We start from the raw sequence: 72,089 nt of genomic DNA on the forward strand, positions 1-72,089 counted from the left end.
CGCGGATCCCTCCGCGGCGGCGGAGGCCCGGGAACGGCGTGAGGAGGCCGCCCCGGGGGGGCCGGGGGGGCCCGGGGACTACTTTCGGGAAACTCCGGCGCTGGGCAGCCGCCGGGAGGGAGAGCGGGCGAGGGGGCTGCTTTCTTCCCCTCGCTCGTCCTTCCTCCCCTCCCTTTCCTTTCCTTTGCCTTCCCTCCCCCCTCCCTCCCCTCCCCGCGGTTATTTTGGATCAAGCTGTGGCGGCGGAAGGAGCTTGAAGCCAACGCTTCCGCCCAGTTTTCCTGCGAGGAGGAGGAGGAGGAGGCCGCTAATGGAGTTGCGGCCGGGGAGGGAGCGGCGCTGCTGAACTCGCCGCAGGCCGCCCGCAGCCCCGTCCGGCGGCCGGGGGCTTCCCGTGCCCCGCAGCCCCCCGCTCCCCTCGGCCGGGGGCCGTGACGCAGCCCCTCTCCCCCTGCCCCCCCCCGCTGCCTTAAATCGCCTCCCTCCCCCCGCCGCCAGCCTTCTCCGCGGGGCCGGCTCCGCTCCCTCCCTCCGCAGCGCCCAGCCTCGCTTCCGAGGGGGCGGCAGCGCCGGGCCCCGCCGCTCGGCCCCTTCCCTTCCTCCCTTCCCCTCCCTCCTCTCCCCTTCCCCTCCCTTCCTCCGGCCCGCGGCGGCGCCGGCGTCCGGAGGAATTTGTGCCCCGGCTGGGCGCGGGAGGCGGCACCGCCGCCGGGAGGAGGAGGAGGAGGAGGAGGAAGAGGGGGGGGCAGCGAAGGAGGCTGCAGCGGGAGATGAGCCGCAGCGGGAGGACGGCGCGGTGCAGCCTCTGGCGGAGGGCAGCCCTGCCTCGGCGCCGCCGCTCCGCGCCCCTCTAGCCGGGGTGGGCTCTACCCAGCGCTGCGTGCACCGGCCCCGGAGAGCAGGGGGGGATCCGCTCCGGCGCCCGACAGCGGGATTTGGGGCTTCTCCCGGATCGAGGTCGCCGTCCTCGCCTCGGGCCGCGGCTCTGGCCCTCGCCGGGGAGGGCGGACCGGGGGGGTAACAATGGTGAAGTTTCTGGTGAGTTCTTGCTGCGCCCTGGCCGCCTCGGTGCTGCTCCGGCTCCGCCTCGGATCACGGTGAGGAGAAAATGAGCGAAGAGACGGCGGCTTCTAACAACGAGTAAGCCCCGCGCCGCGCGTGTCCGGGTGGCCGTGTGTCTGTCCCTATGTCTGTGTGTCTGGCCGTGCGCGTTCACGCGTGGCCGTGTCCACACTGCGCATTTCGCTGGCGGAGGTGGAAGCCCCGAGGCTGCCCTTTGTGAGGGAGCCCGGTGCGCGGGGGGTGCCCAAACTGCGGGCTTCGGTGAAGGGGGAGAGGCCGGCGCAGGTAAGGAGGCTGCGGGCGGGGGGCTCGCAGCGCCCGGGGAGGTGCGGGCACGGCCCGGCCCCGCTAGCAGCCCACTGCTCGTAGACATTTCGCATGGAAACTAGTGTGTGGGAGCTTCATCCTGCAGGAAACTGCTCCTGAATTTTAATTGGATGAGTCAGGCAGTGTAAATACAGCTTAAACCTACCCTAAAGCCCTGCTTTTTTCTTTTTTCCTCTTTTTTTTTTTTTTTTTTTAAAATGAGCACTTGGGACTTCTTTTTTTAAAAGAGGAAGGGGACAGTTCAAGGATCTCTTAATATTTTTAACGTGACTGGTCTGGAGGAAATCCAGAGGAGAATGTGTATGCGTGCGGCCGTAGCCCAGTGCATGTAATGGCTTTAAAAAAAATAAATACGGGGGTAGGAGGGGGGAAATATTTGTCAGAAAAAACGGGAGTTGTTTGTGGCCGTGAAAAACAAGCAGAAGGTATTTTGAAACTTTTGTTTTACGATTATTAGAAGAAAGTTGAGGTGCCTGGCTTCTCGCTGCCCGGCGGAGCTGCGCGGGGCGGCCCTCTTGTTATGAATGGTGCGGGGCAGCGCCCGGCCGCGGGCCGGGGGGAGCCGCTCCCCGCCGCAGGGGTCGGGCCCGAGGGGCGCCCCCCGCCCGCACTCCCCCCCTCCCATTTCCCCCTTCCCACCCGGCGCGGGGGCGGCGGTGCCCGCGGGCGCGCCCCGGATCCCGGTAGGGCCGGGGTTGGGGTTGCTTTTGGGGTTGCTTTTGGGGTCGGGGCCGGGTTGGCGAGGCGAGGCGATGCGATGCGGGCCGCGCCGCTGCGGTGTCAGTGGGGCCGGCGCTGGAGCCGCCGCCGCCGCCATGTTTTCTTTTTTGTGAATCGCTCTCATTTGCATACCACAATCTCCATTCATAAAAAAAAAATAATAAAAAATAATGGGAGGGAAAAAAAAAAAGAGAGAGCGGCGGCACCGGCGACCTGCAGCCAAGGGCTCCCCGCGAGGCGTGCGGGGCAGGCCCGCCGTGCCGAGGAGCGGCGGGCGGGCGGGCAGCGGGCGGCCGGGGCCGGGGGCTCGCCGGGCCCCGCGGCGCTGCCGCTCGGCGCCCGTTGACGCGGTGCTGTGGGAAAGCGCAGCTCGGGGAGGTGCCGCGAGCACGTGACCCGCTCCATTCATAAAATACCTGGCTGCCCATTCACAGCGCGCCGCAGTGCCGGCGCCCAGCGGGCTCCCGGCCCGGCCCGAGCGGACGGACGGATGAACGGACGGACGGACGGACGGACAGCTCGCAGCCGTGAGGGGCTGGGGAGGGCCGCGGGGGGCTGCCCCCCGCCCCTGTTGTCCGAGGGAGGGCTGCCTCGGTAAATGCCCCCGCGGCGCATTCACCTCCCAGGACCGCCCGGCCCCGAGGAGCTCTGCTCGGAACCCCCCCCCCCCCCCACCCGGGCCTCCCCCTCCGGCAGCGCCACCCAAACGTGGAACAGTGAAAACCGACCTCGGTGTAGGGACGGGCTTCCGAGCCGATTTTTGAACCGGTTTTTGGTCGTTTGCTCTTTACTGAGCTCTGCCAACTCGTGTCTGCAGGGGAGCAGCGCAGTGTGGAAGGCAGGCGGGCACACCTAACGAGGCGGCTGCAAACGTTGCCTGGAAGAAATGCAGGCGACGCTGGAGACTGCTACATTGGTAGAGATCGGCAATGCAGCCCGTCGTGGGCTGTTTACTTTGAGAATTTGATGGCAGATCAGGTGTCAGCGCTTCTCCTGAACCGATACCTTCACAGAAAGCGCCTCTGAAATATCAGAATTACAGAGAGATGTTTTTAACGTGGCGTAAGCTATCCAGAGGTCAAAATATTAACTTTGGCTTTAAATATTCTGAAATGTTCCTTTAAAAATAGTTGAATGTAATTCAGCGATGAAGGATCACTACGGCAGGCAGTGCAATGGTTTGATGCAACTGTTCTGCGGTTGCCAGTGTTAAAATGGTGATGTTCATCGCTGGTGAACACACTGTTTCATTATCTTAACGAATTATACTGAGGTGATCCTTAATTATACACTTGTGGAGTGGAGGAGGCTTTGTCATTATTGAGAGCTAAAAGAATACCTGAAAGGTTACTGATCATTTACTTAAAATGAGAAAAGAAAGCTCACATGCAGCATTTAGTTTGAGTTAATCCGGCGTTGCTGTACGGCTAAATGTATATAACCTAACAATGCATTATCAACAGCAGGGCTTTTTCTCACAGAACAGATATTTTTACTTCAGTTCTTAGAATATCAAAAGCAGCTCTAACTGGAGAGGAAAAAAAATATTTCTCAGTTTCCTTTGCTGTTTTGACAGCATTTCTGGCAAGGCCAGAGTCGTCGTTCCTCTTTGGTTGATTTTGCACGTAGCACAGACTGCCACTGTAAATGGAGGAGAAATATGACTGAAGCTCTAAATAAATCCTTTGTGGAAATAGGGCAGATCTACAAATTGAAATACATCATATATTGAAAGTTCACTGTGTTTAATTGTATTGGTATAATTGATATCATCAATGGCCTTGATTTCATTAACAAACTCTCAGCATGCAAGGGTGAATACGGGTACTTTGCAACACATTCGTGTCATTGTGGCTACCAGGAATATTCTGGTAATTGAGCATTATTCTTTGTTTATAAAACTTGGCTTCATGGAGCGAGACATAAAGATTTGTGGTGTCTAGAAATTGACCTCAGTTAATAATATTAAATTCTCAATGTCTTTTAAGCTGTAATGTGTGGTAGGAAAGATTAATTAAAAAGCTGCAGTATGGACTGTTTGGTTTCTTGTCGGCTGTGAGCACGTGGAAGGCAGCTGTATAAAATTCTGATTGCCGTGGCTGAATCTTCTTCGTGGTGATTTTTTGATTGTTCTTGTAAAGATTTCATTGTGTTTGTCAGTTAGGTGTTAGTTAACTGAGAGTACTTCTATACCTTTCCAGATACATATCTGTATTTATTTCTTTTCCCTCGGTGATGTTCTGTGAGCAGTGTGGTCAGTGCAAACAGAATGTGGTGTTCACAGATGCCATTAGTTTTTAAATGAAGGAATTAGTAGGATGTGTGGCCTTGTGGGTCAATCTACTGTTCGTGCAAATTAACATAATAATGTCAAAGTAAGCAGATCAGCAGGCACTGTACACGATTCCTAATTTGATGGCAGATTTTATTGGTGTCTGGAAATGCTGCTGGGTTTCAGTGTTGGGTAAAACAGAAGAAATGTTACGTTATGTAGTGCCTATTCAGTAGGGATGAATGATGACAGGATTAAGATGGAGTCCGAGTTGCTCCATTGAAAAGTAGGAGCGCTGCTTGTTGACTTTCCTCTGGGGTGCAGGTGGCCCCTTCTCTTTCTGAGGGAATGCCTGTGCTCCTGAATTGAACCTTGAGGGGTTTTTATGTACTGCGTTTGTATAGATTCAGGCTGTCATATATGAATCGTTCTGCTCCTCCGGTATAGGTAACCTCATGCTCATTTTCCTAGATAATTTAATTCTGGAGATGATAAATCAAAGAAACGCTGAGTATACACTAATGCTGTGTGCTTAACAACCTCTAGATTATGATGGTCTAAACAGCCTCACGTGTTGATTTGAAATAAAATTCTTGCCCTATTCATATATCTTCCTTGAATATTAATGAAGATACTGTTTATGTTTCATATGGGCTTCAGAATTCCTCATAGTCCAAGCCCAAATGCTGAAAGATGAGCATGAGATCATATCTGAGACAGAGAAGCCATCTAGCTTGTTTTTATTAGTTCTGAAAGGATTTTAACGTGTTTCAGCAGGCTAATTTTATTTCTGCTGCTGAGGGCATATACAGGCTTCAGAATTCTTCATCCCTTAATATAAGGAATTTGTGTTTTTAAAAAAAATGTTTGTTTTGGGGAAAGTGTCTTCTAAACCACTCAGTTATATGATGAAATCATTCCAATTCAGATATATTTTCTTTTGTGGGGATGGCTCTTTATTTAGAGTCCCTGGGAGGCTCTTCCAGTTTTGTGAATGGCTTCTTGCTGTCTCTTTGGCTTTATGCTACGCAGTGCTATTCTGAAGGTGAAACTGAATTTACATATTACATAATCTGGAAGCCAAGACTTTATTTTTATTTTTTTTAAAGGTTCAACTTAGCAACGTTACTTGATTATTGTGGTACTGCATAAAATATGTTTTTTGTCTGTTTCAGCACAACTGGAGCCTGTGATATTTGAATTTTGAAATGACAATCTTTTCCTTGTTTGTTTGTTTAAAATCTAATGTGCCTGAGCTGTTAAAATGGCAGTGACGGCATCAGTGTACGCTTCTAAAGTAAAGACATTTCTTGAAAGGAATATATCTTGACAGGACCAGAAGTCACAGGATTAAAGCCGAGGGCATTCCTGGTGTTTTTAGGCTAAACACTGGCATTTTTCTTTTGTTTGTTTAGCCATTCTTGTGAATATTTGGGAAAATCATATGCATTGGTGATGACTTGATGGGATATGACAAACAGCAGAAACAAAAAATACTATTCAGAATACTGATGCAAGTTGAAAAAGGAGACAACGGAAATACTTTTGTCAGTTTGGGTTTTTACCACTCTGATTCTGATATAAAAATGAAACAAAACAAAAAAACTATGATATGGTTTACAGCATACATTGTCTTAAACTGTATTTTCTGATGCTTAAATGTTTGCTTTCTCACTCTTACTGTTCTCCCCTGATTGAATGGGTTGCAGTTTCCTTAAAGGACCCAGAGAGCTTGCTGGGGGTTGCCATGTTGTTGAGGTTCCCTGTTTCTTTATGGGTGTTTTAAAAATGAACCATCTTTGTCTTTTTCCTCTCTGTTCACATGTTCAGTATTTAAGCAAACAGATTTAACTAGCATAGTTTGCACAGCTACTGAACAGCTGGAATTGGTTGCAAACAGAAATTGAATGGATCTATCGTGGTTCCTCAAAATCTACTCCTCCTCTCCCTTGAAAATACTTGTTACTCTATCTGAAAGCTCTCCTAGTTGCAAAATATTTATTTAATGATTGGTGGCAATGTTTATATCTTTATTAAAGTATTTTATTTTGGAATATTTGTACCATGTATTTGCAACATTTTTCTGTGCTTTGATACCTTGTTAGGGGTGTTCTCCACCCAGCCTTAGTATTCAGCAGAAATAATCTTCAGCAATACTTCTTATTTAAAGGAAGGAAGAGAACCGGGTGCTCTTTTGGTATGTTGTATTAACCAATATTTCTAGATTTAAGGCAATCCATGCTTTTTTTTTAAATTTATTTTTCCTATTCTTGGTAAGAGAATAGGTCTTCTGCTGATGATTAAAATATGATTTCATAAAATATGTTAGCTGGCACTACTCCATGTGCTTTTTTCATAAATGATGCAGTATCATGTCCTATATGGTAACATATTTTATGGTATACAGTACCATGGTAAACATGGTATATCTCTCCTCCTCTTTGAATAGTATCTGTTACAGAACTCAGTCTCTAAGACTATGGTGGTTTTGAACAACACCTACTTGTAAGAACTGAGCAGATATTTTATGTGCATGTTTGCACATCTTTTCCAGCTTATCTTATTCATTATGCTCTTGCTGATATTTCTTGTATGAGTTTGTTGAGAAAATACTTTTTTTATATTCTCTGTGTTATATTCACTGTTCTTCTATTTGTGACAAGAAAATAATTTTTTAAAAAGCAAAAAAAACCAAATTTTTAGATATGCTGAGGGACCGAAAATATGCATTTAAGTGTTTTTGAGTACTGAAATTTATTATAAATGTTCCTGTAATTAAATAATAGCAGACTTGTTGCACACTTTTGCAATCCATAATTCCCACTGCTCCAACTTAAAGCGGGCAAAGAATAAAATCCCAGTGCAGTCATGATAATTACATCTATGTAAGGAGCTCACACGCATTTTTGTCTCCAAGAATTCACTGTCATGTGATAGTAAATACTTCAAACAAGGAAAATATGCCATGGATATGAACACAAGTTTGGTAACAGCAATGCAGAACAGAGCATAAGAAAATACTCTCCTAATATGTGCTGCATGAGAATTGCCCAAATGTATGCCACCAAAACATCTAAACCATGTTAAAAAAAGGTGGCAAGTTATTCTCCCCCCCCCCCCCAAGATCCTTGTGGTTGAAAAATATGACCACTGTTGCATGGGATACTTTTGCTGGGTGAGGAAGTCCTGTAATCCATGCTTCTACTACGAGTCAAACACTTCACCTGCTCAGGAGCCTTACAGACATGATGTGAGCCATTTCGCTTGAATGGTTTGTGAGAGCAGGCTTCCTTAAAGTCTATGGAAAGTCTTTTTCTGGACTTTTTAAAATTATTTTTTAAGAAAAAACCTACATCTTCCCCAAGAAGGTCTGACCACTGTTGCGAAATGCTCTTTTTCTTTGACATGCACTGACAGGTTGCGACACTGACAGAAGTTTGTCGAAGCAAGAATGAAAGTGAGTTATTTCAGTTTTAGTGAAGTCAAACGCTGTCAATAAATGAGTGTAATGATAAGAAGTATCAGGAATTTCATTAATAAAACAAATACTGAAAACTAGGGTGCAGTTTATTAAAAATTGCCACTGAAACTGATTGTCTAAGCTAATTAAAAGCAGAATTGGCAAGAGAGAGCTCTCGGTGAAGGCTCCTGTCTGCAATTTTTTTCTTTCAGAAACTGCAGAACTGTTTTGGTGAAGTGGTATAAAGCTTGAGGGCAGAAGTGACTTCTCTCTTTAACCTTTTGAAAAGATTAAATAAGGGTAGTGAAAGGTGGGAGTACAGAGACTGCTCTGATGTAGGAATTTTTATGTAGCTTCCTCAAAACTTGTCAGCCTCTCAGACGTGACGAAGTGCTCAGTGCCCTCAGGTACTTTCTTCCGGAGCGTGGCACGCTTGGCCTGGCTTCCCGTACAGCACACCGTAACGTGAAGCCTGCCATCGAGGCCAATATCTGCTGAGCTTGGAAGAGGAACGTGGGTTTGAAAGGTGTACAGAGTAATTCATGAGTAAGAGTTGGGTCCCATGCCTCTAAAATCTCTAAAATAGGAAAATCTGTTTGTTTGTTTGTTTTCTAGGTGAGTGGCTGACCTTATGTACCAAATTTCTGTTTTTGAGCTCTACTTCCTGTTGCTAATCCCTGGTCTGTACTCCCTTTAAGAACAAGAAAAATTGGAACTTTCTTTGTAGGGTAAATTTTACAATAGCACAGTTTGTTCCTTTTCAGGGGCAATTATCTATCTCATTACAAATATCGCTTGTAGTTTGAGTGCTGCTGATCTGTGCTGTGGATGTCGTGGAAAAAAAATCTGTCTTCAGTCTTGCAAAATTAAAAAAAAAAAAAGTTCTTTTGATTACTGGTTCCAGTATTATATAATGGGTGTGCTAAGAGAATGCAAAGTTGTAAAATGAAATGCTTGAGAACTTCCAAGCTTCCAAACAGAAATTGTGCAATTATAATCCACGTGGCCAAGGGGTATGAATTTTGATGATTTTGATAATGAGACAGAGACAGCACTGTAATCACGCGGCCTGGGTTCTGCTCTCAAACCTTCACATTAGGAAACACCCATTTTCCCTTTTTTCAGCTCCTTGCCTTACTTGTTGCTCATCCTGTGTCAGGAATGAGGGCAGCACCTTCTGATTGAGCACAGGTAGTTCTTTGTCATTGGGCACTGCATCCTAATAAGGGTGCAAATTCCATAACTACTAATAATGAGAAGTAAAGCAATGTTCCTCTAATAGGCTTGTTAGATTTTTTTGTTTGGTTGTTTCTCCAGTTTCATCTGGTTTTAGTCTTTAATCTTCACATTTCAGCAATGGGAGTATTTCAGATGTTGGTAATATTACTGTAATTCTATCCAGATTCGTTGCCTGTTTCTTGTATCCCTTCTGCTAGCGTGATTTTCTTAATCCTTATCTGAAAGATGGGTTTCTCTTGGTTTTGTTGGTTTGGTTTGTTTTTTCCCCTCAGTTTGGAAACTCTCTCTGAGAAGTTATTTGTGAGAGTAATATATTATGTTGAACTTGCCTTCTGCTTTACTTCTTCCAAGGCGGTAATGACATCTGTTAGCAGAAGTCATGACACCGGCAGCTACGTACGCCTTGCGTGTTAGCCATGGTGCCAGTTAGGCTGCTGACATGGATGGGCACACGTGCTGCGGGGGCACCCACAGCCACTACCCCATCAGCGTTGGGCTGATCCCTAGCACGCTACCCGTGTGCTCTCTGTATCTGTGCGAACGAGCGGCTCCAGCTCAAAATATCTCCCGTTGTCTTAGCTGCGTGCAGCTTGAAGCATCCTTTCCCAGAGCCCCCGTAGCACCTTAAAATGTACGCACTTTGTTTCCATGGCAATGGGGAAGCATCTTGCACGTCGGCAGCCCTGCGTCAGGTAATGGAGGGCCTGCAGAAGGCGACCCAGCGTCTCCCAGGGGCCTGCTACGGGAGCCACCCGGGTCTCGCAGGGAGAGCAGGCGCTGCTCGGCCTACAGGGCCTCCGTGGGGCGGAGGGGACCGCTTCAAAACGAGGTCAGAAGCTCAAGCCGTGTTGCCTTACTGCATGCTTTTAAGCACCTTGTGTCATGGGCTTAGGGTGCTCTGCAGGGGTTGCAGCGCTAACAGGCTTGTGCACGTGTGTTGCTGGTGTGTTTGTCACCAGTGCGTGAGCAGGTTTGGTTTTTGGTGAGCTCCTTTGGTTTCCAGAGCAGGAGTTTGCTACCTTGGTTTCTCTCTTACGGCTGCCTAGTCCTGCAAAGGAAGAATGTGTCCACATTTATCCCCCTGAAGCAAGGCAGAAAACGTGAACTCATTTATTACTCCAAATCTGGATGAAGAACAGGTCTAGTAAAGGAAGATACTCCAGAATAAGACATGAATTTAGTAGTAGTTTAGTACAGTGTTATTTCCTGTTGGTGTGCTTTCATTCTCCTTCTGAAGTAAGTTGTGGTTAACTAGAGGAAAGCCGATATGCTCTTTTACCTGAGGAGAGGAGCTTTTCAGGTTCTTCTCTTCAGGCCTTTCCTTCTATGCTACGCCTATTCAAACTCTAGTTCGGGTGGTTTTCTTATTTTGTTTTTGTCTTGCCTTAGACATCTTGTTACTTGTGGGTGTGGGGTTGTTGTTGTTGTTCCTTGGGTTTTGTTTTCATTTCCTCCTAAAAGTGGCATATCTTTCTGGGTTTTGAAGTGGTGAGGTCGTTTTGGTTTTTGTTTTTTCTTGGACGCTCTGGGACAGCACAAACAGAACCCAAATAAAAACATGTGTTCCCTTTGTTGTAGAAAGACAAAATGCTTCCCACAGGCTATGAGTTATGTGTATAGAATTGTGTGTAGCCTTGCTTCCGAACAAAATCTATAGATTAAACTCCTGGAATAACTAGAAAGAATCTTACTGATTCTGTTACTGTTTCAGCTGTTTTTTTAGGTGGGAGCAATTGCTGGGAGGTACAGGATTGGCTTTTCTGTCTTTTGGCATATCTGTGCTGCATGAGCTTGATCCTCACCACTGAAGATAAAAGGGGAAGTGAAAGCTTTAAAGTAATGTTTGGTCTTCGTGCTCCTTCCAACTTGTGGGTGTGAACAATGAGCTTTGATCGACATACCATCCCACATAAGGCACGATGATCCAAATCTCTGCCATGTGCTTCAGGAAGAGATTATTTCAGTAGAGAAGTTACAAGAGAGATCCTGTGTAACTTTTACATGTCAAAGGAAGGAAGGAGTGTCATTTCTCAAGGGCCAGAGTAATTTTGACCAACTATTTTCTAAGGTTGCTTCCCTGTTTGTTTCTCAGGCAGCGAGAGCAATATTTGGGGGTGGGAGCTGAGTACTCTTAAAACATTCTGAAGAAATATTTAATTGTTTATAGAAGTGAAAGATTGCTTTAAATCATTATGCTTTTTATTATCTTGCATTTGCTGAAGTGTAGAAATTGCCAGATAAGATGCACAAAACCACAGTCTGAGTGTTAAACCAAGTTTTCTTAGTGGTTGTCTCCTTAGGAAGTGTTGGTTTTGTTTTAGTTAATTCAAAGTTGAGAAACGTCGCTGGTCTGGGATAACAAGAACATAATCCTAATAATAATAACATACATCTGTGATTCAAGTCAGTTTAACTTAATTCTCAAGCTTCAGTGTCAAGGATACAAAACAGTAATTCACTGTTTTCCACCCTAAAGTAAAAAATTAAGAATGTAAATATTCTGTACAATAGTACAAAAACACAAGGAGACAATATGCCTCCTTTTGTAAACATTACTAAAAAAAAAAATTATTGCAAGGTTACATCCTGGGGCAGATCAGGATATTTAGGTTACCAATCTTGCTACCAAATGGTTACCAAACAGTGCTAGTAAGCCTTTCATTAGGAAAATAGAGTATATATGTCAAGGAAGATTATAATCTTCTTGTTTGCTAATTTAAAGGAGGATTCAAATAATAGTGAAAGTCACTACAGCTTAAATCAATCACATTTTTCAGCTACTGGTAACTTCAAGAGTTAGTTATCTTCACCTTCTGAAGCCCATATATTGTCTTGGACACCAAAGCCAGAAAAGAAACCAGCAAGCAGCTGAGGCACCAGTCAGTGCCTCCAGTGGTATTTGAGCATTTTAGGGGAGGGTTGTTTATACATGCCTTTACTTTTTGTGAAGTTGAAGGTTTACTTTTTGGCAGTGTACAAAATATTTGAAGTTTATCAGAGGTAAATGTAGCATCTTCGGCAGAGCGCAGATCTCATGCTATCTGCACTGAGTGTAACCCTGTAGTAACATGACCTGTTTTCTACTTTTTTTTCCGTGTCTCAATTATAGTTAGGCATATTTACAGTGGAGAAAGCATAACTGTCATTTCCAAGTTTTAGCATGAGCATCTATGATCTAGGGTGTGTTAGAGAGGACTTCTTTTTGTATGCTCCCTTATTTTCCTGTATTATCAAAAAGGTATATTTTATTCTAAAGAAATGTTGTCTTAACAGTTAAATTGAAAGGTGCTATTCAAGCTTTTATCATTGACTAGGAAAATCAGTTTGTTGTATCATATTTTCAGTTAGGATGCAAATTTTGTTGTCTTTATTTACACGGGAAAATTATGTTCTTCAAAAGGCTTTCTGCTTTCCTCTGCCGTGAGTTTTGTCAGAGAATGATTCTTTGGAATATATCCTTTGGCAATAACAGTGTTGGTCTAAAAGCAACAAGTTCTCTTAGTCTAACCTTTTCTTGGTGCATTACTTCAGTACATCTCAGGAAGTTCAGTTTGATACTTCTCAAGGTTAAAGTTGGCAGGTAGTATTTGTATGCCTTCAACCTCCACAGAGAGCATGATCAGAAATTGTTCTAATGTGTCAGTGGAAGTAGGCAGGATTATATATTACCTCTGTATCTTTTTTGTTTTTTTCCTAATGACAAAACTTCTGTTCATTAATCTCCAGTCTTGTGAACTCCATTGCATACCATGTTCTTCACAAATGAAAATGTTTCGGGTGTGGTTTATTAATTTCAATCCATAGCCTTGCAGTGGCACTTCACAAATCTGGTTGTTGAGGCTGCTACCAAGTGAAGTTCCAAGATCCACAGGAGATGAGCCGAATTTATTGTTCATGGTAGCATTTGAGAGTGCATGAATTTATGTCTGTAATTCTGAAGGTCTGGAAGTTGATATTCCTCTGTAAAGCTATGCAGAACAGGGATATTCACAAGCAAATCTGCATAATTATGATGTGTAGTTTTTTGTTTTTGTATTAAGAGGTGTTAATCTGAACTTCTTTTTAAAAGCCTTTCCCAAATAGTATGAAGTTTTGTAGTTGTATGACTGATAGGTGCTAGAGGTGGGTTTGTTTTATTGGGTTTTGATAGACTATTTACATAATTTGAAATACTTAACTCTTCAGAATGCTGTTATTTTAATCCTTTCTGTCAACCTGGGAAGTATTTCAGTATAAGGTAAAGTTACGTAAGTACACAAGCCCTTTAAAATAGAAATAAAAAGAATTCCATTAATACCCAGCGTTTCACCAACCCTGACAAATCCAGTTTTCACTGAATAAACAGCACTGGTGCTGTCATTTTGACACACAAAATAACTTTGCCTCTTTGTAGTTAATAGCCACCTCTTAAAGCATCTAAAGCAAATTTACAGTTGAGATTAGTTAATGAGGGAGAGTGGGAGTAGATTTATTTGAAATCCACTGAACTTAACTGCTCACTTGTTTGCTTTTTAATGGTAAAGCAGATCTATGGTTTGAAACAGTTTGGGGAAGTTTTTGTGACAAAGAAGATGATGGTCAGAACTACCTTAAAGCTGCAAAGGGGTCAGCTAAAACTTTTCCTCTCTGGGTTTAACATTGATTAGAAATGACATTGGAAATCTCCCTTTGAAAATGTTCGAGAAACTTGATACCCGAGATATTGAAGCCATTCAGAGAGAGACTATGTGCCCAAAGCATTCAAAGGTCATTACAAAACAGTAAAATATAGCACTAAATTATTGTTATTTTAAGATATTAATGCTTTACATAAAAATATAAGAATTGCTGTAAAGGATCTGACAAAAATTCTTGTTGACATCCTTTCTCTGACTTTTCCCACTTGCTATATGTGGTTAAATTCCATGCATATCTGTTTCCTCATCAGGATGGATTATATTATTTGTTCCTTGATTCCTTGTTGGAAAATTTTACCTTGTGGTTGTCTGGTGGTACTTCATTTTTGCTTTAGTAGCAGTCTAGCTTTAGATGGCTTATCTGTTCTCAGAGTAAATGTTGTGTTCTCAGGCATTTGGAAGTTGAAGTAAGCTGAAATTGCTATGCCAGATCATTCAGTTTCAGTCTCTTGGTACACTTAGTTTGCTGTTCATGTTTGTGTATTAGAACTTGAAATTAGTTTTAGTATCTAAATGGATTGTTTCAGAGCATTGTGTACTGCATGGGTATTTCTTTTCTCGAAACAGTTTGTTTCACAAGAACCACGTGAATAAGGTGATGAGATGAAACAGCAGTGTTTCCAGTAGCTACACAAGGTTCAAGAGGAAAACTTATCAATTCAGGTTTTGTTAGGAAATGCATTGCATTTATGTTCATGTCAACGTCAACAGCTTGCTTTCTGATGTAAAGTAATATCCTACTAGGAGGAGAAAGGGAATTGACAGTACTGGCACTCTTGGGCTTTGGCCTTGAACGAGCACCTCCTGAAGTGGGAAGGGGACTTCTGCGCCCTCTCCTTCATTCTCCAGGGCAGTCAGGGCTGGCTCATGAGTACTTCCAAGCTGCTTTGTTTCTACCTCAGCTGTCAGAAGGGCAGTTTCATTATGTTTCCAAGACTGTACATTCTTATCATCAGATCTAACCTACTTTCTGAGATGCAGCTTCACACTAGATACATAGTCGAAGGTGCAACGAGAAGGCTTCTAGATTTTAAAAGTTAAATATTATCCATATTTATTTCTGTGTTCCGTAGGTCAGTCTGTCATTTTTGTACCTGAAACAAAATGTATTTAATAGAAATTGATTGAATGCAAGGAATTTGTTTGTTTGGGCCAAAGCAGTACAAACTGTAAATGTGAAATTGTATTTGCTTATGATAGCTGCCAAGTATTTTAAATTACTTTTTTCCCCTTGTTGCTATTAGTATTGTTGAACTTCTTATAGGCAGTTTCTCAGAAGTAAATTATACCACTGCTGTTCTTGCTGCACACAATGCTTTCTCAGCTGTAAAATCTCAAAGATGTATCGTTAGCAAAACTGTCTCATTTTTATCAAGGTGGGATTAAAGAAAGGAAGGTATCTCATGGGAAAAAAAATGGAGTGAAGCAGGGGAAAAATGGCAGGACAAGTAAATATGCTGTAAGAGCTACCTGTGTCTACAAAGTATATTAATTCCTCTCCCTTTCTTAGAGCTGGGCCCCCTGCCAGAGAGGTCTCAGCCCCAGCCGGGGCTGGCGGGAGCGGTGCTGCCTGCGGGAGGTGATGGATGCCCCGCGCGCAATTCTCGGTGGCATTGGCACTCACCAAAGCTCCCTTTCTTTGCTCGAGTTTATCCCTACTGGAAGTTAAAATGAAAGGCAAAAGAGACAGGAAGACAATGCTGAAAAGATGAAAAAGACTGACAAGTAAGGAGAGAAATCTAAGGCCTAGCTTTAGGTATGCATTTAAAAGTCAATTAGGCAAACTACCAGCATTAGGTTTCTAAAATTATTTCAGATGCCTGTCTCGCTATTTGAAAGCTCTTCTTGTAGCAGATTTTTAAGCTTTTTCATTGAACTATAGTACAGCGAACATTAGAGTCCTTTATTAAGACTGTTTCTCGTATTGAGTTATTGCCCTGTCACCCAGTGCATTAGGTTCTAGAGAAATACCTAGTAAACCCCACTGCCTAATTGATGTGCTGTTTGGAAGCTATAGATAGTTTGTCTAAGAACTGCTTCCAGTCCTACCAGTAGTATCCATGGCACTAGTAAGAAGGCATTTCTAGGCAATTTTTGTAGGCTTTATTCATTAGCTTTCTTGCTACTTTAAAAGAATGCCCATACGCTATTCTGAGATTTTAAAGAAAATGCAAAGAGAAGTTTAAATGTCTCTGTGGGCTCTGCAGCTGCCATTCTGTATATGACGAGTGACAGGCTTCACCAGAGCTCCTGTTTCTGAAGGCAGGAGACCACGATTCTGAAACACGTTATAGCGGTGTTATTTATATCCTGCCAAAAGCAATTATCCTGCAAGGCTTATAAATATGTGTTAGCATTTGTGTGTGTGATAAACTCTGTAGACTTCCACGGAGATCTGTAGGTCTACTCAGACTGATATATTTAAATTTTTGCAGGACTGAAGCCCAAATACTTGCATAAAAAGATGTTTCTAGTGCAGGCATATGCTGATTATTCAGTAGAGAGTGTGGCAGAAGTCTTTCTTTGGGACAGGTCTTTCATGATTAGGCTTATTATTATACCAAGGTAAAGAGTTTTTACATTTAACAGCATTTGATAAAAGTTGTTTTTAAGAAATATGGTTTGATCCACGAGGATCTTTCCAACAACTTTTAAGCTTTAAGAGCCCTTATCTGTCCAAGAACCCTATTTTTAATTCCTGTGAATCCTGTACTTCCCCACGAAGATTCTTATTTTATTTTTTTACTCCTTAAAAGTGCCTTCAGTAGGCTACTTTAAGCCCTAAAAGTGGTCTTGTTCTGCACTGTGTCTTTTCGTCACCCTGTGACAGAAAATGAGCTCCACTGTTGGAGGAAAAGGCCTGTGCTTTGGATCTCGGCTACCAAATAGAGCAGCTTTTCTGTTCACCCCGCAGCTGCTGTTACTGTTTCATTCTGCAACTGCTAGAGGATGGGCAAGTAACCATCCTCATACGAGACAAAAATATAACTCCATTAGTCAGCTGGCGTGGGTTGTTGAAGCAGAAATGCAGGCAGTATTTTCTCCTGGTGGAGAAAAATCCATCACATCCTATTAAAGTTGCCATTAGCTGACTATGGGGGAATGTACATTTCCTGAATCCGTGATTGCCTGTTCTCCTTACTTTGATGGCTGTCTACTTTAAAACTTGTAATTTAGTCATAACTATTATAAGATCATGTTACATCTCTGGGGTTAAATCTATTTGACATATAATCTGTCTGAGAAAAGCCCTTAAGAAATAATGGTGCTTGACACTAACTGAACCTTAAATTATTGTGGCGTGAATTAGAGAAACTTGTTTCTAAAGAGGTTTGGTGAGCTTTCTGAATTCTATATCACCCTGTTGGACTTCTGCATTTTTAATATTTTAATTTTAACTTTTAGACTACTTAATATTTTAACTCATTGCTGTTAAACATCAATTTCAAGCTTTCTTTTGGAGTTTTTTTTTTAACAGTTGTCTTCTGAACATTGGAAATTTAACAGGATAGTGACATCTTCAATGTCTACTTGCCAGTGTTAAATTTAAGGCTTAAGTGAGGGAGAGTTAACACCCTTAAGCTTTTTCACAGTAGCATTTGAACCTTTTAAGTTTTTGGATTTAATCTTTGTAATTCACAATAACAAAAAGCAGAACCAAGAAAATAAAAAGGTTCCTTCTTTTCATTGCTGCTTATCATCTACAAGAAAATTATTTTTCTTTGTTATTCTGGAAGTAGCAATCTTTAGTCATGGCTACAGGAGTGTTACAGTAAATCATTTGCATCTTTAGGAAAAGTACAGCTGTGGTTAGGTTTCCTCTTAGTTTGGGGCTCAATTTTGTTAAAATCTTAGTCACACGATTCCTTATTTCTTTGTCCTTTTTTTTTATGAACTGTGCACAGACAGAAATGTTTGAATTTCTTAATTTCCAGAGGGATAAATATTTAACCTTAATGTAGAGTGGATGGTATTAATATAACAAGTGTCACGGATCTGTAATTGCACTTTACAGATGTACTAACACCTGTAAATTAAAGGCAGAACAATGTCAGCCATACCGTGTAAGGCCCGTGTCTGTCTCTATATTGTGTACAACATTAAAGCTGAAGAAGGAATGAAGCAATGGCAAGCTATAGTCAAGCTTCAATTCTTATTGTAGTTATATTTTATTTTAGATAGACCCCAGGTGTATATCCAGCTAGTTGGCAGTCACCTGTCTCGGTGTGGGTTTTTTGCCCATTACCCTTAGGCTGCTTTTGGTTTGCTCACCTCTCCCCATGATAAATCTGCTTCTTGTTCTCAATAAGCTATCTATATGATATTAAAGACGTTCAGAACGTGATACTGAACAGTAGAGTCAAAGTAAGAAAATTAGATTATTGTGTTATGCAAATATAATTTAATTACTTAATGACTCTACAAGTTTAATTCAACTCTTCATTAAAAAGTAAAAATTGTGCAGTTCCAGCTGAGGGAGCTATTTTCTGGCAAGTCAGCTTCCTGCATGTTCATTTAAGTAATGCTTGCTAAAACTTGATATGGCAAGGTAGACAAAGTTTTGTACCATTTTACTCAAAATAGTTGGTTGCCACACCAAAAACTGTTGTAAAATTTAATTATTACTTTGTTATGGAGACTTGATTTTCAATCTTACAATCTTTTTAACTTTAAAGAAAAGGAAATGAGCAAGATCCTATTCCATTGTATTTGATCCCCTAACCCTGTTTTACCAAAGAGCTAAATAACAACTTCACATATGCAAAAGTTGTGCCCTTGTGAGATGCCTATCCGTTCTTGTTGAGCACGGGTAATGGGATTTCTCCTGAGGTCCTGTGACTGGGTTGGTTTTTATTGGATTTTTGCACGTTGGTGTTCAATAAAATGTTTAAAATCCATCCTGATGTGTTTCTGGTTAGCCTGCCTCAGTCTATCAGGTTCCAGGCAGTGACAGATTACTCTTTTCAGCTTTCAACCTTTCCCTTCAGCTTTACTTTCTTGTGAGTAGGATCGTCCTCTGCATGTGTTGCTCATTAAACAGGCACTGGTTTTCATTTAATACAGTAATTTTCCTCAAGTCAGAGCCTTCCTGTGTGCTGAATTATGCATCCTAGTCTTCGTTTTTTCTCCAGCTACTCCAAATTGCATGTAGGCAGCCGGCTAGTTTTGTGTACAAGGGAGAGAAAACCTGGAGCGCGCTGTAAATGTTAGTAATGTCAGCTGTAAATGTAGAAGTGTGAAGGTGTGTGTGTGGATATGGGCAAGTGTCTTGCTGTCCTGAAGAATTCTGGAAGCAAAACGTTACCTTGATCAATGGACAGAATTTAGGAACTGGTCTGTGTGGATGCAGAAATGTGAGCGCTTGGTATCTGTAGCTCTCTCTTATCTGGATCTCTTTTGATTGGGCTGCTAGGGAGCTTGTTTTGCCTCGTACAAATTGAAAGAGATTGCCATATGGTCTGGTATAGTTCATGTACACAACTGTGATCCAGTAGAGGAAAGGCAAACTCCCTACCCCCCTACTGCTGTTTCAGAGAGGAACAGACAGGAGGAAGTAGGAGTGAGAACAGATTTCTGGATAGATTGGTAGGCAGCGGGGTGAATTCTTAGCGCTTCCCACCAGAAGTTTATTCTAATAGCATCAGTTCTTAACTGTGTAGCTGCTGATCAGGAAGCTGGAATGTAAGGATCAAATACAAATGAATAAACAGGCTTGTAGGGCTTGTTTCAAGTCAGAATGGTAAAAGAATTTACTTCATATTCTGAAGCAATGCTGCGGTGCTTTCAGCCTTTAGCTTGATTTTTTTTTAAGTGCAACTGAATGTTAGCACTAATAGATATATCTGGAAAACACTGTTGTAGAAACGTACTGGCTGACTGAGATTTGGCTAAGATGCACACCTGATGGTGGAAGTGTGTGCATAGTACATCCACATTGATTGAAATAGGTCACATGCAAGAGGAAATTTTTCTTGTTTTCTGAGCCTTTTAAAGGAAAGGGGTAATTTTGAGTGGCTTTCCAGTACTATATAGGAGGAACAGATGGATTTTTATGTTAGACACCCTGCTACTCCATTGGTCATCAGCTTCAGATTGATTTAAACCAGAGTTAAAGCAGTTTAAAGGAAAGGGTGCTGTGCGAGAACCATTTAGAATTAAAATTTATATATGGAATAGAGAACTTTTGTGTCTTTCCTCTGGATTAAAGGTGAATTTATATAAATGCAAAAATAATAACAATAACATAAGCTTTTAAATCTGTAAATCTGCATTTCTCACGATGAAACTTTGGGCTTCATTTTGGGCTGCCTCTGAAAGGGGGAGTTACCTTTGTTTGCATTCACCAACGCTGCCTTTGCCTTAGATCTGAGGAGAATGACTGCAGGTGATTTGGGGCACTGATCTGTCAAAGCAATGTTTTTGGGTTGTTGGATTTTCTGCTTAGGTTGCGCAACCAGCTCTCTTCACCGTTGCATAATAGTTTGAGCTAACACAAAGGAAGTAGCAGAATTGTGCCCCGAGACTGAGGGAGGAGAAAGGGTAGGGATTCGTTCAGGCTGGATTTAGGTGAGCAGGTTTAGTTGCCTTCCTATTATCCCACAAGATCAAATAATTTTTGCTGCAAACCTACAAATGCTGAATCACTGGTAGAACTCTGTGTATATGACTGTTTAGACAACTCCTATGAATAAAATCTTACAATTAATCAGGAGGTCTGAAAATGAGAGTTGCATATATCATTTATGTGCTCTGCATGGTCTTCTGTACTCGTACCGTATGACTATTCAATGGAGCATCGCCCTTTAATTTGTCTCATGGAGATGCATCGTCTGTCTGTGTCAAAATGCTAGCATGAGTATAATCTGGAAGCTGTTTTTCTTCTGAGTGCCAGTGTACTGGAACTCAGTGTTAAAAGCTTGAAATTCATGAGGTTTGTATTTCCTTGCATTCTCAACAAATACTGAATAACCTTCTGTAAATAATGATCCTTATTAAAGGATGAATACATGAAAACCCTTCAAGTTTTGCAGCTACTTTTTTCTTCTTTTGAGGAGAGGAGATTTGTATTTCCTCTCCCTTATGTGCCTGGCATAATAATGCAGGAGCACAAACTAAAGAAGTGGTAACAAGCAGCAGTGGTTCATGATGCCAATAACACTGCAGTTTGGAAAATATGTTGTACCACTAAATTAACCAGTCTCAATTAAAATGTAAAGAATCTCCACTACAAATTGTTCATTACTGGTATAGTCATCTTTATCTTTTTTTATCCCTTAAAATGAATAAATGTTTTCTAGCGAAAAGGTCAGTTGTCAAATCAAATTTTCTAGGTTGTTCTTAAAGGCTACTTTTCTATTTTAAAACTTTTTTTTTGTTGTTTTAAAGGATATTAAAGGATATTTCCTCTAATGATCATGATTGTAAAATACATCAGTGAAGATGAGCTGGTGAATCACTTCAAACAAATCATATTTGTATGTTAAACTTTATTCAAAATGCTGGTTACCATAATTCCTTTCCATTAAAAAGATCCAGACTTGGTATTCTTAAGCTTTGCTAAGCCATTACAGTTTGGATCCAGACTTCTGAATTTGTACAGTAAGGCTACAAACTTTAGTATTAATTTACTGTAACATTATTAAGAGTATAATTTTGGTTTTAATCTGCAGCAAGATAGTGCTTATTTCTTTCATCACCTTGTTGAAAATGCTGTTTTAGGTGAATCAGTTATATCAAAATTTAAAGTTACAAGCATGTTAGATGCGCTTGTAATTGATTCTCATATTGTGATGTATTTTCAGTTGTATTTCTCAAAAATTGTGGTTTGTTTGCCTCTCAGTTTTCACCACATTGTGGGATAAACTTTTCGCAGTGTTCAGAAGATCCGTTTTCTGTGCTACCAGAGCTAATCCCCTTGCATCATCTGGAATCAAGAGGGCTTTCCTTTGTGTATTCAGTCCTTACATAAAGGAAACTCAGTCTGTTTTGTTAGCGTGTAAACTGGGATTTACTAAATACAATGAGGGCCAAAACTTCTAGCAGTAAGAATTTAGAGAAAGAAAATGTATGCTTCTTGGGAGGAAGAAAACTATTCATAACTGCCTTACACATTTGGTGCTCATCATTCCACATGCATGAAGCCAGAAAAGGGAACATTTAAGGTTTAAGTTATGTTGATACTGCAGAAAGAGATCGAATGTGCCAAAATTTATGTCTTAAATATCCATATTGCTAGTTGTGGATTAATCTCAAAATCCATACGTAATGCAGAGAAACAGCCAAGCTCTGACTGGGCTGTAATGTGACTGCCCCATCCTTTCCTGATCCAAACAGGTTTATGTGAATGAGCTTGGCAGCAGTTGCTAAATGTGAAGCAAGCTCTCATACACGTTTAGGCTCTGCCATGGAACTCGTGTGGAATATATCTTCTGTTTTCAGAACCATTTTGAACAGTTACAAGACAGCCTTGAGACCAAAAATCAGTCACTTACTGATTAAGATTGGATAATTTTTCTGGACTGAAGTTATCCTTTCGATTCACATCAGCATTCTGGTGTTGATCGCTGCCTACTTGCAGAAGCAGTGGAGAAAGTGCATGGCAAGAATAAACCATCAGGACAGGAGGAGAGTAGAGAGAGGCTGGTACTTCTGGCAACAGTACTAAATCATTTTACTTTAAGTGCTTGCGATAACAGCAGTGTTAGTGCAGGTATGAAGGGGGCCCTGGACCTGTTGGTAGAAGATAGTGGAGAACTATCAGCAATATTGAAACACTTTCTGAAATCAGGCTGCAGAAAGTGGTTACAAGAGGTAATTCTGACTGCTGTCATTTTCATCACTGTTTACTTGCTGTATAAATGCATCTTAACCTTTCTTCCTGTTCAGTCATTATCCCTAGCAGTTTTCCACCTATGTTATTTAAAAAGATTAACATGATACAGCTCTAGATTGTAATAGGACAGCTTGTATTTGCTGGAAAGGATTTAATCCATATGCACTTACAAATTTAAATTTCAGTGCTTCACTTTTTCCCCTTTTTTCTGGAACCAATTTAAAACAATTTTTACTGGTTTAGATTTAGCTACAAATTTTATACTTCCCTTTTAATGCAGAAGATATCAGTATATTATAGAAAGCCACTGCACACAAATTGCATGCTGAACAAGGATATGGTTTGTGATTATGTTTCTCCCACGCATGGGAGGGATATAGGAACCACATACATATATACACAGACGCACAATTAGTGTTTGTGCTGCATACATTGAAGAAGGGCATCCAGTTTTTCCTAATTTCTCTGCTTCTTGTTTGGGAAAAAGGGATGCTGTTTGTGTTTGTTTTTTAATTTACTTGGTAGAGAAGAATTTACGCAAGCAGTATTCCCTACCACCACCCCCAACCCTGATCTCTTCATGTAAATGACTTTTGAAACATCTATTACTTCATTTTTGTTACTTGAGTTCTGGCATTTTTAGCTCCCCTTTCTTCCCCTTAAATAACTCTTGGGCAATTTTTTCTTTTTTGCGCTTCCTAAAGAAACAACTGTGTCAGCTGTTTTTCTTTAAACATCAGCTTTTCATGTGGAATAGTCAATACTGGTTTTTACTAAGTCTTCTGTGAAAATGCCTCAAATAGATGGTTGCATTGAGTACCAGTCGCACAACACTTCCCAGTCAACATACAGACAAAGAAAATAAGTAGGAGCTACTTTAGTCATAGGTAGTTACAATGCAGAGTGGTGGTTCTAGAACCCTTAAACACAAACCAGCATTTCTCTCTTGATTTTTCTTTCAGTCACTAGGTTAAAAATAATAACGATAAAAACCAAGTCTTTAATAACACTTGCAGGAGGGGGTTAAAAATTACAGCCAAATGAAATCTGTCTAGGAATTACTGTATGACTAGGGAGTATTCTTTCATCCATTCAAACACAATAATTTTTTTGTCATTTGTGCAACCAAATTCAAGAAGGAGACTCCTCAAAAACCCACATCCACCGTGACAAGCTCAGATGAGATGAATGCATTCTTACTCTTGGGTTGTGAACAAAGTCTAGAGAGTTCTCAGATGAACTTTTATAATACAGTCGGTCATTTAAGCTCAAATTCCTAAATAGGGAATTCTGTGTAGCTTTAAAAATATATATATTTCTTAGCATCACTGAAAAAACTACTTGTTATGTGTTATTGGTCTTTTGACCTCATTTTTTCAGGATGCTTAATAAAATGCTGATTACTTTTCTTTAGCTAGTAAAGCAGTTAATGACTTCTCCTGGCTTACTGGGATTATTCAGACAGTCTCATTGCAGATAAAAGTACTCAGTCTAATTTTTTAATACGAGAAAATTATTTGTAATTCATACTGTTTTTCCTATTAGATCTTGTGCTTGGGGTATAAGCAGAGAAGGCCCTTTTCTTGCTAGAAGAGCAGAAGTCTGTAGCAAAAAATAAAGATGAAATTGGTAGTTTACCAAATTCCGATTCCTGTTCCTTGAATTTGAGCTTCACCATCCATGTTTGTCCGTTCTGCCAGTCTGTTTTCTCCTTATATTTATTGAATACATATTCTTTTCTTCTGTCTCTCTAAGCAGGAGTCTTTAATTCTCTGTTCGTATTACTTCAGATATGCAGTCAGGATTCACTGTTAGCAGTTCTGTTAAATACAAGCCCACAAATATTTGTGGAATGGCTCAGTATATATCTCACTACATTGACTTAGTAATTTTTTTCAGATTTATGCTTTATACTACTTTGCTGTTTAATCATACTGTATTTTATGTAACAGAAATGGCAGATAGTTGTACTTAAAACATTTTTAGGGTGGATTGCCATCTGTATTGTCCGGTAAAACTGTGCAACACAGATGTCAGCTGCACAAAAATCTGCCTAATGGTTCTGATGTGCCATTTTTTGTCTCTTAGATCGACTGGAGCAGAAGGACTTCTTCTTTATTCCTTGTTTGGATTCTGCTGTCTAACAATTGTTTTGAGCTTTCATTATGGCCTGCTGCACTTGCCTCCTTGATACACCAATCGTAGATTTTGTGCAGCTTCCGTTAACTATCTCCAGCACCCTTTTCACCACTTCCTCCTTATGGTGAAGTCCTACCCCAGGCCCATAACTTCTAATGGCATTAATGGTTGTGAAAAGTTCAAAGAGGAAGCAACAAGATGTTATCACAACACTAAATCATCTCATGATCTCAGTGTTGTAACCTTTTGTTTAGGACCTTGTTGTTGCCAAAACAAGGAAAATCTAGCTTAGGGACCCATTTTCAGTTGCTGAGTAGACTTTGAGAGATTCAGTGATTATTATAGGAGTTCTCATGACTAGATATTATTTATGAAGTGTGAATGTATTCTTATTTTGATATGTTATATATTTTCAGGGGAAAACACATGCATGACTTGTATCCAATGACCCAGAAAAAGAATACAAGCTTTTAAACCTCTGGAACAGCAGCAAATAATACAACTTAAATAGTCTTCCTTTTGAACTGAGAGGCCTTTTAGTTATTTTGCTGCTTGTTGTGTTCATGCATGAACTATGTATTCATTACGTATTGCTTTTTGTAGAAACTCGTGAACACTGTAGTTGGAGTAAGGAATGCAGTTACAACAGGATTTGATTTTTTTTTTTTTTTCTGATGCTCTGTTAACATTCCGATGTTCTCTGACCTTAGGACTTGTGAATCACTTCTGTGCTTGAGACTGCTGGCTAAGGATACTAATTATTACTGAGATTATCAAATGTAGATCATACAGTTACATATTGGCTAAGTAAATCACAGTGTTCATTCTGAAGTATTGCAAATCTGAAGGGCACATTGTTAAAACATTTTGTATAATCTTGTTAAACTTGTTTCCTCTCCTTTGATGGATTATTGTAACAGAAGTCTTCGCGTTTGTCTTTCACTTATCTGTCTCAGTTCATCTCTCCCTCTTGTGTGTCTTTGGAGGGGGGAAAATACAAAAAAAAAAAAAGACTGATTCAGACTGCAAAGTGTGGTGCTGCATAGCAGGGGAGTGGTAGCTTCCTTTCACTTGCTGAACAGAAACGTAAAATAGAGCTGGAAGTTCACAAGTTATCACCCTTTAAACTGGGTTCAGATTTTCTTATTTGCTCTGGTTATGGTGCTATTTGTTAAGCATTTTGCAGTTTGGCTTCTATTCTTCCTGATTTGTTAGTGTGGATATTTATGATTTGTCCACTTGTTTCTGTTGGAAACATAATTTTGGAAGCCTTTTTTTTGTCATCTTACATTAAAAAAGAATAGCATTAGTGATTGTTTTGCAAAGTAAATTTTGTTCCAGGATCATTTTCCTATGGACAAGTTAAAGTCCCTGAAAAGTCACTTCAATGTAAATGTTGAGACAAGCTTTAGATTTAACAATATCAACTACAGTTTTAATACACATAGTTTTAAAACATTTTTTTCCATATGTAACATTCATTAGTAATGTCAAAGCTCAGCAAGACACTTAAAGGAAGATTATTTTTTTATAGGTGGATATGCTTTATTTCATTTTTGGTTCTGAACATTTTCTGTGCAGGCTAAGTGGGAAATGCATGTCAGGAATGATCTAGGTAGGCCTTTTACAAATTTGTTTTAACATTGCAAGATTTAAATTTAAATTTGTGGTTGCCTTACCTATGAAGTTTTGCTTGAGGAGAATAAACTGAGTGGGACAGATGGTTTTTTTTTTTCCTTCGCTAAATATCTTGGCAAAAGATGTATGTAGCAGTTCAGGGGCTAAACTATATACTGAATATCATCATGCATTCAGGGCTTTATTGAATTAAATTTATTATAGGCGGTTGCTGTCCCATAGTCCAGGATAAGCTGCAATAAATTCGGATACAGTGAACATAAAATAGGAGACTGTTCTCCAGTGTGTTAGAGAAAGTATAGCAGCGTATAGTTTGTCTCTTTGTACTTATTTTTGCAGAATAATTTCTTAGATGTGTTAGGTGGCAAGTAATAGTTTTTTGGACCTTTGTGGAGTACTATTTTTAAATGCAAGAAGCATAAAAATTACATAGATGCTTGTTTGAAAATAACATACATGCAGTACAGGCAGTCATACCTTCTTAGGGTAGCTGAAACTGCTCATAAAAAAATCCCATGGTTTTATTTCAATGTATTAGTTACCTTCATCTTATTTTACTGGTCAAGAACATTATTACAAAGTGACTTGTTGATTAATGCATTCATGTTTCCTGTTAACAGGGATTCCGGAGTCCTGTCATCCTTAATCTTGATGGCTAGATGACTAATAGCTTTGACTATGAGCATAATCTAATTGTACTCGCATATCTGAGTGAAGCTCAGGGGCTTTGTGTGTAAGAGTGGAGGAAAATGGTCCCGAGAAGAGAGAATTCTGACTTGTTTTTCAGATTCTCATTGTCTCTGAACTTTATTTTTTGTCAACTGTAGTAAGCATTGCTGTTCCAAGGAAAATAAGTCACAACTGAGTATGCAAGCTTTATTTAAAAAAAAATAAACAAAAATCTTGACTGGATGGATGTTGTCTGAGGACATTTAGTAAAAGTGTCAAGCTGTGTTAGTTTTGGTGGAATCTGCCTCGGGCTACAACCTTGTCCTTGTCTTAAGTTTACTGAAGTGCCAGAGCTCGTCTTCCATCTTTTCTTTAGACATTTTTGCAAGGATGAGAAGAAATGGAAACTTTTCTTAAATTACTCTTGTTTTGTTTTATGGAATTTTTCTTCTCTACATTTCAATAGTAAGCAAGTTGCAATTAATACATGACCTCAGTACCTCAATTGCTATGTGGTAAGAAACGAGTAGTGATTCCGCGGATTTTGAAGAGTCATTGGCAGTTCTGTGCTATAAATGCAGTGAAGATATTTCTCTGGATCTCTGAATTCCGGGATAAGGTGGAGGAAGAAACTATGAGAACATAGAGTAGAAGCAGGATTGAGATGAAGAGACTGGATATTTCTGGAGTTCATGGCTGTCAGTGTGTAAAAAGGAGGAGAAATTAGGGTTTTCTGGAGGAAGTCTGTTAGGACTGGGGAAGCATATGATTAGCAGGATCTAACCACTTAAATTCTGTTATCCCACCTGCCTAAAATTGGAAGGAATTTAGTCCAGGAGCACCTAGTACCAACGTTCCTCTGTTAAACAGGTAGCTATGGAAGTCCCACTCATTTCACTCACCCCTCCAAGGGGAACTCCTTACTGTATCTGCTGCTTCTCTTAGTTCTGCTCTTTATCCAAAACATGTTAACCCGTGTTTGAATGTTACTTCGGTTCTTTTTAACTACTTTGAGAAAGTTTTTATTTGCTTGTGTATTTGATATCAGATGCAATTTTCCAAGTAATACGCCATTATCATACTGTGTTACAAAAGCCATACCATTACAAAAACTTCAGCCTACAGAAGGCAGTTTCTTTGAAAGAGGTGCAACCCAGGTATGTGATGTGATCTCCTTCAATCTACTTAAAGGTTACTTCATGTAATGTATCATCATGGATGACATACAGTTACATATAGAGACTATCTACAATTATTAAACAGTAAGAGCAGAGAAGCAGGGTTAATTATTCACTCAAATGTCAAATTTCTACTTGGTAATTTTCATGGTTTTCAAAATTTTTAGTAGCTTCTCAGTTCGTCATGCGTTCTTGCTTTTTGTAAAAACTCTTGCAACAATAGCCATTCTTCCTTGCAGTCTAAGTTATTTCGCACTGTCACAAATCTTAAGTTTTCTGTATTCAAATAGGAATGTGATTCTAGTGCTACCGTTTTTTAGTTTTTCTCCTCGTGTTACGTCCAAGAGAACACTTAACAGCAATATACTGTTTTGACAATTTCCCATTTTGGACACTTTTTCATCTGTCTCATTTTTCCCTTTTGACTTGTAGATGCACTGTCAAACACATTGTTTTACAAGTTACATTGCCTCTCCTACTAAATAAGCACTGCGTATTTTTTTTTTTGTCTCTTTCAGGATACCAGTTATTCCCTCCTTAGGTGATATTGTTTCCCATGTAGCCTTTTCTATCTGCCATATTGGGTTCAGGCTAGGTTGCTTGGTAGCTCAGGCTTCTGTAGGTACCTTTTTGCTCAAGCAGGAACGTCCAATTCATTTTTTTATGCAAAGTCCAAAGTATGATGGGAACCCAACTATTCATTTGTAAGTCAGTGTGAGTACCAACATCCTAAGTATACCAACATTTGTCTATGGTTCCTCCTGAAAATCCACGTCTTTTCTTACTAAGATTCTCAAAAAAAAAAAAAATTCTTAGGCATGGTTGCTGTAACTTCTGTCCTTATAGCGTACCTTTTACCTCTCATTTTAAAGGAGAAAATCAACAAAGTTTTGCCTTTTAAGAGCACGACAGCTTGGTATGTGTTCTGATATAATGTTGAGGAGAATGGTAACAGACATGTCAGGCAAAGCCTCGTGTATAATTATTATGGCAAAAAATACATAGCAGTTTCCTTTACATGCAAAATAATAGGATATGCTGTGATTTATTTTCTTGATGTAAATTATGTTTTGCTTAGCGCTATACTAGTGCTACATTTGCATCTCCTGTTGCAGATAATTCATTGATGTTTCATGCTGGTGGCATTCTCTAAACCTTTTGTAACAAAGGGCTTTTTATCATCAGTAGTTTACCAGTATGGTCAAGTGATACTGATGAAATTACTTACTTTCTTCTAAATTGAATTGATACTCAACAAACGTTATCTGCAAGTAAAATAGACTTTAGTATGGTGGTTTGGTATTACCTTTTGGTATTCCTGGCATGCACTTACTCATTGAACACTTCACTAGTTGGGAATAGTAAAATCATCTGCAAAGCTGCTTGGATAATAAGAACCATAAAAAGCCAAGCTCTTTGGGTGAGGCTACAAACATACAAGCACCAGAAGCTGGAGGGGTTAAAGTACGTGTGTAAAGTGCCAGCCAAAGGTAAGGAGCCTTGATCCATGACAAGTTCACACAGAGATCAGCCTGGAGCTGTTCCTTGCATGCCAGCAAATATAGTGTATTTTCATAGCAAAGTGTGTCAAGATTTCTCAGAATTCAAAATGACTTTCTTTCGTTAGCCTTGTCAGAAGTGTTTATCTAGTAGTTCTGTGCAATAACAACTCTTACTTCAAAATATGTGAATTTACGATAAATTAACCTATAATAGTTAATTTTTTAAGCTATGTTTTATTGAAGTTGTTGTGCTTTGAAATATTATAGTAAATAAGCAAACGAATTGCAGAATGGTTGAGGTTAGAAGAGACCTGGAGGCCACCTGGTCCAACGCCCTGCTTAGGCAGGGCCACCCGGAGCAGGGTGCCCAGGACCACGTCCAGGTGGCTTTTGAAGATCTTTGAGGAGGAGAGTCCACCTCTCTGGGCAACCTATGCCAGTGCTCAGCAGAGTTTTTGTTGTTGTTTTTTATTAAGTGTTTCCTGATGTTCAGTTAGACCCTTCCTGTGTTTCAGTTTGTGCCCACAGCCTCTTGCGTTGCATGAGGGTGCTCCAGGCCCTGAATTACCTTAGTAGCCCTTTGTAGGCCTCCTTCCAGTAGCTCCATGTCTCTTAAACTGGGGAGCCCAGCACTACAGGTGCAGCCTCACCAGTGCTGAGCAGAAGTGAGCACCTCCCTCAGCCTGCGGGCAGCTCTCCTCCAGGATACTGTTGGCCTTCTTTGCAACAAGGCCACATTCACAGTTTGTGTTCAACTTCGGTCTCTACCAGGACCCTGAGGTCCTTTTCTGCAAAGCTGCTTTCCAGTTTGGAAAGAAACCATAACACTAAATATTTTTCCTTAAGCTGGAGAATCAGTTTCTTGTACGGTTCAGTTTTTAACTTGCAGAATCATTTTTTTGATGGTGATTGTAGTAGTTTTGTAGCACTGAAAAAAAATGCAATTGCAGTTCGGTTGCCTTTACAAACATTTTTGGGACCACTTATTATTTTTCAGTCCTACATTAAAATAGAACCGTGCAAGATGCAATATAAATAAAAAGATATGTAATGCTTAATATAAATCAACAGCATGGAAGCCTTCCCGTTCCTAGAAAGTGGGTTAAAATAAATGGAATGCAACAAGATAGCTGCCTTTTTGGTTTTGTTCCTCCCCTTCAACATCTCCATCTTTTTCTCTGGGAAAAATATTTTGGCAGAAAATTCTTAACCTTCATTCTCTTTTGGATCGCTAATGGAAGAAAGGACAAATGTTGTAATAATGCTTTGGTATCTTTAATTGGCTTGATATTACAAGTAAGAAATACCCTGAACTAACAAAATAACTTTATTATACAAAAAAAAAAAAAGAGGGGGGTAATGGGAGGGTGTGTCCTTTCCCCTAACATCACCCGATCCCCTGCCAAAGGGGTTATTCATGAGTTGCTAGGCTGAAGATCTCTGCTGGTCAGGGTCAGCGGAGTGCTTCCCAGGCTGGAGCAGCAGTTTGTTCATTCAGGCCATAAGTCACTTTGGACCCAAGAGCATTACAACAATGTACAGTACAGATTTTGGAGGGAGCTGAGAGCCCTTAAAACCTGTGGTCAGATCTTAATGCTTGATGTTCTTAAAGTTGTTAGCAAGCAAGGACTGTGACTTCGGTATCTTCCTGGTCCACTTACGGTTTGTAGTTCTTTGCTTCTGCCCTCCCAATACTTTCTCAGGCTTCTTAGTTCACCCCTTTCCATCATTTGGTTTTAATCCAAGAATCATCTTCAATAATTCTCTTATGCTAGTATTTTTTAAAATCAAACTTTGCAGATCTAATATCTGAGCTCTGAGTACAAAGTATACTATGTTGTCTTAAAATGACTTTCTTTCAAGTTTAATAAGTATACAGCTCAGACGTTGTACTTCTAGTGGTGCTTAACTATGAGGGGAAAATCAGTGTGATCACAATTTATAATTCGTTGTAATCACATAAGAATGCAATACTCATCTCCGTACCTGAGGCACTCTTCTGTTAGAGAGAAGTGCCATTTCCGTAACTGTGAATTGGTGTTGGGTTTCTGTGTGGTGTTGGGTTTCCCCAGTCTTCACTGCTGTTCAGGGTTTATTCTTGAGGAGCAGCTGTCTTCTATGGGCAAAATCCTGTTTTGCTTTTCCCATAAAGCTTGCCCTTGACTCAACAGTTTCTAGTGACCACAACCAAAATCAGAGCCTCTCAGGAAACGTTGAATGTGATACAATAGGTTTGGGCCTGTTGTTGCAGTGCTGCTCTTCATGCTGCATTTCACATTTGTGGTAGTTCTAATAAAAGGTTTAATCAGAGCAGTGCTCAACTGATTTCCATGTTTGGCTGGTTTTCTTTTGTTCAGCTGCTCTATCAGCAATATCTGAACATGCAAGAGCAGGTAAACATACCAGGCCCTCAGGTTTTAAAAATACTGTAGGGTTGGTGCTGAAAAATATGGGAGCACTGTCTGTCCTCTTTCCCCCAGCTAAACCATCCCAGCATTTTAGCAATTTGTTATAGACGTTCCGAAATGTAGATAGGGCTCTCACTTATGAAGACACAGGAGAGCTGGGTGGCTTCAGTAGCAGCAGTGGTGTGCTTTGGTTCAGCATCTTCGTTCGTTTGTAGGGGATTCTAGAAATTTAAATCACTCTTAAGACCTGTTGCTGCTTTGCCAGCTTGTATCATTACTAAAAATAGCTATCATTAATGTCAGTTCCTTTAAAATAAAATAACTGAATAAAGCAGTCTCTTCATTGTTTTGGGAATTGTTAAACAAGTACAGTAATGAATCTGTCTAGTTAACTTATAAGGTAGTTGTCTGAAAAAAAAAAACACCTTTTTTTGATTTAAGAGGTTATTCATTAAATATTACAGATTTACCTGCTGGGCACTTTTATTTTTGTTCTTGCATTAATGGAGTGGATTTGACAGTTTCTAAAATATTTGAAAGGATAAATATTGTTTCAAATAGTCTAAAGAATAGAAAATATGGAAGCAAAACACAAGATTGTTAACTAGACACAGGCATCTCGCTATAGGGAAGGGGGAAAATTTCAGAAGACTTCTGGGAAATGGAAGTAGCTAAACTATTGAAGTTATATGTATCTTCTACCTTTGCTTCTCCTTCAATTCTTGAAAAGAAAATGGATGTGGAGTGTAAACTACCATTTAAAAGTAGTGTTTTAATTTTTCCCACTTAGTCCAAGTGAAGTTCTGTGACTGTCCCTGAAAGATATGAAACTGAACTCTTACTGCATGTTAAATACCATCTTTAGTAGTTCTGGTATGCAAAAGAAAACTTATTCAGATAAATTGACAGCCAGATTTATAGAATGAATAACTTTTAAGCTAAATTTGTAGTTAACTTGAAGGGAGAATAGCGGAAATACAGTTCAACCAGTTAGTGCATCCTATTTTTTACTGTTTCATAGGAAAGTCCTGGTGTCTTCAGTTTCTGCCAGGGGAGGCTCTTCACCTGAGACAGTAAGAGACAAATGATTACTTGTGCCTTAAGTGCACAATTGCAATCTGAAATTATCTCTGAGTTAAGTAGTGATAGAGAACTATGAACAATTCAACTTTCAGTAACACTATTAAGCATCAAAATATAGCAATTTTTATTTTCAGACATTAGAATTGATAGATACATACAATAAAGGATTGTTTTTTTTCTTGATTATATTTATCTGCTGTATGGGAGAAGTTACTAAGGGATACTGGTATAGAAATGCTGTAAAATGTAAAATGAACTGTCATTTTAACTGAGTTTAGGAGGAGGAGGTTAGTTTGTGGGGTAAACAAAGTCACTACAAACAACTTCACTTGCCTATAAGCTAAAATTAAATAGTCTTGTTTTTTCACCATTTTGCAGACCTTTACGTATTTAAGCAGCAAAATTATTTTTATACTTATATACACATTTATACACAGATATATATATATATGAATCGTGTGAATCATGCGTGTGTCTGCAAACGTAATATATTTATTATGCAAAAAAGCTTACCTTCTGTTATTCTGGGAAAAGACCTTAAGTCTTTTTCAAACACAATGGTTTGGTAATGGCTGTGTTGCGTATTTTTATACGGAAGGAATAGCTTTGTTCCCTTTTAAGGACTGAACAGGAAATACTAAATTCTACGTAACTAATGCTGACTGGTGTAAGTACTCAAGCAAGGTATCATGAAGCTTATTTTTCTTGAAGTGGTGGGATACTCATTCATGCAGTAAACCGTATGTAGAATGTAGGATAGGATCGTATAAATTCCGTGACAAACCACAGGGTTTTCCAACAGGTGTAGCAGCAAATTCCTACTCAAAACTAAAATGTGTCATTGAATTAAATAGAAATAAATAAAAGGTGAGAGAGAAGATTACCACAAACTATTTTTTTGGGACTCTGCAAAAGAAATCGGGCTTTTAAGAAACGAAGTGATAACTATTTTTTTTTATTTCATAAAAATGCTAGATGATGGAAAAAGCCATTAAACTGTAAAATTCAAGTAACTTTCCACACGCTGCAAGCACTGGAGAGAACCAGCTAATAGAAATATTAGTTTTTAAGTAGTCATAACCAATTCTGCTGTCAAACCCCACAGCACCTGTGTTCTGACTTACCCCTTCCAAAGGAGGGGCTCTCTATGTGGGAGGGAGGAAAGAGGGAGGAGGGAGCAGCATTTCTGGCTAGAAGCCTGTTCTTGTTTAGATTTCAGTGGCAGAAGGCCTGACCTCTTTCTGCTTTCTTGTTCTCTTTTCTGTGTGATTTCATGGTGGCTGACTCGCTTCATGATTAGTCTAAAATAAATCAAGAGCTGATTCGTACTCTTTTCCTGCCCCTGGCCCTCTCTAGCTAGATCACTGACTGCAAAGTTTCTGGAAGAATATAAATCTTGACTCTGAGGAACTGCACTGTCTGGTTAAGTTTCTTTACAAGGAACGCACATGTGTGCTCCAAGTAAAAGAGGATACTTGTGAAGTAGTCCTAACGAGGGCATAAAACTAGGGAGGAATGTTTATTAGAGTCTTAGACTGGTTTCTCCTAGGTGACAGTTATGAAAGCAGTGAACCTCCACTACATGAATTATTGTGATCTTGGTTGTGGGTTTGTTATGATGTTTGTTTTGTTTTGCCTCTTTATTTGTTTTGTCTTGTTTCTTAACTAGACTTAGCTGTTTTGCATTTATGTAAAACTAATTTTTTTTTTTTGCATCTCTTCCAGTAATAGTTATGCACGAGTGCGAGCTGTGGTGATGACCCGGGATGACTCAAGTGGTGGATGGTTACCACTTGGAGGGGGTGGACTAAGCTGTGTCACAGTCTTCAAAGTCATTCCCCAGGAAGAGAATAGCTGTGCTGATTTTCTTATCCATGGAGAACGACTCAGGGATAAAACGGTAACAATTTACATCTGTTTAGTGTTCGACAAAGAACCCAGTGCTTGCATATGGTTGCTTGTAGACTGGGAAGTAAACTTACAGTCTCAATCTAATACTGTTGCTGAGCTTGTATTCATATGATTATATACCGAGACAGCCAACTATTTATTTTAGGTAACACCAAACATTTCTAGAATTAAAGATTTTGATCTTTCAGCAACTTTAAAACATATTTTTTCACTGTAGATTTTCATCCATTTGCAAAAACATGTTGCTATTCATTTTTTTCCAATAGAGGGTCAAAGTAAAATCTGTTTGTTGACCTGTTTATACACTGATGATACTGTGTTTATTAGCAGTGTTGTCAGTATTTAGAAAATGAGAACTTGTTAAGAACACAAAATCGGAAGGAATTTCTCAGTTATGATTCAGTTAGATGTGGAATTTGATTATGGTAATTAAAAGGTAGCTGTTTTACATGAAACCCGCTTCTCTATTGGAAGAAATCATGAAGTTAGCAGGTCCAAAAATTAATCTGGTTTGACAAATACATAGACAGTATTAATTTATCAGCTACAGTAAACAGCTGTAACAAACTTGTCTTAAATAGCACCATGAAAGTCAGCCTCACAAAAGGAAAACTGGTGTAGAGTATCAGCTGTTGCTACCTGCAGACCTATGGAAGATGGAATTGGCTAACATTTGCTGGGTTGCTTGTATGCCAATACATTTTTGAAGGGAAAGTCTTACTGTGGAAACTAAGTGGGGAAAGCACAAAATCTCTATCTCAATGACTTCTATCAAAGGCTTACTGTTTTCTGCCAATAATTTACAACTCCCTAAACTTAAGCTGTGTAAGCCTAAAAGGTAGAATTACTTCTCTACGCCATGCTGCTGATTCTTCTCAAGCATACCAATTTCTCCCTTGAGGCAGGACTGCTGAGTTTTCTGCCTTGACTGTGACTACTGTAGGAAGAGAGCATATAAATAGAAATTCTGCTGACTCAGTTGTTTCAGCGAGGCGTAGTGCTATTAGCAGAGTACCCTGTGTTCCCGCACAGCTATGTGCACCTGCAGTTCCTTCCTCACTTTGCAGTAGTTCCCTTTAGAACTTTTTTTAGCTGTATTAAAGCTGTTTTTGAGCAGCTTAATTGCATTTAGAAGTACTTGACAATTTTCTCTTAATTCCTGATACTTTCAACATTCACTGCTTGCCTTCAGAATCTAAGGTAATAAAATGCTCAGAACTGAAGGCTGATTTAAAGTTTCTCCAGCATGCATATGAAAATGTTGTAGCCATCAGTGTCCTGATCTGTTTGTGTTCTCTCTCCCAATTCCCCTGGGCAAGCCTTGTTTCGTTTCCGCTTCTGGCAGAAGGCTTAAATGTGTCTGCTCATCTTCCTGTCCAAAATCCAGTCCATATTAGTATAAATATGTTTGCAGATTCCTCCCCCATAGCAGGGACAGGAAGAGAAATTTTGTTAGATAAGGATCAGGTCATCGATTCTAAAAAACGTTCTGCTCTTTATTTTCTGTGTAGATAATGGTCCTACATTTGTTCTCAGTGATATTCCTGTGGATTCACTTTTAAAGCACAGCTTATAACCTTTTCTTAATGAAGCCAAACAACTGGTTTTCTAGTCCAAATAGATTTGACAGTAGACGATTATGTTATGCAATACAAGGAAAACACCAAGAAGATGAAATGTAATTGTTTGTTCAATATGTCTTTTTAAAGATACACACAGGCATTTCTGAAAATACTTCAATGGATTAACACCAAAAAAAAAGGAAAAAAGCTAATCCTTACAGATGGTCTTTTTTCTCCTCTTCAGTCACATTATACACTGTTAAAATACCTTTTTAAGTGGATTACATTTTGATTTACTCTGACCAGCAGGTCTTTCTTTTGTGAGCTGCCCCAGCTTCCAGAAAAGGTGTAGAAATTCCCTTATCCTGGAAAAAATAATAAAAAAAATAGACCACAAAACTACTGTAGCATGGAAATGTGGGCACTTTTTCTGTGAGATGGGGAAACACGGGTTTTGAAATACCTCAGCAAATACAGTCAGATCTATGGCTTTTACCTAAGGTACATGGACAATATATATACAGTATAACATGAACAGTAATACAAACAATATTACTGTTCAAGCCTACATGTTGAAGAAAGAATTTATTCCAAAGCAAAAAAAAATCCATATGTAAGGTAATAGATTAAGGTATCTAGCTACTTCTTCAATGGATATGCTCAAAAAGAATGAGAGAGTTTTTCTCTTACTTTTTCTTGTAAACTGTCCTTAGTTGCTTCCTCTCCAAGTACTGCATCTGATGCTACTGACAATTGCAATTCCATTCTAAAGTGCCAAATCTCTTCATATATGTTTTAGCATATGTGGGCATCTAATTAAGACTGTAGATCTTAGTCATCGTTATATAAATCATATACTTTGGGACTGAACATCAAAATACTAAAGTACCTCATTGCAGTTGCCCTGGGGTTTTTCTCATCATTTCTTTATATACCTGAGAGTTAGGTTACTATCAGCAATGTTATGAACAAACTTCAGATTGCATGCAGAACATAAAAAAAATTGTGCAGTATGTAGCTATTTAAAACATCTCCTAGGTTGACAAAAAGCATTCTTATCAACCAAGAAGGAAATCAAAGTGGTGGCACCACTGAATTAATTTATAAGAGGGAATGCTCCCTGCTGGTTTACCCAGGTTGTTTAGATCTGTGTTGGAATGCAAAGTCTTCACAAAATACCCTTGACATAATTACACGTTTCCTCCTTTATTATACCCACCTTCCTAGATCTGGCTCCAGCCAGTCTGCTGGGAACAATTGCACTCCCTTCTAACCTGGTCACTCTGCTGCTCTGTTTTACTGTGTTTACAGTAGCTCACTTCTGTCTTAATGGCAAGAGTATTAAACATACATTACACTTACAGGTTTTTAGACTTTGGGAATCTTACGTTCTGAAACAAAGTCTAACAGTTTCTTGTTGTACCTTTATGTTCTTCTTCAGTCCTTTCCTATGCAAGCTTTTACTGAAGAATGTGGCTAGTACATTTTTGGATCACCAGTCAGGGTGGCAAGTCTAAGTTTAAAATCTTTCTTTTGAACAGCAAGTAATTGTGTAAATGGAAAGATGCAAAGCTGAAACTGAATATAAATGCTATTCTGTTCTAAAAATCTGCTTGTTGAATTACTTCATTTCAAACTTCAACACCAATTAAAAAAGTAAAAGATTGATTCTGATAGCTGTAGTACAGTCCTCATATCTTTCTGAATTGGGGGAAAAAAGCATGCATAGAAAAATAATTGTCATGGGGTCATGGTGGCACTGAGGGCATATGCTTTGTAACAGTAATATGGTCAGGTCATGCTGCTTGGTCCCAAGACTGGAGAAAAGTCTTTGATTCTATGTAGCAGTAAAAGTATTCAAAAATATGATCAAAAACAATATGCTTATGTGTTTCTAGGTTTGGTCTGTAAATGAGAAACTGTGAAACTATCTGGATGTAATGTTGTAAGCTGTGTAGAACACTAGAAACCAGTAAAACGCTAACTGGCTCCAGTTTATAGAGATGCTCAGTTATAGGGTCTGTTACCAGAATAGAAATTTCAATCAAATGTAAGTTTTTCTCATATTTGTTTCCAAAACAAGATAATGATGCCTTGAATATTCATCTCAAATTTGTTTGAAAACACTTGTCTTGGAATTGTAAGATTTCTGATTTTTGAGAAATTTGTCTATACAAGTCAAGTAGATTTAATACCTTTGAAGAATGTGGCTTGTAGAGGTGAGGAAAGAAACATACAGCAGGCAAGTGTGTTTGAATAATTATGGACTTATTAGTGTTGCACTTAATGAGATCTGGATGCTATATTAACAGAGGATTTTCACATTAAATAGTAGTAAATAGGTACACAGTACTACATATTCTCTGGGAATTGAGGTTTTTTTTGCAGTTGAATGCTTCCGGAGTTTGCAATCATGAGTTTGAGAATTCTATATCTCCCAATGAATGCTGAGATGCCTGCTTCATACTGGCATGGAAGTCTTATATTAACTCTCCAAGTGAAGAGAACTGTCAGAACAGTAGACTTGTTTATTAAGAAATGCAATTATTTTTAGTCGTATTCATTTAGTTCACAATTTCACAGATTTTCCTTGTGGCTATCACTGAAAATCTTAGGGGTGGTCTACTTAAAAAGGTTTAGGAAAACAGATTTTAGTAGCCACGCGGGAAAGCATGATACTACTCTCTGTATGATACTCTCTTCACGTACAATCTGGAGAGACCACAACCATAAATAAAAAAAGTGTAGTAAAAAATAAGTGGAGTTTGGGATATTCGAGAACTCAGAAAATTGCAGCTTTTGATGCAAGTGTTTTTTCCCCTTTCAACATACATCTACGGTATTAACTGATATGTTTTCATACATCTCTAGTGCTGTAAAATCAGTGTTGTCCTATCCTGTCAAATTCATTGTTTCCTTAAATAAGGCTGAAAATAATTATGCTGGTGTATAGGCTGCTTACTTGTTTTGTTAATGATTGTTTCCTACAATGTTGTGTAGGTTGGGTTTTTGTTTGGGGGGTGGCGGGGATTGTTTGGTTTGGTTTGCAAATCATACCCTCTAAAGTTCTACTCCATTAGTTTATCTTCAGTGCTAGTATCTTGTAAAAATATTTATCTTCCAGATAAGTGTTTTCAGTGTAAAGAAATCTGTATTAACTCCTGCAGGAGCAGGTGTTCATTGAGATACTAAAAAATCAGCCTTGTAGTACTGTTTACTGATTTTGGATGAAACTGCATGCAGTATATAGTGTGAAAATAGTTGGTGTCTAATATAGCAGAGATCTCCCCAAAGTGATCACAGATCAAGAAAATGTGATGGTGTGAGAAGTCTTCATTTTGAACTGCTTTTCTTTTTGGAGGAGGCAAGATTAAAATCATCAAAAAATAACAAAGAATGATACGCTAGTACACCGTAGAACTGCAGAATGATTTTTGTTGCTGCAGTACCTTGTAGGGAATTTTTAGGCAGTAAATAAATATATATATATATATATATATATACACACACGTATAGAACTCAGAGTTGAGGAAAAAAAGATTTTAATGCTGAAAGGGTTTGTATGTGTGGAAAGAATGCCATCCTTCTAGAGACAGGGTTAAGAGGCAGTAAAACTTGAGAGGAGATGATTAGCAGTGGGCTGCAGTTTAGGGGGAATAACTAATGAAGAGCAGGAGGAAAAAAAAATACTTGCCTATGTAATAAATAGACAAGGAAAGGAGAGGAAGAATGCAAAGGATATGTAAGAATAAGTACAGACAGATATTTTTTTTTTAACTTAGAGATTTTTCTATTATGTTTTTAATTAACTTAATTTTCCCACGTCATAAGAAATCTTGCATTTTTCCATCCAAAAGAAAGCTCCGCACATAACAAAATTAACTGAATTTTCAGAATATTAATTTTTAATGTAGAAATGATAAAATGTTAAAATTCCTTGCTCCACTCCGAGTGTAGGTTTTCAAAACCTAATAGAATGTAGAGATACAGGTTATCTTGCAGTGCATTTAACTACACCTAGTGATACAGGAACAGATCAATGCACGTCCCTTCAGACTTTCTTGTTTATCTCAGATTATGTATCAAGAAACATTCAATGCATCAATATTACATTTAATAATTTTTGAAGTAAATTGAATATGCAAATATATGTAAAAAAATCAGTTAATATAGTGGTGAAAAGATATGAAGCCTGTGACTTAGCTTGATAACATTGTGTATGTATACCTGTAATGGTTTTGTAGCCAAATAATTGTGTGTTGTTATTAATAACTATTTCCCTTATAGTTGAAAATGAACCATAAATACATTTATTTAAGTACAGACAGTAATACAGTCAAGAAGCTTGTAGTTTGATTAATTTCAGTTTTAATACCATTCTCCTGTATTTTCTCTTTCTGCCTTTCTTTAAGAAAACTGCCTTGAAACCAGCATAAAGTTAGTTCAGCACTCAAAAAATGTGTAGAATAAGTATACAGATAAAACTCCCAGTAGTACTAGATATTAGCACGCTAATGTTTTTTTTCAAGGTGAGGTTTATTTCATTTGCTGAGCTTCTAGTAAGCGTGTACTGACACAAGTGCTTGTTGCAGGTATGAGAAACCTCAGAGGCTGGGAAGATTTGCTCAGTACACAGTGTCCCTAACCCATACTGCCCTATCAGTAGCTGTTAGGGCATAATTTGGCCAGAATGGCAACTAAGTTAAAATTACATCCTTGTAATAGGAAGAAATTTAAACAGAGGCTTTTATCTGCTCTTTTGATGCATGTTTTCAGGTAATTCATGAAGGCTACATTTTTGTTCTCAAATTTGCTGTATTAGTCAGTGATACCTTTTCCTTCTGTCTTATTTCTGGAAGGTGGTCTTGGAATGCACGTTGAAGAAGGACCTCGTTTACAACAAAGTTACTCCAACTTTTTACCACTGGAAGATTGATGACAAGAAGTTTGGCCTCACATTTCAGAGTCCTGCTGATGCAAGAGCATTTGATAGAGGTATTCGGAGAGCAGTAGAGGATATTTCTCAAGGCATGTATTCAGATGAAGGGGCATTGATGGTTTTTCTTGTGTTAAATAATGGAGATGATGCTATGCAAAGTCCTTTGATTCAGTGCCAACAGTATTTAAAGATGTGGATTGATCAATAACATATTGAGATTGTAACAGTTTTTAAATAGTATTTCTGGCATTTTGAAAGTACCATTTATCCAAGCATCTTAAATTGTTTCACAAAAAGTACTGAGGTAATTCCCAAAACATCTCTACATAAAAAAGGATTGCCTTATTTTTATTTTTTTTAGAGGTGATGAAATGGAGGAAGCTGGAGTGTTAGTGTCTTACTTGCATCTTCTCAGAAGCTTGTTTACAGCTTCAGTGTTCTTAAACTATAAAATTGAATGACTTGAGACCTTTTGAAATCTCTTTTTATCTACTGATAATTTCAGTTCATAGTTGAATTTGTGTACTAACAGTTGACACAGTAGCTCTGAGGACAGATTTAGATGGGACCGTAGAAAAATTTTCTCTAATAATGATATGCCTAATTGGCTCTAGAGCTTCACTGACCTCATGGAAGCTAGTGAACAAATTGAAGCTTTTAATGCCTCAATTTTGAGATGTATATTTTCAAAATATATTTTTCATATATAGTGTTAGATGGGGGGAGAGAGGAATTGCAGAGAACAGGTATCCACTGAGTGGAAAAAACATGTCTTTCAGGCTTGTGTGAAAAAAAAAAAAATTGTGCAGTGAATTTAGGGGGGCTTTAATGTATGTTACCATATTAGCAAAGGGTGAAATGTGTTTTTGAAGGAAAATGCTTTTTGTCATATTAGAATGACTTTGAATTGTGCTGATCCCTGCAAGAGAAATAATGAGACACTGACTCCTTTTCTGTCTTAGGGTCTCACAGTTGCTATTTCTGCTGATTTATAGCAAAAGAACATAGCACGACATGTATTCATGCTAACCAAATATATCTGCCTTTAATTTTCATAATGCTGCATTAACAAGGATATATTCCCTTCCTTCAGACTTACAATGACTCTTTGAAAATCCTTCGTAAGAATGGTGTGAAGAAGATAGGAGTGTGGCTAGGAATATTTAGTAATAAAATCACAGAAAATAGTAATTAATAATACTTACTAAAATCAACTTGAAATACGATGATCTTCTGGTTAAAAAAGTAAACAAGCCTATTTATCATAGTTAGATATTGAAGAATGGTGTCAATTCTGAAAGCAGTATACAGTAAATAAAAGAATAACTTTTTCCATTTTATTTTTTAACCTTTTTTCTAGGCTATCCACCTTCCCAAAATGATGTTGAAGTGGCAGAAGACTGCTTTCAAGTGAGTATTTTAGTTTTTATATTAATCATACAGTTATTTTTTGAATAAAATGTTTGAATGATTTTTTTAATTAGTGTGAATAAGCAAATAAGAGCAACAGCCAAATTAAATTTAATGAAATAAGTTCCAGAACAGTGATCTAGAAGATTCATGTTATTATCTGTCCTAAACTAAGAAGTCAATATTTAATCAATAGAATGATTAACGATCGTGAGTTTCAGTTTAAAATGCATCTTCTAGGTTATGTCATCTTTGGAGTAAAGAGAAAATTGTTTTTATTCAGACTAGCTTGAGGGATCAGGATCTTCTTTTTCTTTTACAGGCACATCCTGCTTGTTTTCCTAGGTTACGCTCTGTAGCGATATACACTTCCAACACTGAATGATTGGGGTTGAAAAGATGCTTAGATAATGGTAGAGGAATCTAGTCTAAACAAGAGCAGAAGTTCAGATAATATTTAAAAAAAAATCACTGAAGATAAAGTAGTCACTTGCTGAGATTGAAATTTTTTACAGATCCTTATTTGCACTATTTGATTTCTAGAGGTCATAATAGCAGGAGAGTTGATAACTTACCACCCATTATGCTTTAGAGTTACGATACTTTACACAAATACCATATCAAATGCTGCAGCACTGCCTGGTAACATGCATGTGTAACTAAAAAGCTAGTAATATAAACAAATATTGTAGACATATATATGCAGTAAATAGCTGTAACGCAACTGAGTAAAAGCTACTTGTTTGTGTGTGCCTGTAATCTTGTCTTCCCTGTTCATAGTTTCAGAGAAAGCCTTTTCTTTATTTACACAAACACTGACTTCTTAGACTGAAGATACTTAAATTAATGTGAAGCTGATGGAGAAACAAGTGGGCTCAGGGGTCTTAGTGAATTTTCAGAAAACTGATAATATTCCCAAGAGGTTTCTTGAGGAAAGGAGTTTTGTCATTTATGTAATATTGAATTCTTTATCAGTATGGATAGATGCAGTGTAGAACCCCTGCAACACAAAATCAAGAAAATTAGCAGCCTATTTTGAAGAATCAAATTGTTATACGAGGCAGTGGAGTATTTTGAAAGGATGCTGCAATGCAGTAGCAATGCAGAAGTGTCTCTTGATTTCCTTCTGTTTTATGGTGGAAGAAATTTCTTTGTGTAAGAGTTGGCCACTCAACCACCTGTTGTTCCTCTTTATTTGCAGTGCTTTATCTTACGGCATTTAAAATTGCTTTAAAATTGGATATTTTGGATTTACAGTAAGAATGAGTTCTTGACAGGGTGGAGGAATGTGGGCCAAAGTTAATGCTATCCTTAATAAGCTTTAAAAGACTTGTTTAAACATGCTTTATTGCCAAGATTAATCATTGAGCAATTTCTACAGGCCTAATGAGATTAGAGGCAACTAATTACCTCTTGATTATGCTGCCTAGTTACAATGTTTTTATATAAGGATGCCAAAATTGAAGCAAATATCTGTGATTTCATATGTTTACAAAGTTTGGTTTCAGAAAAGTGGAAAAAAGTTAATTTAATTTACAACATCTATTATATGTACTTATGGGTACAGTCCAGTTTGGTGTAAAGTGCTGGTAAAACTATCTCTGTCACATTCTATACAGGAAAACATATTTCAAAACTTTACCACAACATGCGTTGCCTCATTGTGGATTCATGCTCTGGGTAGATAAGAATTACCTGTTTTCTAGAGGCAAGGAAGCTAGCCAATTGCTTTTACCATATCTCTGCATACCAAAGTGAAACAAACAATACTAGAATTGCTTTCCTACTACAGTACCAGAAGGGAAGGGGGAGAGAAAGGGGAGAAATACAAGGGAGGCTGAATCATCCCTGGTTTAGCTATGCTTCATCTAAATAAAGTTTATGTATTGATAACTAATCCATAATTACGGGGTTATGAATGTCAGCATAGAATTTTAGTTACAAAATACAGGTCTAGTCATCAAGAACAAAATCCTGGGAAATACTAAATAGTGGACATATTCTGCCCAGTGATTAATCCCCTTCTTCTTCCAAGAATGATTCTCTTGCAAGTGGAACTTACTCCACTATATGTGTGTATGTGTGCATGCGTATAAATTTGTATATATGTGTGTGTGTGTGTGTATATATATAAATTTGTTTACTTGAAAGACTGGTAAGACCATTTGGTTTAACTTACGTATTGGGGAGCCTGACTTGTTCCATCGCCACATATATACATATGTATATACACACGCAAATAGTTTAAAGGCATAATGATCTCTTTTTTTCCCTTTTATTCTATAAGCTGTTCTCCCACGTATCTAATAGTAGTTTTGATTAAAAGTCCTACTAAAAGTTTTGAAGTATATTTATGGAAGGACATTTTAGAGTGTGGGCAGAAGGTTAGAGGTTTACACCTGCATGTAAGCATCCCAGCTGCCCTCATGTACACTAATGTTTCATCAGTACAATATTCCATAACTGCCATTTGTTACCTCTGAGGAATGAAGTACGAAAGATCAAACAGTGGAGCTTATGACTACTTAATGTTTTTAAAACATCAGAATGTATTCTTCTCAGAAAGAGAAAAGGGTTATTTCATGCTTACTTTTCATAGCATCTTGGTTTATGGATTTATTTCAGTTTACTCCCTGTAGTAACTGTCGTATCTATTGGTATTCTTCAGTTTCATTTGTACTTCATTAGTTAGCGTGGTAAATAAAGTCCCCAATATGTCATTGAGGTATGTTTGAAAACTTTATTTTTAATTGGTCCTTAATCAGTTAGATCATCTGCTGTCAAGGTGTTTTGCCTATGTTGTTCTAGGAATCCTATATTTAGTGCATACATTTGAAATATGGATATAGTATTAACTCTACATAAATTTCATTAGCAGTGGTTTGTGTTTTTTGTTTGTTTTTTGTCGGTTTTGTTTTTTAAAAACCAAAACGATTAGTGATGAATAAAGCAAAACAGACTTCATTAATTATTTTACTGGCCAGTTATAATCTGTGCTACAGAAAGGAAAGGAAATGATCCAAATAAGATCAAAACGCATAGCTTTCTGATCTAGTCAGGCAAATTGCTGTTACCTCAATACCTACCTGTAGTAGGTATTATCGCATCTTGTAGATATAGCAGGTAGAAATACGGGTTGATCAAAACTTGTATGTGCAACTCTTAAATGTATATCAAAAGATTGAACTCCTGTCTTGCACTTTCTAGGCTAGTGTTTTGCTCATGCTGTTGGACCTCGGCTTACTAGACTTTATGTACTTGAAATACAGTCTCACAGAGAAAGCATCCTTTTTAATGAAGATCAAATCTGTCTTTTAAGAAGACGGTTTCATTGTAGCTTCATAGATATGTTAACAAATAATGTTAAAAGTTAGTATTTAAAAAAAAATCATTTAAGCTGTTCATGCTTGCTTTTAAAGATTGCTTAAATGATGAAAATTACTTTTAGTTATTTAATGAACATACTATGTAAGAATTGTTCATGTCATTAAAGAAGCCTCGTTCATAGTTCTACTAGATTAATTTGAAATAGAAACACACAAGTAAGCTAATGCAGAGCTGTCTGACTTCCTGCAGTGTTTGTAAATAAATATTGCAAATGTATATGTATTTATATGGAAACATACACTGGGAATTTGTTTTGGTAGGAGGCTTGGATTTTTTTTGGTATAAAACCAGCTATTTTGAATGCAGTAGACAAGCAGCTTGTTTAAGTCAGTTTGCTTGTTTGCTTAGAGATTGGCTCAGATTCTTGTCCTCTACCAAATACAAACTTCTCACTCTAAATCTGATCTAGCTTAACAAAACAAAACAAAAAAATCAGGATTGGTGGTTTTTTCTTAGAAGTAAATCTAAGTAAATGAAATCTAGAGTTCGTGTATTTAAAAATATTTTTATGTAGGTTTTGGAAACTAGAATGCAGAAGTCTTACTTTTGAGAACTGATAAATACAGCAGTTGAGTCTTGTCAGTTTGTTGATTCAGACATTGGTGTTATTTAGAGGCTATCAGCGTTTTAACAGTTCTGAAGTAATAAAAATGAAATGAAGCACTTAAGCTCATGAGTTTCTTACTACTGGCAGAAGAAAACTGAAGGCTTATAAATTATAAGTTTGTGGGTTATTTAAAAAAAAGAAAAAAGAAAAGAAAAAGATTGGCTTTCAGAAATAGGTACATTGATGTTTTTGCCGATACGAATGGGAAAAGTCCTGTAAATTAAACACAACTTCAGTGGTTTGGGTGCAGGCGAGAAAGACCTAAATGGTTCATGTGCCTCTTTGCAAATAAACTATTTTAGTGAGCATTTGATTTATTCTGTCTGTAAGCAAAGGTTTGAACAAGTTTTATTTTACAAATATAATTTGACATTATAATTTGTAAGGAAATCTGAAATAACTTACACTTGACATTATTGTTTGTACGGAGAAAAACATACTACGTGATTGAGCACTAAAGATTAGCAATATTCAATGTACATTATTTTACCAGGTGTAATTCCTGGAAGTAAAAGTAACTTATTATCAACCTAATATAGGAGCTAAATACCTAATAATATAGGAGCTAAAATTATTTAGGTTTATTAGACCTTTTTGTGGTGTAGTATTCAAAAAAGAGGTATTTCTTTTTTTCTTGCCAGTATCTATAACAGCCTGTTTACATCTCCCTCCCTCTGTTATTTCCTCAGTTACACTTTGTGTCTTAATTTATTAGCTTCTCCCTTGGAAACCCTACTAGTATGCTTTATATGTTCAGGTAGGACAGACATGGAAGAAATATGTCAAATGCCATATTTTTATTTTTTTTAACTTTAAACTGCATAAAACATTCAGATTAATCTATGTAATATCTCAGTCCATGTCAGAAATACATACCTGCTTGTAATAGCATTTCTTTGCCAACTATGGAAGTAATTGCTCCATCTTAGAAGTAGCTAAAGCAGAAAGATATTATTCAAATGTCTTTGAAACCTGTATCATTTATTCACAATTAAAAGTTACAGACAAAAATGTAAACTCTTCTTGTGTTGGTTAGCATCAAACAGCAGATTTTCAAGCCTCATGGGAAGTAAAAACAAGAGCTGGGATGCAGCGGAAATGTGGTCTCTCATACATCCTTCTGTGTAATCATTAAACTTACTTAGAGCAGAACATTTTTAACAATGTTTGCAGAACAATGTTGAATTCTCTCCCAGATTTAACTCTGGCAAACTGGGAGAAGTAAGGAGAGAGAACTTGAAGAAGAAGAGAAGCTCAGTCTGGTTTTCATTTTCTCTACAGCTGTCATCTGGCTTTGAATTCTGCTGGAGAGCTACAGCTGGAGTCATTTTATTGCTTTACCCAGCATCCTTTTGCCTGTGCGCACAGAAATGTTTTAGTAGTCTTGGAAAAAAATTCAGAGTATCTCTTAGCAACCATAGGACAGTAATTATTATACCAGCAGCTGGGAGCAAACCAGATTTCCGTTGTGCATTAAAAACTGGCGTAGGTTACTTTACAGATGATACTGAATAACCTATGCCAGTACTGTACTTTGCAGGCTGTGGTTAAAGGATATTGAATGTGGGCGGTGTAATTGCTTTGGACAGTAGAAAAAGGGAATGCGTGCATCTGTGTTTGTGTGTAATACTCCGTATATTTAATATACCAAGTTTAGTTCTTGTGAAAAACTTCACATTTGCTTTTCACTTGAATGCATTTCCAATACAATAACATTTTTGTTTCTAGGGCCTCTTCTGTCAGGTCATCAGTATTTCCGTTATAAATACGGGTTTTCAGGTGTTTATAACCTGGTCATAAAACATCGTATTGGAGCAGAAAGTGTCCGTCCAAATAAAGCCTTTTTGATACTAGTAAATGTGCTTTAGCTGTGTCTAAACTATCACTTTGATTAAAAACACAGAGTTTGGGATATTCATCTAGCATTTCTGTAGTTCTGCATAATGAATATTTATAGGCTAAAGATGGTCAATAACCTACTCGCTTTTCATTTTTGTTAAATATCAGAAGTTAGGCCATATTCACTTACCTGCAGTGCCCAGGCCTGTAAGCTGTGCATTGTTCTTTTTTGAACAATGAATTGAATTGTTCATTGCACAGCTCACCCAGGGATAATGATTGGCATGTGGGCAAGTGTCTGTTTTTTCCCTGGGAAGGAAGGAGTAGCAGTTTTTGCACCTCCTTCATCCTTCACGCTAGACCACTCAAATTGATAATAGCTCTAAGGGAACTCAACTTGTAGGTTAGGTAGTGCTTTTTACTGTGGTTTCTGTAAAATGCCTTCTAGCTGTTAAGTGTGTTTCTAGCTTAAATAGTTTCTGCTTGTAAGCATTTATAACATTGCTCAAACCAAAAATAGTTGTAGGCATTTCTTCTTCATTCTGAATGCAGGTCTCCTGTGGTTTGAAACAATGTTTTGGAAGCTTTTTATGTCGTTGGGCAATGTACCTGCAGGAGTACATCCTGCTGGCAAGATGTTTGATATTGCACTAATATTTGATGCTTTTTTGCTCTTAAAATAAGCATACTTCCTTGAAATCTAACTCTTGCCAGTCATTTTAACGTTGTTTTGTACTCCTTTCCCAGCAGTATTTGACCAGAAAATACAGGGTTGATTGCTTAGTAGTGTTGTCATGCTCAAGGACCTGCAAAAAGTGCTTCTTTTTGGAGTTTTCAGTCTTCATTTTTCAGCTGAACTTTGACCTCATTGAACTACTGTCTTTCCTTTCATGGGCTAGATGTTCACTGGTATTAATTAAAGCTGATCATTAATTAAGTACTCAATTTTAATTTTTTCCGCTCAGTGCTTCTGAACATTATATACATTCTTAGCGATGAGATGATTTTCTTCTAAGTGTTAGCAGCAGAGCAGCTGCTTCAACTTAATCCAGATGTAGTATTTGATGCATAGGGCTTTTATCTACATCAGGTGCTAATGCGATCTCAGAATAAGTTCCTTAAGGATTTTGATAAACAAAGACTAACAATTCAGTATTAGTATTTAACCTGCCAAAATTTCAGGTTTGCCTCTTCCTCGGTAGTTTTCTGCAGTATTTTTTTGTTGTTTGCACAATTCATGTTTTCTTGATACAAAATCCTTGTACAAATCCTTATTAAGAAATCCTTATACTAAAACTGAAACTCTTATTGCTGGAAGTGGGATGATGCCAGAGTTTTTTCAATGCTATCATGATTATGACAGACAGTTAACTTTACAGTGTCTTTCAATGCAAACAACATTGTACAACAAAACATTTTTGGCAACCTAATGGGGTTTATATCAACATGCTCCACTGTATCCTAAGTATATCCCAGGCAGTTAGCTTAAAGAATGAAGTGTTTGTTTTTCTGTTATTTTCAGAAAATTGGATCATCTTACAAGCCCATGTTCCACCCAAACATACTTCCTCTTCCTCATTCTGAGTGGCATACGTCCTGTAGATATCTCATTATACACTGCCACATGGTCTCATGTTTGTATCAAACTGCCTGATATAACCTTAATTTCAAAAAGACAGCCATTAGTTGTTTAATACACACTTGCTGTAATTAGATATTTTAATTGAGACAGTATATGCTAAAATTGACTTTCTGTTCCTTTCCAGCTGATCTGTTAAGCAGTATTGCTTTTTAATTTATTAAAAGGTCTGACTAGCTTTAGCCTTATTAGTCTCAGAATTGTTTTCCTCCAGTTCTGTATTTGTAAATACTGTCAGCCTGGTGGGTAGCTAGAGAAAGCATCGTCTCAGGGCCTGGGCTTAACCCCCCCTACCTTAAAGACGTTCCTCATGTCTGATTTGGCAAGCGAGTTAAAGGCCTGTGTCTTTAACCCCCAAGCTGTGTATGCTCTGCAGAGAGTCAACTCTCAGCTTCCAAGGCTGACTCATCGTTAAGAAAGTACTTGCGCATTTATATGTACTTAAAAATGTATTAAACTGTTAAATGCTTCTAACAAACTGTGTAGAATGTTAATGCTTTTATACATGAACTTGGTGGGTTTGGTACACTTTTTGTGTAAATGCAAAATCATTTCAGGAGTGTTCTTTTGTATTCTAGAGTACTCAAGAAAACACATCAGGTTCATTAATGAAAGATCACCTTTTCCAACACGAAACTGTAGTAACCAGTGAACCTTACAACAGTTCAAATTTAAGGCCTTCAGCATTTGAGGATTTCAGCACCAGGAGAGCCTGTTTTCCTAGCCAGCCTAACCAGGTAAGACCACCAACAGAAGCAATTCTTACTTTGCTTGCTGTACTACTGGCAGAGGATGCAGTTTCTGACAAAAAAGCATTTTCATTCTAAATCCCTGTTTGTAGTATTATAGTCTGGACTTCCTGAAGTGATCAATATGAGCTTTGCAGCTGAAACATGACAGCGTTATTATGGCAGAGGTAGTGCTTTGTGAAGGTATTTACCTGTGGCAGACTACATGAAAAAGTCCTCCACTTTATTCAAAGTCAAATGTCTGTATTACAGACTTCTGTATTTGCAGCTTTGAGCAGTTATTTAAATTTGTTTAGAAAATGTAAACTGGCCATGGACTCAATCTCAGTTATGTGTATACTAATGATAGTGTTTTGGTTAGAAATATTTTAAAGTATCTTGAAAGTGGGTATGTAGGGTGCATTACACAGTGAGGCATATTTTTAGTGAAACTTTGTTTATGCTCTCTAACTGCCTATTAAACTAAAATATTCAGTGTTAGTACAGAAGGAAAAAGTGTGGATTGGTTATGCATGAAAGGTATTAAGCAGTTAGCAGACATTCTTAAAAGAGGAAAGACCACTAACTTGAAGAAGGCTGATGTACTGACATTTTTGAAAAGAAGTCATGTTTATATGACCTGAGATCATAAAGGCAATGTTGCAACTTTTTCTTTAACAATATACCTTTTGCCTTCTTCTCACAGAACCGATCATTTTGGTAGAGTGTAGAGGTAGACTTACTAGTGAGAGAGATAACTAGTAATTTGAGGGTCTAATGCTTAGAAGCAAACAGATTGGGAAGCTTTTAGAAGGAGCTTAATATCACATGTCAAAGCAGAATGAAAGTTCAAGTAGTTGTGAGCACTTCATCAGAAAATATTTCTGCACTTTGAAAAAACACTTTTTTGTGTGCTGGGTCATTCTTGCAAAGAAAGATAGGATTGTATTAAAGTCTTGTATCAGCTGCTTTCTAACTGCCTTATTATGCAGAAGAAACAGTCTTATCTGGAGAACTAATGAAAGTTTAAAATTATGAATTTTTATTGTTGATCTGTGCCAATTATCTTCTGTATGTCACTTCATATGTTTGCTTGTTCTGTTTGTCAAGATAAGTATTCCTCCCTCTTCCCGTTTACTTGCAAAGAGAATTTAAGAATTTCTTTGAGCAAGATGGATGATGAGGTTATCATAACTAATACATATTGGCTGCGCTAACTAGTGATGTATATGCTGTTAGTCTTCATTGCATTGCAAAGAAAAGTGCATTAGCTTAAACAGCATGTATGTTCTAAGAGCACATATAGAATAAGCTAGTGAGGAAATAATTTAAGCTGTGATATAAAACATACCATGCTTTTTGCATAGCCCTGTAGCGTACATTAGAACATAGGCAAGTCAACAGAACCTCACAGTCTGTACATGCACACACTGCGCTCTCTGCTGAGCTCCGTGCACGTGACCATGTGGCACAGCAGATTTTGAGGTAAATACCAATTTTTGTTTCAATTAGCTATAAATAGATCTGAACACTTACTGTGCTTGTAAATCAAATAGTACATGCTGAAACTAAAGAAGTGATTAATGACCGTTCAAATCCTTTCCTGTAATACTGTAAGAATCATAGAATCAGTCGGGTTGGAAAAGACCTCTGAGATCCCCTAGTCCAACTTTTAACCTAGTACTGACAAGTCCACCACTAAACCATGCTATTAAGTTCTACATCTACGCGTTTCTTGAAGACCTCCAGGGATGGTGACTCAACCACTACCCTGGGCAGCCTATTCCGATGCCACACAACCCTTTCTGTAAAGGAATTTCTTCTAACATCCAACCTAAACCTCCCCTGGCACAACCTGAGGCCATTTCCCCTCATCTTATCACTCAGTGCTTGGGAGAAGAGCCTGATTTCCCCACCTCGCTACAACTGCCTTTAAGGTAATTGTAAAGTACAATAAGGTCTCCCTTGAGCCTTCTCTTCTCCAAGCTAAACAACCCCAGCTTCCTCAGCTGCTTCCTCATAAAACTTGTTCTCTAGACCTTTCACCAGCTTCACTGCCCTTCTTTGGACACACTCCAGTACTTCAATGTCCTTCTTGTAGTGATGTTATTTAAAAAAAAAAAAAAAATAACAATACCTAAGTCCTTCAGCTCCTCATCTTTGGGTGTGTGTTTCAGTTAAATTTTGTGCTTTGCTATGTTATATTCAGCTGCTGTTGTCCTTGTATTGTAGAGTTTCAACTAGAGCAGTCAGGTGCATCCATTTGTTTGAGGGAACTCAGTGAAGGCTGCAGTACTGAGCAAGTGTCCATGCCTTGTGTAAAGGTGAAACCCTTCAAGTAAGGTGTAGTACTAGTAAGTTCAGCCATGTCAACAACAATTTTCTCCCTGATTTCCAAACTCTGTGGAGTTTGGCTATAATATTCTTCCTCACTTCCTGCTTCAGCTGTTACACAGTTTGCACCTGTACTGAGATACTATTGTGAACATCTAGAGGACTAGGTTTGTTATTTTCATTGAATTTTGCTGGTAGTTGTGCCAAAAGAAATCTGGGCTTCATATAGTTTGTAAGTTTACGTATCCTATGCTTTCAGATAGATCCCAGTAAATACCCAATGTGTAAGTATTTTATAAATAAAGCTCTTCCAAAATTTTTCCTGCATTTATCACAAGTTTTCCAGCATTTGTCACTTCCTTCCTTAATTAGTGATTTCTTGTCATCAGTTGCCTACATACAGTTGTAATATGTCAAACCTTAAGCATTTTAGTAGGTGTTTGGCTGGAGATTTAAAAGAAATAAGTTCTGGTTATGTGTTATGCTCAAACAAATAAAGATTGAGGAAGGATCAGATTTCAGAGTTGTTGGTATTTGTAGTGATCTTTAACGGCTATATAATGTCTGGGAAATGGGAGGTCTAGGGTGGATTTCTTTTTTTATTTTTTCATTTAAACAATTCATTTACTATCTTACATGCATGCTTAGTGCTCTGTTTGAGTAGTGGGGAAGGATCCTTTGTGCTTGTAACATATGCAATGACATTTTTGATGCTTTTTTCCCCTTAAATTTATGCTGTTAATGGTTCAAAAAAGGCAATTATTCATAGATAGCCTATTGTTTTAGGATCAATAACTTTCTCATTTTTGAAAACAAAGAGTTTGGAAGCAGTCTGTTTTTATAAGTAAAGGGTTGTCCAGCTTGCATCAGAGCCCGGGAAAATAAGGACAAGCAGTGATGTCAGCTGAATAGGATATGGCCTTTCTTCACACCGTATCCTCTAGATCTCATGGAAATCCAACTAAGCAGCTTGGAGCCAAGACAAAAATTGTTCTTGTTAGCGTACTGCAGTTGAAGCTCATAGGGCAAAGCAGCTCTAATCACAGTTCTGTAATTGATGTATATCACACAAGGATTACCAAGCAGGGAAGTGGTGGTTAGAGCAGGCTACAGATATGCCAACTTCTGATTATGTAAGAATATTTTAAGAAGCTATTCCGTCCTCTTCTGCCGTCTACCGCAACATTGAGACATGCAGACTTCCATGCAGTAGGAGCATGGACACATGCAAAGTGAAACTGAAGTGTAAACTTAAAACATCATCTTCAGTAACACTTTGTTTCACGCTGCAGCAGATTAGGGACATGCTAATTCTCATTAAGTTCATCAGCACTAATAAAGCTATGATATGGATGCCAAAGATGTGTTCCCAAGTAATTCCTGAATCTGGGAGAATTTTTCAGGCCAATGGGTTAGGGAGTGCTTTTCAGTCTTTTCTGTGAGATGTTTTGCAGACTGTGCACTTGACAGGAGGAAAAAAAAGGCAGAATTAGACTTAAAGCTCAGTTATATTCTGGCTCTGATTATAATAGCCCTACAGTGTAGGAAAATAATTGCCTGTCTGTAAGGCAGGCATACTGGGACATACTGAGACTTTTGCTGTTTTGCTGGACTATCTGCTGTTTTCAGAAGCTCCTTCCATACATGTGCTAAATTTTTATCCTATTTGTTGTTGTTTGCACATTTTCTTAGAAGTTACTTGTAATGTGATTTCAGTGACATTCCATGGCAGTCTGCTATCTTACGTTTGTATCTAAGATCTGCAGTATTTCAATTCTGATGTTTCAAATTTATCACCTTCAAAAACTTTTTCATACCCCCTTGCCCTTTCATTGTGAGACAGAATAAACAAGTACTCTCTTATCTCTGTTGTTTGCTTTGTATATGTTTAGCACATTCCTTGTTACTTGTCCATTAAGGTAAAAAGTCTTAAATTATCATCAGTTCCTTACAAGTTGAGAATTTTAAAAGTACTTAATCCTTTGTCCGCTGGTGTCCTAAACTAACCAATCTCAGTAAAGTATTGTATGTGTTTGTATGTAAGGGTGAGATGCATTTAGAAGCCACTTGTTGTGGACAAGAAACTTGTCTGATCATACTACTGAACCTTACAGAATATTATTCTTCATATGGCAAAATCTAGACTACAGCTATAGTAACCTATATTCAGTACTATAGTAGCAAAACTGGGGGAAGTTTGAAAATTCAGAGTAGGAATAAAGGCTAAGGAAAGCTTCTCCTTAGATAGCATGAGCAACTCAACATGAATGTGTCAGGGAGTTAATCCTAAAGATTGTCACTGACACACGAAACCAGCAAAGCCACATAAGGCACCATTGATCTGTGGAATTAATTGCTACTGTAAGATGTTAAAACCCAAATTTTGAGCTTAATAAAAAGAACAGCATCAAATTTTATGTGGATGCCAGAATATCCAGAGTAAAAAGTCAGGAAGGAATATGAAACCTCATGGTGCCAATATCATGGGGAAGTCTGTAAATTGTACTGGAAAGAAAATAAACTGAAAAACTTATCTTCATGACGCAAGGAAAAAATCCTGCACTCCAATTTTTACATCGTAGGTGGACATGAATCTAGAACTTCGTTGTAGTAAACTAATCTTGTCTTTGCTGTTTCAGGTCCCACCGAAGTCCATCAGACACGTTAGCTTTCAGGATGAAGATGAAATCGTAAGAATAAACCCTCGTGATATTTTGATACGTCGTTATGCAGACTACAGGCATCCTGACATGTGGAAGAACGACCTGGAGAGGGATGATGCAGACTCAAATATACCATTTTCTAAATCAGACAGTAAAAAATCTGACTATTTATACCCATGTGGGGATGGAACTAAGCTGAATTCCCTGAAAGACTCAAAGAGTTCTGTGGTATTTAAAACTCAGCCTTCCTCATCAAAATTTAAAAACTCGAAAAGAAGAAAAGAGGATGGTGAGCGCTCCCGCTGTATATACTGCCAGGAAAGGTTTAATCATGAAGATAACGGCAGAGGAAAATGTCAAGATGCTCCAGATCCTATTAAAAGATGTATCTACCAAGTTAGTTGCATGCTTTGCGCAGAGAGCATGCTGTATCACTGCATGTCAGACTCTGAAGGAGATTTCTCTGATCCTTGCTCATGTGACACTAGTGATGACAAGTTCTGCTTACGCTGGTTAGCACTGGTAGCGCTGTCATTCATTGCTCCGTGTATGTGCTGCTACCTCCCCTTGAGAGCATGCCATCACTGCGGTGAGGTATGTGGGTGCTGTGGAGGGAAGCATAAAGCTGCAGGATGAATCAGTCTTGTGCCAAACAGAGCTGAAAATCTTTGTTTCCAGGAAGCATCTAACTTGGATTTGTAGAAGCTTTTTGGCAAGCTGAAGGGAGTCTTCTTTCATGTAAGAGATGCTTGATGTGGAAGAAGCAAGGAGACTTGTCAGACCTTGGCATTTTACAAGTGCTAGCCATGCCTATTTCCTTTAAGCGCGTGGCATTTGTTGCAAGTTGTGAAGGAGATTTTGCAAAGGAAAGCCTGTTCTTATTATTGGCTATAAAATGAGTATATAAACTATGATTATACTAAAAGGGATTAACTTTTGCCACTTTGTACATTCATGGTTTAGGTGAGGGGGCTCTTTTAAAAGGATTAAAACTTACCTGAGGGGAAATTTTAACTAAAAGTGCACTAGTGACAGTTGATTAAAGATTAAGAAAAGTTAATACTCAGCAAATGAGAAATGAAACCGATTTTAAGTGCAACTAAATCACTTATTAATAGTTTTTTGGAAGCGACTTTATGTATAAATAACAAATGTTTATATTTAACTAAATGTGTAAGGTACGAATTATTACATGTTATACTTCCCTTCCCTCTGATCTAGTAGGTATGGACCATATCTACTGTCACATTCCATGGTAGTATTTTAAATATTTAATTAGTTAATTTAGTTGCATTTTTATTCCAGATGGACAAATTGATATTTTCAGTCCTGTTTCCCTTCAGCTACAGTTTGTGTTGAGTTGTATCCATACGTTCTGATAATCTAAAAACCTCTAAAATATTAATTATTCTAGTCTTGAGTGACCAATATTTTTTGTTAAGCACAGATGTAATTGTCTAAAATGTTCTTGTTAGAACATAACATTTATTTTTATATATAAATGACTTTGATTTCAACATAATAGCAAAAAGGAAGTTGTTTCTGTTGCTCAACCAGCAAGTTGTTTTCTTTTGGGGTGTCCTCCAAAAATACTTTTATTACATATACAGATGTTCATTAAGCAAAAGGTACATTAAGACAGTTGTAACGAGTTGTCATCAGTGTTCTTGTTTATCCTTCTGTTAAACTAGGATCCTGTTCAGCTGTTTATCAAGTACTATGATTAAAACAAGATTAATAACAAAATTGAAATTGTTTTCATTATTTTGAACTGCAACTTTTTCTTACTTGAACAAAACTACTGTTTATTTGAACAACAACAAAAGACAACAGAAGACTTGAGAAATAAATTACAGCCCAGGCAAAAATGGAGTGAACTTAATTGAAATTGGAGGGAGGCTGGGGAGTGGGAAGGGGGTGAGAGAGTGTGTGTGCGCGTGCACGTGTGTGTATGCACATGTGATATTGTGCACGACATTTGTTATGGCTTTGTATTTACTATTTAACTTTCAAATAAGAATTAACCAATTAACCCTTAGAGATTTTTTAAGAACATTTCGTGTTTTGCTGTCATGAAGTAAGAAACAGTTACTTCTCATTGAAGATATGTGAAACACTAAAAATCATTCATTAGGGAAAGTGCCTATTTGCTATCATGGCAGGAGTGGGCAGGTTGTCCTCAGAGTACCCTTCTTGTTAAATTCCAAAAAAAAAAAAAAAGATTCACATGACTAACTTTTCTCACTTCCTATGCATTTTCAGTATATTTTCTGTAGCTTTTTGTTCTGCATGTATCAGTGCCCTCAATTTTCCTTTGTAGCCCAGAAGTAAAAGAAGCAAGTGTATATCATCTGTCTGTAAGATACTTTTTAAAAGAAAACATTTATATTTATATTACAGCCTGAATCAACCACATTGTGTACATAGATCATCTCGAAGTATTATTTCACATTGAAAAGAAGAAACATATATTGATAACTGTAGAAGTTACGAAAGAGCTTCTAGTTTTGTATTAAGATTGGATGAATTAAGTCCAAGAATATGACGCTGTAGCAGCAGTCTTGGTTTTTACTGTTTATATATTTGAAAGCTGCTACTCTGGTTGATTTTCATGCTTCACACATTTTCAGCTTAATTTGGTTGCCTGGAATAGACTGTTAACTTTAAAAAAAAAAAAAAAAAAAGTGGTAATGTCTTTCTTGTGAATGAGGGAAATTGAATATTTGTAAGTGCTAGGTTCCTAACTCAAAGTGAAGAGAGGTATGAACAACCTAAGAAAAGAACTTGCTGGCTGTATATAGGTAAATGCTGTAGAATCCTATTCTGTATATAATTCAGAAAGAAATTAGTTTAACAATTTCCTCTGAGCACTATACAACATAGTGAAACTCCTGGTCCTGTACTGTATTTTATATGACATATATGCTTTAATATTTTTATTAGTGTGTGCATTAATATTTTCATCTTACATTTTTAACCACTTCGCTGCTAAAATGTTTTCATCTTTTGCCTTCCTCTTTAAAGGCTTGATCCATCTAAAAAAAAAAAGTTAATGAAATGTCTTGTTCACTTTTCCTTCTTGTGACGGAATTTGCAGTCTGCTTTTTTTTTTTTAAGATCAGTGAAGAAAAGTGCAAAAATACAGCTAAAGAAGGGTTGGTTTTAGAATGATGCACACATACTTCCTTCTTTTTCTGGTGTTAGGGATCTTATCCATGTTTGCAGGTGTGAGAAGGGTAATGAAAAGTGGACATACAGCAAACCCAGTCCAGAACTGGCTCTTAAACCCATGCATCTTTTGTTTTTGACAGCAAGTAAAATTTATTTTTCCTCTTATGAACTACTTTCTTAAACGTTTGGGAAAAGAGAACTGCCTTCCCCAACCCTTACTCCTCCCCTCTCCCTGGACATCAGAACTGTAGCTCGTCAGGCGTGTAGTAGCAGAGCATTGTGTTGCTTGGAAGGGAGACCTAAGCCTTGGGAAACCATCATTGCATATTAAGTCCCTCGCTTACTGCAAGCCTCGGTTACCATGAAAATTAAATATTTCCCCTTGAAAGGAAGTGAAGGAAGAAGTCAAATGACAGCGGCACTCGTGCACCATCTACTGGCGGAGAAACATTCAGGCTTTATCCAGGCACAAGCTCTGATCGCGAGGTAATTTAACAGGCTGTTGGTGCAGCACAACTTATTTTTGAGCTTATAACTATGAATTTACAAAATAGTATCCTGGAATCTTTCAGGGATTCGTTATTTCATCGTTCCTATTAAATTTTCTCTGAAACTTTACTGTTAGTGTTAATTGAAAGTAAAAATGATTTAATAATATGTCGTTAGGCTGTTGTAACTATTTTAAATCTATTACATAAGAGCCTAAAAATCAGGAATGAAACGAAAATTCTTTGGGTTCTGTCAGCAGATGTAAGAGTTTTACTTTCTCCTGGAGTTCTTTCCAGTAGCAAGTGAAGGCATATGGATATTCATGCAGAAGAAATCTGGCTTTTTGCTTTGTGATGTGAATTAAGTTTGAATATGCACAGGTGTGTCTGTGCACTTGCACATGCAATTCAGTAGTTATGAGGGTACACCTACAGCTGTGTGCAAGATTAAAGCAATATTCTGAAAATAATCTACAATTTCTATGGTAACCACTTAGTAAATAGCAGCAAATGATGGTATAAAACTCAGATGCCTTTCTAAAGCTTATGTAAGGGATGTTCTAGGCAGGCTTAACCAATTGCCTCTAAGGAAACAGGTGTTTTGAAGGATGTCTTAATTTTGCATGTTGGAATATAACATTCCCACTTCAGATGTGTTCTCTTTAGAATGGTCTGTTCATGTGTACCTGGAGGGTAATGTTCAACTCCCACGTAAATAATGCACAGGTTCTAATTAGACTTTAAATCTTTTCAGAGCTTGTGGCACAGTATGCAGCCAGTACAGTGATACATTCATCTTAATAAAACAAAAATCAAGGTGATGGCTGGCAACAAAATAATTTTTAAAAGATGCCTTATGGTACCCTTAGTCTAGCAGCTGCGTGGATAAAATTTCCATTTCCTTTGGTGCAGTGATGAATAGGAGGGGTGGGTTTGAGGGGTGAGGAAGCTTTGTTTCTGTTTCTTTTGTTTTTTTTTTTTTTTTCTGAAAGCTTATCTTAATTGCAAACTTCATGATTAGTTCAAGAAATAAATGCATTTGATGGAGAAGAAGCCTTCATGATCAAAGCTGAGGTATAATCTGTACAGAATTTTTCTTTTTGCTTGGTGCCATTTGCTTTCCACCCTAATGACCTCAAAGTGCCTCATGTGTATATTGCTTCCATTAAACCTCAACTGCTATTTCTTTCTACTAAATGATGTACAATTTAGTTAACTCATCCCATAGGTGTTTCTTTTATGTACATGAATATAGCTTATTACTTTGAGTATATAATGTAAATATGCCTTTAAATTTGTAACTGGTTTGTTACATCATATCCTTGTAAGTTGACATAGCAGATAACACCATAAAAATTGTTTAAATGTTTTTTTTCCCTGTAATCACCTAATTAAAACTATCTTGAAATGAAACAGTTGATGTTTTTCCATTCTGTATTGGGATTACTGAGAACAGTGCATATGAAGTCGAGCGTTGCAGCTCAAGAACAGAATAAAACAATTTCAATGCAGGTAACATTTTGCCATAGTATTCTATTTACTGGTTAAACAAAATCAGATCATTTTCTGATTTTTAAGATTGATCAAACCTAAATACTGTATTACCTTCAAGGTCTCACATCTTTCACTGTAAGAACTGTTTATAAGAGTTGCTACAATGTTTTATACAAAAATGTCCTTGCTTTGTGTCTCCAGCAGTGCATGTTCTTGGCTTGTTCTTGCCTTCATGCTATGCAGGTCAAGATTCCTTTATATAAATCATATCTCTTCAAGCTTCCACTCAACCCCCATTACAAAATATGTGTATGTTTAGATATAATTTTAAGGTTTGTGCAAGTTAAATAATAATACATTTAGGTGTACACCAAAAAATGAAGGAAAACCCCTCCGTTCATGAAGGAAAATGGAGCTGAAGATTAATGTAGAAATCTGAGAGACTTTGCTTTTGAAAGCTCAGTGGTCAGGATTTAGGATGGATTATTCTAAACTGAATCTTACTTGCCTCTAGCTTTTGTAAATGTTTTCTTGCTTGTTACAACTGATAAAGTAATTCTCAGTGTTCATCTGATCAGTTTCTAATGTGAAGAACTTTGGTTGCTGGGGGTAATCATTAGGTGGACAAATAACTGTTGATACTTGAGCTTTTAACTGGTGATTTGAAAGTGCAGCTCTGCCAGAGAAAGGAAAGAGGCAAATGATTTAAGGGACAACCAAGGGAGGGGTTAATAGGCAATATTATAGAACTATTGAGGACCACATTATAAGAAAGTGTCTCAGCATTAAATGTGGCTTTATAAGAATTAAAAACCGAATTGTAAGATCTCTGTCAAATCCCCCTTAATGTTATGGATAATACACAACCTTCTGGTTTTGAATGAGAGAGAAGGACAGGTAAGTGTGTCCTTTTTCTTTTTTTTTCTTTTTTTTTTTTTTTTTTTTGAGAAGGAAAGTAGGGGTGGCAGCTAAGTCAAACTTGCCTGCTGGGTTTTATAAATTAAATCCAAAACTGGCTATGGCACACAGACATAGTGGCCAGTTTCTAAGGAGAGGTCATAATAGTATCCCAATTAGTCTTTGCTGTATTCCAATTAATGTATTAACATAGTACTTGTGTATCACCATTTCTTGAACATTTTGTCTTTCTGTCATGGATCAATACGTGCTTATATACCAGAATGGAGACTTTAGATTGTTGTGTTATGTCAATACTTACATCATTTGGGAATGCTAAGCTATGTAATGAAATTCAATAGTTTAGAAAGATTTAACAAGTAAATGGATGGGAATAAAAAGTGTTCCTGCATTTCATACCTTAAACTTGAGTATGGAGAGTAAAAGCATACACACACAAAATGGGCTCTTGCAAAATTATGCTTTGAGTACAGCACAGTGTGAATGACTGGGAATATTTGTTTTTACATGGGAGGAAAAGAAAGGAAGAGGGAAGTCAAGTTCTTCAAGAAGCTAATATCTGTATAGTGTCCATGCTTGATTTGAGAACTTAGGGAATACTTCATAAAGTTCAAGGTAATGAATTCTCTGATAGACCAAGTCTCTCAGATGGATTGTGAATTCAGTTAAGTAGGGATTTGGCAAACTCCAAGCACATCTTAGTACCCACCAAGCTATATCTGATGCATTTTTAGCAGCGTACAGCTATTTATATGTCAGTTTGAGGTAATACACAGGAACAATTATATTTGGCACTTACAATTTGCTTTAAAACCACAAAGGAAAATCTCTCCTGTGTTCTGGATGTTGAGTAATATGTAACAGGATAAGGTAAGATGACCAAAAAGCTCAGTATTTGGTGGGAGGATGGGTGGAAAGGAAAGCAGTCATGGCAAAATGAAGGCTGTTGCCATAGGACCTGCTCTTTAAAACTTGAGACTTTCTATGAAGACAAATTTAGCCTAGTGGTTTGTTATATTGGGCTAAGACAGTTCTGAGCAGCATGAAGGAGAACATGCAGATGTTAATGAGTTTGCTAACCCTGGGAAATACTGCTTTTTGTGACAGTAGAACCTTATTTAGCAGGATTAAAAATAACTGTTTGAAAGATTGATACTGGATCTATGTTTGAAAGGATTATTCCTATTCTGCCAAGTCTGTTTCTCCAGTCAGTGCTACAATTAGCTGTAAGAAAGTCTGTTAAGATGAATAAACTTCCTAATGCATGCAAAACTGGCCTTGAACTATGGGTTGATCAGGCTACTCCAAGTACCGCAATCTGCTGAGCTTTTCTTGTATCAGCTGTCTCCTTCTACTGCTTCATTTGTAGAAAACAAACCAGCTTACGTGCATTGAAGACTTCCTAACTTCCAAGTATGTAGGTAATTTACCATTTTGTATTCCATGTAAACAGGGAGTAGTGAGCTATTTCTATCAAACTGAGGATATGAGACTAAATTAGCATTTCTGAAGTAAAAGGGAGTCATGAAAATGTTATTGCTCTCGGCAGCTATCACTGTCCCTTAGCCAGAGCAGACTGTCCCTTCATATCTGAGTGCTAGCAGAACTACCAATGTGCTCAGGTGCTTTTTCATTGCTGCATTATATTACCTGTGAGGATAGTATTATAACAGGTTGACCTTTCCCACGTTTTTGCCATTATTCATTCTTTTTTGCCTTTGCGCTGACTGAAGTTTTCTTCAGCTTTCTCCACTGGTACATAGTTTGTACAGGTGTGTATCCGATGGCAACAGCTGCTGATTACTGCATCCCTGTTATAAATATTTTCATATTGTATTACAAGGGCTAAAAGAACATGAATATTGCATTTATCTCGAATATGTTAACGCTTAGAAGTTTTCTCTTTCATGTGGGCATCCAGCCCCAGGCTGACCAATTCAAAGAGTAGTTTGAGTCTGTTATGGTTTTACATAAAATTTTCATTTGTATTTTGCCTAGTTGCATATAATTGTCTATAAGATAAGTAATGTGATGATCTCTACGGTAGATGTTTGGTCAACTCTTTCTGAGGAGAAAAAAAAAAAAGTGAAGTTCTAAACAACTCCTAGTGTGCTCTTTTGTCCCAACAACCACATCACTAATACAGTTCATAATTTCAACAGTTTTTGAAAGTATGTTGAAAACAACATGGTGAAACCAATTAGTTTGGGAGGGTTGTCACTGTTGGCCTTCAGAAATACTGTTGAGACATCTGCTGTGCAGGATCCTCTGTGCTTGTTTTTTGTGATAATGTTACAGCTATGCATTGAAAACACTGCTTATGAACTCAAGAGCCCAGTTACTTCTGTCATAAGACTGATGAAATGACTATTCCTTCCTCCCTGGGCTTTGGTTGTCTTCAGTGCATTCTTAGAAGACTGGAAACTGCTGGAGGTGCAAGATATGAGAATGAGATGCTCAGGCTGAAAAGGTACAGTGTGGGTCAGAGGCTATATTTTGTGTGTATATGTTTGTGCACGTAAAATAATGGGAACGGAGAGGGAGAGCGGAGGGAGGGTACCACCGTCTGGGCCCTGGTTCACAAAATGAACTTCTTCAGGATGAGTCATCAAAGTGATACAGAAATCACAAGCAATTTCAAGCTTTCTGGTTACAACTGTACAGCTTCTGACTTCCCCATGGTCTCTTGAGCATCACTATATACCTGAATAAATCTGTTATGTCTATCAGAGTCCATGTCCTGACTCTGCTGTAATAGGCACCATCTTTGAAATCCACCAAGTCATAGCATGGACCACTCCCTTTTGTAAAAGCTTGTCTGTGATTTGCACAGATGAATAACTGATTGATATTGAAGGTTGACTGCTTTTCAGACGTTTCAATTAACACCCTGTTCTAAAGTGATGGAGTTCGGACTTCTGAATAACTTTAGCTTGTGGCGGGCTTACAATGCTAGTAATGTAAACTTATGTTTCAGAAGTCTGGGTTATGAAAGTAGTATACAGAAAACTTCAGTGTATTTGGAGCTGGTTGCCCAGAGGGGGCGGTGGAGTCTCCATCCTTGGAGACACTAAAAACACCTGTGCATGTCCCTGAGCAACCTGCTCCAACTGACCGTTCTTTGGGCTGGTGGGGTTGGACGTGGTGATCTCCAGAAGTCGCTTATGACATCAGTGATCCTGTGACTCATTTTTCAAGAAAATTAAGATATTGGAGAAGGAAGACAGCAGTCTCAGAAAAGTTAGGTGATTTTGTACCAGAAAAACTTGTTTCCTGATTTGGAGGCAGATCCTACTGTTACTGCTTAAATATTTCAAGTACCATAGAAGGATTTCTTTTTAGTCACATCATCACTATATCTCAATGTTTTTCACTGACACAATTATTAAAATATTAATGTATTTCGTGAACAAAGGCTTCAACATAAGTAATACATATTAGCATAGCATTGAGGTGAGGGGAAAAACTATTCCAACTGTTAGTAAGTTTAAAAATATGCACAGGTGTTTGCATAAGTACTGAACAGCTGCTTGAAATGCTCTTTTGGCACAGAAAATGTTTTCCCAGAATTGCTAGCTAATTTTAAGATAGTTCAGTTTAAATAAAAATAAAAATTAGGTCCTCCAAATCTTTTCCAGATTACCAATCTAGTTTAAAAGCTTATCTAAAAAGTGGCTGGAATCTGAGGTAAGTTTGCTGAGTGAAGACAGGCAAAAACACCTGAGCAGACTGTGCTTGGAAGGAGCGCACATGCTCAGACTGGAGCAGCAGCAGGGGGATGAGACTGGACTCTGGTTTCCCACCTCATGGCGAGTTGGCAGCCTAGTAGTGGCTGTATCTCTGGGACCCTGCAGGGACCCTGCACCTACTTCACAATTTGTGTTGTGCTCAGTGGCCAGAGTCAAAGGATGGATGGGGACTTCAGAAGTTTGAGTCATTTCTTTTCTTGCCTCTTCTGAAAAATCAAAGTAATGTTTCTCCACACAAACATCCATCCTGTCTTCAGACAGACATATCTCTCAATTGGTTAATAGAATAATTCTATTTGTATAATGGCCAGTTCACAGTTCTTGGTCACTTTTGTCTCTTACAAAGTTGAGAATTATAAAATATTCTAAAAACTTTGTCTCTTTCTTTGTTTTTAGAAAATTCCAAAGTACCTGAACTTCATCATGTGCTTGTCAGTTATCTGGTTGTCTGTGGATGTCTGCTAGCTTACCTCCAGCTTGTTCTGAAGGGGCAGCTCCAGCTCACCGGTTTATTCACAATCGTGACTCAAGCCCTTCCTCACTTCTCGACTTTGTTGTCCACAGCTTTCCTCTCAATTGATCTACCAGTCTTTCCAGAAAGTGCTCAATTATTTGCTGAAGTCTCTCTTCCCTTTTGGACAGGAGGGTTCAAAAAACTCTGTTTTCCTCTCAGTCCTCGTTTGTTCAGCCTGATACCTCTGAACAGACTCAAATATTTGTAACGTGGCAGCAGTCCTGGCCATACAGTACTTTCTGTCCACCAACAACATTGCCTGCCTGCACCTATTAACTGCAGATCTCATCTTTTGGTAACCACTGCCTTGAGGCTTAACAATAGTTTTAGTAAAGTAGTGTGGAGGATCCCCCCAAGATGAACAAAAAAAATTAAAGAAACTGTCTCTCCTTCCAGCAAGATGGGAAGCAAGCTGAGGGGAGGGAGGAGAAGACTTTTATTGGACTTTCTACACTCTCTCTCCCCAGCCTTGCAGCAGTAGGTCCTTGGACAGGAGCAAAGGTCACACAGGCAACAGTGTTGTTGTCCTCACACACTGCAGCTGAGGCTCCGACTTCATGCCATTAGCCTCTCAGGCAGGCTGGTAGCTGATGGACATATCATTATCAGCATGATTTTTGGCTTCCTGAACTGCCTGTCTTACTAGCACCTAAAGCTAACCCTTTCTGGGCATGTGGTCTGTAAGTATGTGCTGAAACTCCTTCACCACAAGTTATCTCCATTCTCTTTTCAGTTTCCCCTTTTCTAGCTTTCCATTTCTTTAAAATACACATTTATACTTAATTTTACATTTCGATGCTAAAATAGAATGTGAATGCTTGCAGATTTTTATCGTAACAGGACACTTACTATTTAGAAAAAGTTAGAAAATGGGCACAACCTGTTGAGCTTCATAGTTCTAGATCGTCTGGAGTAGTTTCAGATTTTCCAAACTAATCTTTACAATGTACTTTGTTCAGTGCAGGTATTTATAATCTGCTAGGTATCCAGTGAGGCATGGTCCAGAAATTACCTTTAACATACTCCTGGGGTTTAGGCTTCGGCTATATCTTGAGTACAAAGCTATCTGCACTTGGCAACAGCTTTTTGCAAGTCCTAGATCCCTTGATTTGCATTTTTTTTCATTCTTCCTAAGCACCTGCACCTGACAATCTACTTTAAATCTTCTAAGGAGGTGTGTTGGGTCTGTCTGGGATGGAGTCACCTTTCCCTGCAGCAGCCCACGCGGTGCTGTGCTCTGCACTCGTAGCTGGAACAGCACTGGTATCACTCCAGTGTTGTGTCTATTGCTGCATGGTGCTGGCACAGCACCAGAACTCCCTCCAAGCCCCCAAGAGCCAGCAGGCTGGGGGTGGGCAAGTGATGGGGAGGGGACATCACCAGGGCAGCTGACCTAAACCAACCAAAGGGATATTCCATAACACCTGATGTCACACTCAGCAATAAAAAGGGGGGCTCTCGTGGGGGAGGGGGTTGTCCTCCTGAAAAACTGCTATGCATTTTGAGGCCCTTCCCAGGACGTGGCCGAACATCGCTCGTTGATGGGAAGCAGAGAATAACTTTTTTCTGTCACTCTGTGCTTCCGCGTGGCCTTATTGTTTTTTTTTGTTTCTTTTTGTCCCCATTCCCTTTCCCTTTAATTAAATCATCCTCATCTCAAACTTCAAGCTCTTTGTGTTGTATTTTCTCCCCCTTCCTCTTTGAGGAGAGGGGGGACTGAGAGTGCGGTTGTGGTGGAGCTTGGCTGCCCACCCGAGTAAAACCACCACAGGAGGATAAGATTACCTTCAAGCAATCTTTAGGTCAAACAGTGGAGTTTTTTTTTTTTTTGTAGATGTGTACAGAACACCATATGGGTTTCCTCTTCAATTCACAAGTGGCAAGTACTAAATTAGTAATGGTTTGTGTTGCCATCATTTATCCACAAATGAACCTTTAACAATAAGTTTCCTTATCAGACTTTTGGTTACAGAACTGTTCTTTGCAAGATACCAAAGCAAAGTAGGCTTCCAAACAGTGAAACTACAGCATGCTATGTGTGGGGATCTTCTCTGAGATTGCATCCCTTATGAAAAATTTGTATGTGTGAAAAATCACACTTTCTGTAATTAATGATAATATTGTAGAAAAGATCTTGAAGCATGCCCAGTTCAAAATAGTGTGTGTGGTAATTGGGCATAAGAACATGTAAGTGAAACTGCTCCCATGTGTTGCCAAGGTCATTTAGGAAAGGTTGACATCATGAGTGATTCATGTCTGCAAAAACAGGGTGACTGACATCCTATCACAACATCACTCGAGATGAAAGTCTTGGCTGTCAGAGCATTTGGTGACCGCACTGCCAGGGCTTGGTGGAACTTGGACATCTGTGATGCAGCCTAAGAGGACTTCCAGTTTGCATATTTACATGGGTGATCAGATGGCACCTCATCAGCAGCAGTCAATCTTGCAGTTAATTTTCTTTGCCCATTTCCACTACATGGTATGATTAGGGCTTAACTGTTTTATCTCTGACTTGGAAGAACTTCTCTGTGGAGACATATCCTAAGAAGTTTCTTTCTAGTGGGGCAGAGCTTAGTAAGCCAGAACACATCCCCAGGAACAGACAAAATGTCAGCTCATGTGTTGATGCTGAAGCAGAATATGTTATCCCAAGCAAAATCTTTACAGTCAGGTCATTCTGCTCCTCTCCTGTCACCAAATACATCGCAGAAATGTGGTTGTTTTTCTCAGTTGCTTATTTGCTTACATACGCTGTCCCATGAGCCACAAATGTACATGGTTAGGGTCTTTCTTATGCTGTCTGCCACCTGTGGCATCAGTATGGAAGTGTTTATACAAGTCTCTCTTCTATACGCATGCTGCTTTAGATTCCTACTGACAGAGTCAGGGCCAGCTCTTCAGGAGGTCTGTTATGAGCTTGAATCTTTGACAACAAACACCGGACAGCAACTTGATCAATATCGCTTGTGGTCTTACAGTTCCTGTGGTGTGACTCAAAGCTTCTTCATGCTTTTAGTTAGTCTCGCTGCTATAACAGCAGTGACAGCATTGCATTTTATCAGGGACCCTAACAATGAAATTGCAATCTTGTGCCAGGATGTACAGACTATGATAGTTTTCAACCATCCCCTAGAAATAAAGAGGAAAACCTTGGGGGATGGGGAACACCTCCTAAGCAATGTTTCAGGAAAGAGAAAGCTTATACAGCTTATATCAAGGTTTCCAACAATAATATCACGTAATTCTTTGGTTAGCAGGTTAGAGAGCATAGTACCTTCAGCTTGAGGTCTCTGCAGAGGAAATTGCTCCATTCCTTTTGAAATGATGAGATCTGATTATGCCAGCCCCCTGATCTCAAGCTCTTTTTACACCAGCTTTTTTTCTTGTCTCAGAACTTCCACTGTGCTCACAGTCTTGCCATTTAGTGATATTGGTTTTTATTATTGTTGTTTATTTATGTACACTGTTAAGTGCTACATGCACAGCTCAAATAATCTTAGAGGTCTTTTCCAACCTAAATGATCCTATGATTCTACGATTCTAATCTAGCCTTGTAATGTTCCCTCCCTCTCCTAAAAACACGTCCTCATAGGCCGGGGGGGGTGCCCCTCACCTGCTTCCTAGACCACCAAAGCTCCCAAATCTCTCATTTAGTCTCTGTAAATTGGATCACTACAAAGCCACCTGGCAAGCAGTGACCCTCCTGTGTGCGGCCTTCCAATGGCCTTGTTGTGCTCTATTTTAGCTCATTTTCGGGCTGTGGCTGTCCCGATTTCACTTTCCCTCTTTGTTTTGTCCACTACACCCATTCCAGCTGGTAGCAGGCCTCCGAGTCTGTCATTGCTCAGTGAATGAACCACATTGATAATGTTTTTATAAGTTGCATGGAGAAACCCTGTTGTGCTTTTCCTCCTTTACTCCCTCTGCTGTGAGAAGCCTGCATAAATTTTAGCGTCACTTAGTCAGAGATGAATAAGACTCTTTCAGTGCCGTGAAAAAAAAATGTCATTGAAAGGCCAGTTATGAAAACAACCTCAATTTCCCTTAAATACAGTAGAAGCTGTACGTATTAATTTTATCTCTGGATCAGGTCTTTAGCTGTTAGAACTTATGTGGGTGCTCTTATTGTGATATATGTCTCAAGTGACTACTTTTTTTTTTTTTCAAGGAAAACAGCATAACTGGATAATGTATGGATTTCATTGTACAGGTTGAGGAATGTAAGCAGAGGAGCTCACTGAATATTTCCAAAAATTTTTTAACCCATAAGTGGTTAATGTTAACATTTGTCTAGTGCCAATAAAGTTAAATTTATGTGGCACGTAATTTAGGAAATTGAGTAGGCAGAGAGCTAGTGGATGCCTTCTTAGCTAAAAAAAAAATGTTCACTTTCCGTTAAACGCTCACACACATTTGTCATAGCAACCTTGAAGGTGGCCATAATGCTAAGCAAAATAAATAGTGCTAGGATAATGTTCACTGTAATAACATGTCTCATGAGCTAGTTCAGTACTCCTTTTTATTACCTTATTTTCATTGCTCATTCTCTGTGTTGGAGTTCTGTTTTGTGGTTTAATCATTATTACATCATTTTCCTTTCTTAATTTAAAGCTGCTGCCCTGTTCCTGTCATTCCATGCCACCTCTTTACTACGTGCACGTATCACTTCTAACTGACTCCATTTCGTAATAGTGAGTTCTCCACTCCATTAGTTCCCAATAACGACTAATCATTGGATAAAATTTATATAAATCTAGATATTTGATACTTTATCATTAGGAGAAAAAAAAAAAAGAAAAAAAAAACATGCAGGATTAACAGGAAAAGGGTAGTACATTTAACAAAGTATGACAATCCAAAAGGCACAGAAAGCTTAATCAAGATGCATCATATATACTTTTACATGAAGCAAAACTAAACAAGATTCTGAAGTTTATAGTTAATGATCATTGAACGTAATAAATCACGGTCAAAGTAACCGATATTTTTCACAAATACTGAGTTTAGAGTAGAAAAAAAAAATGCTCTGTATTCCAGTCTTCCTTTTTGTAGATGAAGAAACCCATGTAAAAACAGGGCTGGCTAGTATTATTCTGGATTATTTGTAGAATAAAGCACCAGAGGTTTCTGGAGGATTAACAATTGCTATTCTGTGCACCTTCCCAGTCTCTCCTAATACATGTGGCAAAATCCCTGCTGACAGTCCCTGGGAAAGGCCACTACCAGCTCAGGATATAAGAGGGACAGGAGTTCAGGGCTGGCACCATATTTTATTCTTTTTACTCTTTAATAACTGAAATAATGAAATAACTGAACTGCTTGTTCTTGAGCAACGTATGTGAACAGAATAAAAAAAAAAAAAAAAAAGTCCACTGCCTTACTCCCTAGGAAAAACATGCTAGTTCATCATATTGGTAGATATTTTTTATCTGCCTCGTCTGAAAGGTGAAACTCTGGTTGCCTCAGTGGCTCGTGTAGAGGAAAAGAAATGTTTGCTATTCAAAAACTTTTCTAAGTCCCATTCACT

At 38.4% G+C, this 72,089-nt stretch overlaps 1 protein-coding gene across 4 annotated transcripts; it reads left to right on the forward strand.

Moving 5' to 3' along the window:
* The first annotated feature begins 864 nt into the window (after window positions 1–864).
* On the forward strand, window positions 865–57,971 carry SPRED1 (sprouty related EVH1 domain containing 1). Of its 4 annotated transcripts, none has more exons than XM_083836633.1 (6): window positions 865–1,140; window positions 34,932–35,106; window positions 41,539–41,707; window positions 42,979–43,028; window positions 51,079–51,237; window positions 56,202–57,971. In XM_083836633.1, exons 1-6 carry the CDS (start codon window positions 1,109–1,111, stop codon window positions 56,859–56,861), a joined length of 1,245 nt encoding a protein of 414 aa, XP_083692759.1. In that variant the 5' UTR covers window positions 865–1,108; the 3' UTR covers window positions 56,862–57,971. The 4 variants fall into 4 exon arrangements, with proteins under 4 accessions (XP_083692759.1, XP_083692760.1, XP_083692758.1 ...); XM_083836634.1 differs by having other exon boundaries at window positions 41,539–41,674; XM_083836632.1 differs by lacking the exon at window positions 865–1,140 and adding an exon at window positions 2,529–2,703 and having other exon boundaries at window positions 41,539–41,674.
* Window positions 57,972–72,089: the final 14,118 nt, after the last annotated feature.

This window comes from Anser anser (genome assembly GCF_964211835.1).
Source record: "Anser anser genome assembly, chromosome: 5".
Classification (NCBI taxonomy): domain Eukaryota; kingdom Metazoa; phylum Chordata; class Aves; order Anseriformes; family Anatidae; genus Anser; species Anser anser.

Bases quoted from the DNA above. Each gene is read 5' to 3' on its own strand.
- SPRED1 (XM_083836631.1), top strand. From the start codon at position 2,600: ATGAACGGACGGACGGACGGACGGACAGCTCGCAGCCGTGAGGGGCTG. The intron at 2,704-34,931 runs GTAAATGCCCCC...CATCTCTTCCAG, and splicing joins TCCGAGGGAGGGCTGCCTCG to TAATAGTTATGCACGAGTGC. The intron at 51,238-56,201 runs GTAAGACCACCA...TTGCTGTTTCAG, and splicing joins TTCCTAGCCAGCCTAACCAG to GTCCCACCGAAGTCCATCAG.